This window comes from Impatiens glandulifera, chromosome 1 (genome assembly GCF_907164915.1).
Source record: "Impatiens glandulifera chromosome 1, dImpGla2.1, whole genome shotgun sequence".
In the NCBI taxonomy this organism is placed as follows: domain Eukaryota; kingdom Viridiplantae; phylum Streptophyta; class Magnoliopsida; order Ericales; family Balsaminaceae; genus Impatiens; species Impatiens glandulifera.
In genome coordinates, this window is record NC_061862.1 from 130,198,570 (window position 1) to 130,270,658 (window position 72,089).

Here is a 72,089-nt window from a genome sequence, read left to right on the forward strand (position 1 = left end):
TCTTTTGGATTGAGTGCCATGAGAGCTTGACCTCCCTCTACTGCTACCTTCCCCCTTTTTAACAACATCAGTAGTTGCCTTAGCGGCCCAGCAACAACATCCTCTTCAGCCTAGAGGCACTGAGCGACTATGTCAGCAACTTCTAAATGTTCAGCTTCCACAGCCTGAAGAGATTTGGCTATCTCCGTGACTTGATGAGTGAGGGACACCAACGCAGATCTTGTTTCATTGTGACGTTCAAGATTCCGAGACTCGTTTTTGACAGAAGTCTCATTGATATGAGTGAAGATGAATTTCTGCATTCTTCCAACCTGAGTATGAAGATTCTTAACATCTTTAGCAGTATCCATTAGATCTTTATTGGTGCTCTTTTGGGCATTGGCTAAGGCAATACACGCCTTGGCGTTCGTAGCATTTGCCTTGGAGTTTGAAACATTTTCTTTGGCGTTCGCAACATTAGTCTTCTTAATATTCTCCATTCTTGAACCCAAAGACTGAACACTTTGTTGAATAGTGGACAGAGAGTCCAGAATAAGCTTCTATAAGTTCATGACTCTTGGAGATGCTTCCTTAGAGGATGAATGGGCAGAAGATTGAAGATGTGACCTAGTAGGAATCGAGCTGATAAGATTAGCATGAAAGCTTACTTGCATTGAGTGCTCTAGTTTGTTTTCTTTGGCAGGTGCTCTAGTTTGTTTTCATCATTACCTTAGAGTCCTCTCGATCTTCTTGGATTTCACCACATAACTCCAAAACATAACCTGATATATCTTCAGAACAAACACGATGATTAGGGAGGGAGGTTGATTTGGATTGGATGGGAGATGGACGTTTTAACATTGGAGGGGAGGGGAACCTTTCTTCGGGTATCTTCTCTTCGGATGAAAAGGAAGATTTAGCAGCTTCGGCTTCAGACGCCCATTGGGAACGAACACATTCTCCCTCAACAGATGGGATCTACTTTTGTTTAGACAGCTTAGAGAGTTCCCCCTCAACGGATGGCGTTTGTTCTGGGTCAGACGACTTTGAGAGTTCCTTCTCAACTGATGGAGTTGACCTCTATTCAGATGACTTTGAGGGTTCCCCCTTAACAAATGGCAACTTCCTTTGTTCAGATGTTAGGGGAACTTCGGACGTCTCTATCTGAATGGACGGCGTCTGCTCAACTTCAGGAGCAACAACCTCCTCCTCTTCAACGAGAGGAATTTCTTGGTGAACTTCAGACGTGAAGGACGTCTGCTTAATGTGATGACATTCAAATAACCTCCTTTATTCAATAGATGATATTTTCTGTTTGACGAGATGAATAATTGCCTGCTCTTCATCTCCCAAGAGCATCTTCTCAACTCTGAAAATTTGACGAGGATTTCCTTGAGGAGATAGCATGTCATTATTGGATATCATTTCCTAATCGTTGTCTAAGTAGTTGAGATCTGTACGCGATGGTTTAATCCGAATACCAATTGATTTAGATGACTCCGTGCAGTGAATGAATCGGTTGGCAGTGGAGCAATATGACTCCATGAGTAAGCAAATGCGATTTAGAATCTTCGCGTCCACTTGAGCCGTCTTGTCAAAGGAGTTGAATTTTGCTTTCCATTGACAGTAACATGGATAAAGTACTTTCCCTGTCGATTTTCCACGAGAAGCTCTCTTCGCTTAGAAGCTTCATGGACATTCTTCGTTTTCGTCCATGAGAAGATAGACTTCTCCGTTTCAAACATTTCCTTCCACTCCTTCTCTATATTCTTACTAGTTATCATCTCAACGAATGGATAGTGGAGTCTGTGGCTCATCCGCGTATCGAAAGATTCGATTCTTTCAGTTTCTTTCACTTCAACCTCTTCCATGATAAGGTCGGTCATTTGATCAGTTACGGTGTGTGTTCAAGAGCAAACATAGCCACATCCTTTCCTTTCCTTTGAACTTCGACAGGTTTAGGGGTTAGAACTAGTTCTCTAATCATAATGCCTCACACTACTCTGAGTAGAACTGAGTAGAACGAATGGAGACATGTTCTTAGCAAGAACATTCTATTGAATAGCAGCGGTAGAGGCAGCAATCGTCTAGACGGGGGCTTCTTGATTAATAACAACAGAAGCAACAGTAGGCACAACCTCCTACTCTACTTCAGGAACACCAACTTCAATAATGTTAACAGCTTTGGCAGCTACTGGTTCAGTAGAGAAGATATGTGTGTCTTCCCCCTGAATATTTTCAATAGGTTGACCATCTATCTCAACAGTTGGTCCATCATCTTGTTCCACCAGGGGAACTTCAACATTGAGCACTACGGCCATTAGGACAAAAGGGGTTACCTTGAATGGCATCTGATCCCAGCACGGGCAAGTGATTCTATGAATTTTTTTTTTGCTAAACAACAAAAATGTCACTCATGGTTGTAGGAGCAGTGGCCTTGGAGGACGTCTAAACATCTTTAAACGCCCCCGTTTGATTCTTGTTGATTTCTGCCTTAACAACATTAGGAGTAGACGTCTCAATCTACTTCTTCATTGGACTGATAGAATGTTTATCATTATCCTAATCATGAATATAGACTATAATTATAACGCAGCGGAAGCGTACCTGAAGATGATCCCATTGTAGATCCGGATTGATCTGTTCTTGAAAGGAACGGCTAGGTCATCCAAGACTAAGTATTATCCGTTCTCCTCTGATATTGATGGGGGAAATCAAAGGACAAGAAAACAGAGGAGAGTTGAGAGAGAAGGCGTGATAGTTCTTCTTTGAATCTCTCTCTCCTATTTCTTAAATAATACTTGTCTTAGGGACCTAATCCTAGTTGAAGCCCATATATTGTTAAAGTCCACAATATAAGAAGGCCCGCCATATTATTAATACTTGTTTTGTCACGTCACCAAATAAAAAAATACTAAACGGGTATCTACAATTATTCATTTCATAATCATTAAGCCCATGACTTTAATCTAATAATATGTTCTACATATATATTTAAATCCAAAATCCAACAATCTCCCACTGGAATTAATATGTATCCGAATGAACACATTATTCTTCAAGAGCTCAATTTACCAGTCAATAAAAAATAAAGGACTTATAACAATCTGGTCCATCAATCATAGCAATATAGGACTAAAGAAGCATTCGTCATATTTATGGATAAACTAACAATAATCACTGATACTACTGCAATCAAACGACATAGATCAATTATGAAACATGTAGAGAGAAAATCACATTAATGTGACCTGAATATGTCAATTTTCTATGGTCCAAACTTAATGAGATCGTTATCTTTGAATATAATGTACAAAAATGTCAAAAATAAACTTTATTTCTGATCAGAAAAGTGCTTTAGAAAACATCGCACAATTGACAAAAAATTAATTATAGCATACTCTCCCACTATAATGAAGCTTCCTTAAATTGTAACACACTCATACGTGCAGTATGCCCGTAAAATACCATAGGTGTTACACCTTTAGTTAGGGGGTCTGCTAACATAGATTTTGTTCCTAAATGCTCGATGCCAATCTGACCACTTTGTACCATTTCTTTCACACGTAGGAACTTAATGTCAATATGCTTTGACTTCGACGAACTCCTATTGTTATTGGAATACAAAACAACTGAATTATTGTCACAAAAATCTTAATAGGTCTTTCGACCCCCAGAATAATGCGCAGCCTTGTGATAAAATTCTTTAACCAAATTCCCTGATGTGATGCTTCAAAACATGCCACAAATTCAGCCTCCATAGTAGAGCTGGTAACAAGTGTCTGTTTGGCACTACGCCAAGAAATGGCTCCTACAGCCAATGTATAAACGCAACCAGATGTAGATCTCCTACTGTCTGGGCAACTCGCAAAATCGGACTCAGAATACCCAACGATCTCCAAATGGTCTGACCTCCTATATGTGAGCATATAATCCTTTGTTTTCTTTAGGTATCTCATCACTCTTTCAGCTGCTTTCCAGTGATCCATTCCAGGATTATTGAGATATCTGCCTAACACACCAACTATGAATGCAATATCCGGACGCGTACATACTTGTGCATACATAAGACTTCCAACTGCAGAAACATATGGAATCTTTTGCATTTCCTGGATGTCTAAACTTGATTTTGGACATTGATTTAAACTGAATTTGTCTCCTTTGGCAACTGGGGTATTTCCTAGTTTGCAATTCTGCATGCCAAATCGTTCAAGCACTTTATCGATATAGTTTTTTTGAGATAACCCAAGATTATACTGAGATCTTTCACGGTATATTTGGATCCTTAATACAAAAAATGCTTCACCAAGATCTTTTATTTCAAAGTTATTCGAAAGAAATTTCTTAGTTTCGTGCAAGAAACTCATATCGTTTGTGGCAAGCAGAATGTCATCCACATACAAAACAAAAAAAAATAAATTTACTCCCACTAAACTTTTGATAAACACAATCATCAACTACATTCATTTCAAAACCGTATGAAAGAATTATTTGATGAAATTTGTGATACCACTGGCGAGACGCTTGTTTTAGTCCATAGATAGATTTTCTTAATTTACAAACCATTTATTTCGGGTCATCGACCTCAAAACTTTCAGGTTGTACCATATAGATTGTTTCATCAATGTCACCATTCAGAAACATTGTCTTTACATCCATCTGATGAAGCTCCAAATCAAAATGTGCCACTAGAGCCATGATTGTCCTAAAAGAGTCTTTCGAAGAAACCGGAGAGAAAGTCTCTTTATAGTCAATTCCCTTTTTCTGAGTATAACCTTTAGCTACAAGACGTGTTTTATACCTCTCCACATTACCATTAGCATCCCGTTTGGTTTTAAAAATCCATTTACAACCTACGGGCTTTGCACCTTCTAGAAATAGGACAAGTTCTCAAACCTTATTGTCTTGCATTGATTTATACGCATCACGCATTGCTTCGATCCATTTATCCGAATTAGGACCCATCATGGCATGACAAAAGTTGATAGGATCATCCTCAGTCATGCCACCATTGTCCTCATTTTCTTGAAGAAATGTCACATAATCATTCGGAATGGCATTTCTCCGTTCTCTAGTGGATCTATGTAATAACGTTGGCTCTTGAACAATATGTTCGTGAGTTTCTTGAGTTTGTTCTTCAGCTACGACTTGGTGTTCCCGTTCAATTTGAATGGGTTCCTCAATTGTATCTTGAAACTATATGGGAGTTGGAATGATTAATCCTTCTTGAGGTGTCAGGTCAATCACTTTGGTGATTTCTTGATCCTCTAAAGAAAAGTCTAAAACTGTGTTTCTCCCCCCAAACTCAACATTCTCAAAGAACGTGGTAGTACCCGTCTCAAAAATGTTTCTTGATGTGGGATCATAAAACTTATACCCCTTTGACCGTTCCGAGTAACCAATAAAGTGACTACTCACCGTACGAGATGCTAGCTTTGGTTCATTTGGCATATAACGCCTTGCCTCAGTTGGACATCCCCATGCCCTAAAATGACGTAAGTTGAGTTTACGCCCAGTCCATAGTTCATAAGGTGTTTTGACTGTCGCCTTAGTGGGTACTCGATTAAGAATGTAGACTGCAGTTTTCAATGTTTCCTCCCAAAAAGTAGTTTGACATATCATACTTCGAACCATATCTTTTAATGTGCGATTACGTCTTTCTGCAACACCATTCATGCTAGGAGAACCCGACATGGTGTATTGAGGGACTATTCCACACTCTTTAAGGAAGTCAGCAAAAGGGCTTGGACGTTGTTCACCCGATCCATCATTTCTACCGTAATATTCACCTCCACGGTCAGATCTGATGATCTTAATGCGTTTGTTGAGTTGATTTTCAACTTCAACCTTAAATGCTTTGAACATGTTCACTGCCTCAGATTTTTCCCTTATAAGGTAAAGATAGCCATATCGAGAATAATCATCTGTGAATGATACAAAGTATTGTTGACCATTCCACGAAGGTGTGGAAAATAACCCACAAATGTATGTATGTATCAACTCTAAGACTTCTGTAGCTCGATAAACACCTGTCCTCTTCACTTTGGTCTGTTTACCTTTAATGCAGTTAACACAAACCTCAATATCCGAAAAAACTATGGAATCAAGGATTCCATCCTTAATGAGTCTTTCAACTCGATTTTTTGAAATATGACCTAAACGTTTGTGCCATAATAAACTTGAATTATTTAATTTTCGCTTAGTACATCTCGTTTGCACATTTAGGGTTTCATGATATGAAGTTAAAGTGTCAAGCATGTATAAATTGTCATTCAACATAAAAGTACCAAAATCAACCAAATTTGAATTCAAAGACAATGTAACTTCATTGTTTCCAAACGAACAATAATAACTGAATTTGTCCAAATAAGAAACAGAAACCAAATTCCGTTTAAATGACGGTATAATAAAAGTGTCTTTTAATTCAAGAAAATGCCCAGTACTTAACAACAATTTAAATTTGTCAACTACTTCCACTTCGACCGATTCCCCATTTCCAAAGTAAATGCGTCTTTCAGCATCAATTGGGCTTCGGTGGCTTAGGCAACCCTGCATTGAAACACTGATGTTAGTAGTTGAACCAGAGTCTAACCACCAAGTGTTTCGAGGCACTGAAGCTAGATTAACTTCAGAACAAACCAAAGTAAGAACAGTACCTTTCTTCACACACCAATTGTGATAGCTGGCACAATCCTTCTTTTCATGTCAAGTCTTCTTGCAAAAGAAGCAAGATTTCTCCATAGGACGAGCCTGAGGAGCTGAGACTAGAGCCTTAGCAGTCTCAATCTTCACGACTTTAAACTTTCTTTTATTGCCGCCGACATATTTCGAGGTTCCAATCATATGTACCTCCTCAGTCCTTTTGTGCTTCATTCTTTCTTCCTCTTCAACACATTGAGAAATGAGTTCATTAAGAGTCCATTACTCCTTTTGACAGTTATAACTAACTTTGAACTAATCGTATTAGTAGGAAGTGAGAGCAGGACCAATAGGACTAACATGTCCTCTGAAAGGTCTAACTTGAGTGCTTCAGTTTTGAAGCGACATTGGACATATTAAGGATGTACTCCCTTATGTTCCCCTTCCCGAGATACCTCATGATAATGAGTGACTTAAGAAAAGTACTCATTTCCGCCTTATCGCTTTTAGTAAAGCGTTTTTCTATCTCGATGAGAAATTCTTCAGCCTTAGTGATATCATCAGATATCGTACCCCGAAATATTTCTGGAATGCTTTTCTTTATGATCATCAGACTTAAACGATTAGACATTTCCCACTTCTCAAACATCTACCTTTGATCAGTAGTGCTTACATCCATAAGAGGAGCGGGTTGGTCTTTCCTTAATGCTAAGTCTAGATCCATACAACCCAAATGAATCAAAATGGATTCTTTCCAGTTCTTAAATTTGTCCCACGATAAAATGGGGACTAGATAGTTAGCAGATATCAAAGAACCAGATCCTGAAGTTAACAAAAAATATAAACACTCACATTATTACAAATATTTAAATAATAAACAAATTATGGTTAACCCCATCACAAGATACCAAACACAACATTAAAACCAAATCTTTGGATAATAATTTTAATTGTAAGCGGTACTCTTGTTGCAATAATAAAATCTTGACAATAAATTCTGTAAAACTAATAAATTTATCTTTAGATAAAAGTATAATCCACATGAAAACTTTATAACTGTCACAGATTTATTACCACGAGTATGTTTATATTTCTGCCAAGTATTGATCAACCTTTGGGTTAATCAATAAACGCATTAAATAAAAAAAATATACAACCATCCTTAAGAATTTAAATAAAACGATTACGAAATAGATGACACTTTGGTGACATCTGAAGATGAAATTATTTTATTTAAATGGAATAAATATTAGATTATTAATATTATTATCTAATTTAATAAAACAGATTCTAACAATTCATTTCTTAGCCATTAATATTATTTAATATAATATAAATTCTTTATTAATGATGATAAAAAATAAATATTATATTATCAATTCCTTATTTATTTAATGATAATAAAAAATTATTATATTATCAATTCCTTATTTATTTAATAATAATAAAAAATATTATATTATCAATTCCTTATTTATTTTATTTTCTTAATAGAGAATATTATTTCCTTATTTATCTTGTAGTTTAATAGTAATGATAATAAAAATAAAATAATATATTTTATTTATTATTAATTAAAATAAATAAATAAATAAATAAACCAATCCAGATTCAAATACGATCATTATAAAAATTATCGATTCATAAATAGACTAATCATGAATATAGACTATAATTATAACGCAGCGGAAGCGTATCTGAAGATGATCCCATTGTAGATCTGGATTGATCTGTTCTTGAAAGGAACGACTAGGTTTTCCAAGACTAAGAAATCTCCGTTCTCCTCTGATATTGACGGGGGAAATCAAAGGACAAGAAAACGGAGGAGAGTTGAGAGAGAGAAGGCGTGAGAGTTCTTCTTTGAATCTCCCTCTCTTGTTTCTTAAATAATACTTGTCTTAGGGACCTAACCCTAGTTGAAGCCCATATATTGTTAAAGCCCACAATATAAGAAGGCCCATCATATTATTAATACTTGTTTTGTCACGTCACCAAATAAACAAATACTAAACGAGTATCTACAATTATTCATTTCATAATCATTAAGCCCATGACTTTAATCTAATAATATGTTCTACATATATATTTAAATCCAAAATCCAACATGGACTAGCCATGACGTTCGTTGATCGTGACGACGAGAACGAGGAAAGAGGAATAACATCGATGATGGTTTCCTCTCGTCTCACCCTTTTAAGGATGGAGTCAACTTCTTTGGAATCCCTTATCGGTGCCCTCTTCTGGCTGTTGGAGCTTGCGACAGACTCCATAACAGAAGGCCTAACCCTCTTAGTATGAGTCTTACGGCTAGAGGTCGCCGAACGTTTGGACCGAGTGATCGATTGACCACTCATCTAAGGAATAGAGAATTCAGACTTCGACTCCTTCATGAGTTTCATCCGAGCCAAGAAACTTTTCACAGTGGTATCTGTCATTATTCGGTAGGAGTTAACAGCCGCACCCCCACCTACCGGACATGCAAATGCTCTAAGAGCCAGGCGAGTTGGACTAAGAAGCCCACACTCTTCTTGCTCGATGGAGAAACCATCTGGCAAAGAGTTAAGAAGAGAATAGACGCCTAGTTGACTAACATCCCTCTGGTTGTAGCCACCATATACTCAAATCGGTCTTGAGTATAGAGATCGATGGACCCTGCCCTTCCCTGAAGTGACTTAGCAATAATATTGTTTAGAATACAGAAATGGTATTTTAGAACTTTCTTCTTCCCGTTGATGTTAACTGGAACGCCTATGTTTGAGAAGAGGGTCTGCATTTCTGATAGTCTCGACCAGAATCACGACGTCGAATGTGTGACCCTCCGATGGAAGTTCAAAGAACTCGGCGAAAACGTCTTCGGAGAAGGATACCTGGACGCCCTTCACAGTCGCCTAAATAGAATCTTCAACGACTTTCCCTAAACTCAAGAACTCTCGAACTTCCACTTCATAGAGAATAAAAGGACCGCCGATAAACTTCCTGAGGCCAAACGCCTCCAGGGTTTTGAACATATCAAAACCGTCTTGCTGTTCATAAACATAGACAGATTCAAAATCTACATGCAAGATATTTTGAGAGAGAGAAATAGTCTTCTTAGTAGCCATCTTAGAGAATGTAGAAGAAGGGATTATGGTTTTTTTAGAGAGAAGACAAAGAGAAGTCTAAGGTTTTTCAGAAGAAATCTCAATGATTGCGTGAAAAAGTCTTTTTTGCATGCAATATGTTCTTAAATAGAATTCGAACAATCACATGTCCAAAAGACATAATTATAAATACAACTGTCACTTCATTTAAAAGATTTTTCCAAGAAGAGTCATCATTTTAAAAGTCTTTCTTAAAGTCCCTCATAAATGCAAAAAAATTGCTTTATTAAGTAGTCAAAAATATTAGTCATGTTTGTAACATTAAAAGACACATGTCTCAATGTTATTTAATATTTGGAAGTATTTATCAGATTTTATTTTATCTAATAAATAAATAATCTCCAAATAATTTTGAAAAAAATGATTGTTTTTACTGTTTGAGCGGGAAATAAAAGTGACAACACATAGAAAAATTACATTTGTCCTCAACTCGTACGAAGATGAGAAGTCTAATTGACGCACGTAGTTAGACGTCGTCTATGTTTTTCGTATGCCTTGCGTCTAAGCTGGGTAGACATCTTGTTTGGACGACGTCTAAACACACTCATCTACAGACGTCTAACATGCGTTTGTTCGGACGACGTCTAAACACGCTAGTCTACAGACGTCTAGCCATGCTAAAACAACAAGTTTCTTAAGCAACCACTCGTCTAAGTACATAGTTTCTTTAGGCGACTGATCAAATCAGTCCGATTAAGACATCCGTCTACATACGTCTGTCCAACCACCTTAATCAACAAATTTCCCCCTTCAATTTGTGCATGTTTAATTAAAATAAATTAATTGAGGTCTACAAGACCCAATATATATTTTTTTAAAATAAGAAAGCTTAGTCTCGGGGAGTGGCTTCGTGAACACATTTGTCACTTCATTATTTGTTGGAACATATTCTAGACGAATATTCTTCTGTTTTACATGCTCCCAGATTCCTTTATGCAACTGACCTGTTGTACCTATAAAAATACATATTTACAACCTTTTGGTACTCACATTTAATTAGGTCCTCGGTTAATCAGTCCCTTGGGAATCCATATTTGAGTTATCTTGATGGATTTCCTATGTTGTGTTGTGAATAGTGCGTAAGATTTTGACTTAGCAGATGTCTTCCTACTAGTAGCTGGTCCGTTAACCTTAGAGGATGGTTTTTGTCTAAAACTCCTTAACTCCCTATTAAGTTTTGGTTTTCCAGGCTTGTTGGCTTGATCCCTTCCTGGGCTTCAGCCAGCTTTCAGATGGCTTCACATAAACTATCTCATCCTTTAAGGTTATATCTTCACGGCTTGGATTCGTTCTTTTATTAGTTAAACTACCCCTGACAATGCTTATTGACTTAAACTTGTCTTTCACTGGGTTTAACTTTTCACAAGATTTGTCTAGGCTGGCATTGTCAAATCCTAAACCGAATTTGCATATGGCAGACTTCATCATACTTATTTGCTGTCTGACTGCATCTCTAGACCTCGTCTAGGAACTGACCACATAAGTTAAACGTTGGTTTTCAGACGAAAGTGTTTGAACATTTTCCTTGAGCTTCTCATTCTCAAGTGAGAGCTCAGTCACTTTGTTTTCAATATCTTTTGGTTCAGAAGTTTGAGATGAAGAAGAGTTATCAATTTCATATTTCAATCTCATTTTATTACAAGAGCTTGACAACTTTTTGTACTCAATGACCATGTCATTAAGTGCAGTAGTTATGTCATCTCTTATAAACTCTTCAGAGGAGAAGTCAAATACCTTAGAACGAGTATTTGAAGCTTTTAGGTGATTGGAAATAACTTTTATGGAGTATTTGAAGCTTTTAGGTTGATTGAATTAACTTCTTATTTTTTCTACCGAAATTTTTATGAAAATCGAAGCTTGAAGCTTTAACTTTAATGGAAGATTTCTATTTAGGAAGTCTTGTTCTTCCTCATATTTTTCTTGTTTTTCGGAATGGTACAGGATCCTTTTTATAGGCAGTCTTAGCCCAACGTTGACTAAGGCGGTTGAATTTGAGACAAAAGTATTAATGACCTATCTCTTCTTTAGTCGTATTCTATCTTCTCAGGCAAGTTGATGGCCTAGGGTCGTAGAATGATCACCTTATCTTGGTGATCATTTTGACTTTTGAATTATTTGATTTGATGTTGTGTAGATGATTTTTTTTTCTTGTCTGTTGTTTTCGTTTATCTATAAGAAGAAGAGTCGCATTTTGAGTTTAAGCTCCGACTTAGGCCAGTTTAGTTTAGGCCATTTGGCTTATGTCATGTTTGATTTTTTTTATTTTTTTTAAACAATATATAAATTTTAGTAGTGTTAAATATATATATTATTTAGATTTTTTAATTATTTATTTTATTTTTAAAAGAATAATTCAGAATTATTATTTATTTTATATTTAAATTTGGATGTAAAAATTAGATGTTTATTACATAATGAATCGAATCTTAGAGTAATTGATAGTTGAAATTGGAAAGAGTTAGATGTGGTGTTAAGGTATGAAATAATTGATTAGATAAGTGAATCAGATCCTCAAAGATGAAGATGCGTATGGATTGTTATCCTTAGGAATTTTGGTGTAAATAAATTATTTTTACCTATTAGGTAAGTGTAATCACTAAAAATCTACCTATCCAATTTATAAAATTAATAAAATTATTTTGATTTACTTTTGAATAAATAAAATCAAAATAATTAACTCAAAAGGCCAAAATCTAAATAAACAATTAATTAGATTAATTATTATGATAATTAAAGCCTAATTAATTAAAGAAAATGACAAAATAAAATTATTTGGGATAAATGTTGTACGCATTTTATCTCAAAATAATTTTAGAAAAAATTAAAAGATTAAAATAAATAATTTATGATGAAATGTGTTACCCATTTCATCCCCAAAAATAATTTAACCCTAAAATATACAAAAAAAAAAAAAAAAATTGGCAAAATATTTGTCATATTTATTTTTAATATTTTGTGTATTTTAAAAGAAAAAAAATTAAAGACATAAGGATGAAAGAAAATTTAAATTAGTGATCTTGTGTGGCCGAAATTGTGAAAAATGATTGCAACTAGAACCATGACCATCGGATGAGCGCTGGATTATCATCCAACGCTCATAGGCTATCTGCGTTGCCCGCTGCAATAGAGGGAACGCACCCCCGTCCTTCACCCGATCAACTAACACTATGTTAGCTGAATCGCAACGGAAAATCTAGATCGCGACGGAACGGGGATGAAATGCTCCACGTCCGTGTTTACACTTAAAACAATGTCGTTTTGAGCCCCGTTTGTCTTCTTCATCTCGATCGCTAGAGGATAAGAACAGTTCACATCTGATTTCTCAAAAGTAAGAACTTTTCCTATAATCAACTAATTCGGTTAATAAAAGGCTGAAATGATCACCCTACTTTAAAACATCTTTAAAACTAAAAACCCGATTTTTGGCCATAAACTATTTTAAATAAAATATCATCACCCATGTCGATTGATACTTTGGGATGATGTTTTAAATGTTACCGGGAGTTTTGTGAAGCTACCAAAGCCCTTGGATCAAAAAATTCAAGCCTCCATCAAAGTTGTAAAACCTATAAATTTGATGTTCTTGAGGACCAAGAGGTCCGACCGATAAAACTTAGCTACAACCGATAGGTCTGATCGAAGCTTTTTGGCTAGGACTAAGAGGTCCGACCAATGTTCTTCATCTAGGACGAGAGATCTGATTGAGAATTTTTACATCCGACCGAGAAGTCAGACAGACCTATGACCGAGGAGTCTCGCATCCGACCGAAAACTCATAAACTAGGACCAATTACTTCCATCAAGGACCGAGAAGTCAGATCTAAGACCGAGGAGTGTCGCACCCGATTGAGAACTCCTAAACATAGGACCAGTGACTTTCACCTAGGACCGAGGCATCTGACCAAGAATTCTAACACCCGACCGAGAATTTTAGCCAAGGACCGAGAGTCCTTAGCACCCCCATCGAGGGACTCCCGCACCCCACTGAGGATCCTAAACCCGGACCAAGACTCTGACCTAGGACCGAGGGCTCTTAGTACCGACCGATAAAATGAACTCAAGACCTAGGACATAGGTCCTAAGGCATGTTTGCTTCCCATTTTCAAACTCCAAAATTATTTTTGTAATTTTGGATATTCAACCCATTTTTTAAAAATCCCGAAAAATTTAGAAAATAAATTCAAAAAATTTAAGGATATTTCCACAAAAACATATTTTGACATAGGCTTGTTTATGATTTATTTTTAATCCCTAATGCCTTTTAAACTGATATTCTTCAGGTTTTTCCTCCTTAATCGTCATCAGCAACATGTACCAACATTTAAATAATTTTTTTTACAATTATTTAAATAATGCTAAAACCTACGAATGTCTAGGACCGAAATAATAAATAAGATCAACCCGATTGAACTTGAAAAAATTCAATTTTTAATCACAACTTGAATTACAGATGAATCGGAAGCTTACTAGTGATTGGAAAATATTCCAATGATCTTTTTGAAGCTTTCCAAAGCTTGGGATTGAAGCTTAGAATGCCAGAGTAATTTCTTCAAAAACCAGTCACCGGAGCTTCTTTGAATGTCTTCAAGTAGGCTGTAATTATTGGATTTTTATCGATGGATTGGAAGAAGAAGACCTATGGAGTATTTATACTCAAACTAGGTCGGTTTTGAAGTCAAATTCATATTGAATTTGTCTTCTAAAACTCTTCTTCTTCATTTATGTTTTGTCCTCACAAGCCTAGTTCTAGGGTAGGCTTTGAATTCTTATCCTAGGGGAATTGAAAGCTATGGGGAGATGTGCACGTTGGCGAAGTTTGGAGGGATAAGGATGAGTAATGGCAGAGATAAAGCTTCTGGAAGTTTGTCGGCGTCGGGCGTGATTCTCCGACATTCACAAAGAAGATGAACAAAACGACACCGTTTCGTTTAAATGAAATGCGACGTTGTGTTTCGTTGGTGTTCCGTCGATCGTTGGCGTTTCGTCAGCGTCCTTGCTAACGAGCGTCAGCCGTTCCGTTGCGACCTGGGTGCGCGTTGTCTCCATTACAACTGGCTACACTGGCATGTCTAGGTCGTTGGATGAGTTTCCAATTCTCATCTGATGGCCAATTTTCGACTGTATCTTATTTCTCAAATGGCTACACTAGATCATCAATTTTTATTTTTAATAAAAGGGTTATTTCAAATAAAATTTTAACCATTTTCTTTTATTTTTATTCACCAAATTAATACACAAAATATTTTTGATAACATAATAAAAATTATGTTTATTTATTTTATTTTTGGATATTTTGGGGTATTTATTTATGTAATAATTAAATTATTTCAACCCCTTTTGTGTTTAGTTTGGTTAAAATAAATATAATATTTTAATCCCAAATTATTTTTGGTTTTTTTAATTATGATTTAATTATCACAATAATTAATCCTATTTTTTTTAACCTCTCCTTTTGATTCTTTTGAATTAAAAAAAATCATAATATTATTATAAAATTATAAACATTACCATAAATTGGGGTATGTCAAATTTGCATGCTTACAATACCCAATTTATAGAATTAAAATAATTATTTTGATTTATTTTCGAATAAATAAAATTAAAATAATTAACCCTAAGGCTAAAACCTAAATACACAGTTAATTTGATTAATTATTTTGATGATTAATGCCTAATTAATTAAGGAAAATGGTCAATTAAAATAAATATCATTATTTGGGATAAATTTTTTACACATTTTATCTCAAAATAATTTTTAAAAAAATTAAGGGATTAAAATAAATAATTTAGAATGAAATGCGGTACCCATTTCATCTCAAAAATTATTTATTTAACCATAAAATATACCAAAACAAAAATGGCAAAATATTTGTCATATTTATTTTTAATATTTTTGTGTATTTTAAAAGAAAAACTAAAGCCAAAAGATTGAAAGAAAAATCAATTTCAAACAAACCATTAAGATTTTAAATAAAAAATAAAGCAGTGATAATGTGTGGCCGGAATTCTGAAAAACGCCTACAGCCAGAACCATGACCATCGGATGAGCGTTGGATAATCATCCAACGCTCACATACTATCTGCGTCGCTCGCTGCAACGGAGGGAACGCACGCTTGTGCCGCACCCGATCAACTAACGTCCCGTTAGCTAAATCACAACAGAACTGCTAGATCACATCTTTGATTTTTCAAAGTATGACCTTTGCCTATAGTCAACCGAAAGATTCAAAGGCTGAAATGATCACCCTACTTCGGTGATTATTTCCCCTACATTCATAGGCATTGATCATGCATATATCAACAAGTTGGATGAAGAACAGTCAAAATACCATAAATAGATTTTGGCTGATTCGATCCACTTGAAGCCCTCAACCGACTTTGGGGGCTATAAATAGCCTCCCTCAACAATTCCGAAGCCAAGAGATCCAATCTCCAACTTCAAATCGAAAGTTACAGAAAATCCAACATTGAAGCTCCAAGCTTTTGGATTTTTCGAAATTTTGTTTAAGGCCTTAAAGCTTGGAACTGAGCATCCTCAAAGCTTCCCTAAGGTCTAAGGAGTGTTCTACAATCCTTGGTTTGCTTTCAATCACCCTTTAATTCATACTTCAAATTCAAATTTGAAATTTTTATATTTCAATATTCATAAATTTGTATACTGTCTAGTTGTTGAATTTTAGGATTGGAAATCGATCCTAAGATCATTTTCAAGATTTCTGTTTAGGTTAGAATTGATCAATCAACCTTAAATAGTAAAACCCAAATTTGAATTTTGAAAATCCAAAAATCAGGTTTTCTGTTCTTGGGCTAATCCTCAAGAATAGATGCCTAGAAAGCTTTCCAATATGTTTCTAATGATGTTGGGCAACTTGGATCATGTTTGATCCATACCGATCATGTTTGAGCAAAATTAAAATTTTCAAAATAATTGAAAATTTTGAGTTCTTGAATTGGTCCAAATGAACAACCAGTGTTAATGTTTTGGTACTAATTATGTATATAAAGTATAAGAAAGCTATTGGCAAGCTCCTTATACTTCAAAACAATTTTAAAACCAAAAATCTGATTTTTGGCAATAAATTGTTTTAAACAAATTGATCATCACAAAGTCGATTAATACCTTGGGATGATATTTTAAATGTTCCTAAGAGCATTGTGAAGTTACCCAGGCCCTTAGATTTAAGAATCCAAGATTCCATCAAAATTGCAAAACCTGCATTTTTTTTTATGTTTTTTAGGACCGATAGGTCCGACTAAGGACCGAGAAGTCTGACCAATAAAACTAAGTCAGGATCGACTGGTCTGACTAAGGTTTCTCATCTAGGACCGAGAGGTCTGACCGATGTTTTTCATCTAGGACTGAGAGGTCCGACCGATGATTTTTACATCCGACCGAGAAGTTAGACGTATGACCGTGGAGTCTCTCACCCGACCGAGAACTCCTAAACCTAGGAGCGATGACTTCCACCCAGGACTAAGAGGTCCGACCGAGAACTCAGACCTAGGACCAAGAAGTCTCACACCCGATCGAGAACTTCCAAACCTAGCCAATGACTTTCACCTAAGACCGAGGCGTCCGACCAAGAATTTTGGCACCCGACCGAGAATTCTATCCAAGGACCAAGAGGCCTTAGCACCCCGATCGAGGGACTCCCACACCCCAACCAATGATCTCGAATCCGGACCGAGATGTTTCCGACCTAGGATCGAGGGCTCTTAGCTCCGACCGATAAAATGAACTCAAGACCTAGGACACCGGTCATAAGACTTGTTTGGTTCATATTTTCAAACTCCAAAATTATTTTTGTAATTTAATTTGGAACCTCAAATCATTTTCTAAAAATATAGAAAAATTAAAAAATGATTTCAAAATATTTTGGAATATTTTCAAAAAAAAATATTTTAACAAAGGTTTGTTTAGGATTTATTTTTAAACCTTAATGTCTTTTAAACTGACATTTTTAGGTATTTTCCTCCTTAATTAGTCGTCATCAGCAACATGTACCATCATTTAAATAATTGTTGTTACAATTATTTAAATAACGCTAAAATTTACGCATGCTTAGGAATAGAAGAATAATCGGTTAAAATAAAATGTTATACAACCGATTTTTAAAAGCCAAATTTATAAGTAGAGACTGTTTTCAAAACGGGTACGGAGGTGAAGTGCGAAAGCGTTTTCCTAAGTATCACAAAACTACGAACTGAAAAAAACTCTAGCCAAAACTAGTTTGTACACGTATGTTATTTTTATTGATTTTCAAAAATCAATTACCGACTCTATTTCAAATAAATAATATTTTAAATTAATTTCAAAAGTTGTCAAGAATCTATATATATAATAATGCTTAATTTCAAAGTGTCCAAATTTTCGGGTCGAGAGTTCCGATTAATTTGGATATATATATATATATATATATATATAAAAGAGTAAATGGATACGTGGGTCGGATTGTGGATTGACCCGCCCATAATCTTAGAATAGTTAAAAATAAAATTAAAAATGTTGTATGTATATTTCAAATTTGCAACATAACAGAACAAGTAAAACTCTTTAACCAATTAGGTAAATAAAACTTTATATTTTAAATTCAACACCAAATTTGATGAATGCGGGACATTTTAACAATATAAGTTCAATTTTTTAACTAATTAATATATATATATATATATATATATATATATATATATATATATATATATATAACGATGCTTAATTTCAATGTATCCGGATTGTCGGATCGAGAACTATGGTTAATTTAGATATATATGTTATAGTAAATTGATACTTGAGTTGGGTCGGATTGTGGGTTGACCCGTCCATAAACTTAAAACGGTTAAAAATAAAATTAAAAATGCTATAGGTATGTTTCGAACTAACAATATAATAAAACAAGATAAATTATTAATTTTTTATTATTTGTCTACAATTTATATTTGACGGATAATTAATATTTTTATACTGAAAAAATATTTAAAAATAAATTAATTATTTTTATTTTTAATCTACATTTTATATTTAACAAAAAAATGATAAATAATATTTTTTATATTGAAAATATAGTTTTAGCTTATTACTAAAAAAAGGTCTAATGTTATTTGTGAATTTTATAAAAAATAAAAAAATCAAAATTTTATTAATTATAAAATATATATACAACACCATGCATACACAAAATTATAAATAAAACACATAAATTATAAGTGGTCTGATGGTTATGGTGATCATCTTTCACACTTGAGACAATATATATGTGAATAAGAGGCCGATAATAAATGAAATTGATGGTTAGATTGGTAATATTGGGAATGAAATGATTAAAATTGATGGTTGATTGATGAGATGTTAGTAAATATGAGATGTCTATTGTGTAAAAATGATACTTTTGGTTGACCGAAAAATGATGGTAAAATCAATGAACTAATGAGAAAAAAGTTAAATGAATGTCTCTTTATCAAATTTGTTATCATGTTTCTCTTTTTTGATGAATAACAAAAACAACGTTGAATATGAGTAGTAAGACGACCACTCATTGTCTCAACCATTGAAGCCTCTCATGTTCAGAACATAGATATTGTCGACGAAAAAGATGATAAAGGCGATGAAAACGATAATGATCATAACGACGATGTGAGTATTGTCTATTTCAACTTTGTAAATTTGAACTTTATTTATCCTTGCAATGCAGAGACATTATACTAGTTATTTTAAATCTTCTAAAATAATATTTTATTTTAAAAAGATTCATGATACGTAAATCGATGTTGAAATTCTCGAATCTCGAATTTCCACAGAACGAAAGGGTTTTCCGAGATTATAGTAAGTATTTTAAATTAAAAATAAATAATTTTAATAAAAAAATTTACACTAAAAATATAATAAAATTTATTACTTAGACAATTTTCTAAAATACATTTAAATTTGTTTTGATTATGTACTTAATAAGCAAAATCAAAAGATTGTATGCAAATGGCAGGAGCACACCTCCAAAGTATTGAGTAGAGAACGTGCTACCTGAATACGTTATAGCATCTACTTCGTCCGTCGATCATCGCCGAAGCCTTTCCTAGGGCTAGGGTTTTCTATTATGGAAGGCACATCACTTCCAATACGTAGGTTTGAAGAAATTCCGACCGCCGAAGAATTTGCATTAGAGATTGAATCCAAAAATGTTCCCGCCGTAATTCCTCTTCAATCCGAATGCTATACTTCTTTCTTACCCTCTCCCTTTCTCTATGTTTGTACACATTTATATTTACACACGCAGATCAACAGTTCAATATAGTATCCTTCGAAATTAATTTCTCACACTTTGATTCATCTCATTAACTGAAATTATTCTTTCATTATTTATCTCCCCCAGGTTTTCACCGGTTGTATCAGTAACTGGAAAGCTTTCTCAGCATGGAACCCCTCTAATGGAGGTCTTGACTATTTGCAGGTAACATGCGAATGATTTATCTCAAGTTCTTTTCTAGAGTAGTAATTCTAGTCTTGTTAGTAAATTTCAGTGGCCCAAATCAATAGTACCAAGTTTGCAAGTTTTAAGCTTAGACTTTTGACAACAATTGATATAATACTTGAATTTGAAGCACACTCTTCTATTATGTCCCTTTTTCTTTATCATTCCCCCTTAATATTTTGATTGAAAGATAGTCTAATGAATATTATGCAAAGGGTTCTCCTGTTTGGAATTTTATTGCTTTTTTCCTTCTCTATTTTGTTAGCCAATTCAACAAACTTTGTTGGGAAAATTTGGATCCTTAACTACTACTGATCAAAGAAAACTCTACTAGATCACTAACCTTGTTATGAGAAAGAATCGTTTGCAGATCAGTCCCTTTCACATTTGGGTGTATCATGTTCTTGGTTTTGATGTTGAATAAATTTGAATCATATATTCTTCACAACATTCAACAATATATTCATCATCGATTTGTAAAAAAACTGATCTATTCTGCGGTTTTTTCTTGAGAGGCTAAACTAGTGTCACAACTGCAGCTGCCTTCAATACTCTCTTCTTCATAAGGATTGACAATGGCTTGTCTTGATAACATCTAGGTTTATTGTTACTTAGATCGGTACAAAAGGCTTCTTCTTCCTATTAGTAAGAAGACCTACTGTGATGTCCACGTTTATAGCGTTGTTTCTAACTTGGATTTAGTTTCCTCTTATTATCTGTTGCTGATTCTCCAATTTTCAAAGGATTTTGCAGACCTAGCAGGAGTACGTTACTTCAAATTTCATAGTTTTTATTGTGTAGGTTATAATTACCAAAAGAAAAGTGTTGAAACACAATTAAGTGAGAACTAGACATTCTGAATCTCATGCAATTTTTTTTTAAATTATTCTATTGCATTGGACAATACCCAAATTTATATTGTTGCGACACTTGAGACTAATGATCTTCAAGGTAAATAGCTTGTGGGAGAGAAGTTTAAAAATGAATATGAAATGCTAATTTCTGATATCTACAATATACTGTGGAGCACAATACTATCAAATGACATTATAAATCTACTATCAGCTTAACTGAAAAATCTAAATTTAAGACCTTGTTTCTTTATTAGTATTATCTAATTCATTTCATTTTTACCAAAATTGGAGTATGTACTTGATTAGGAACAAGCAGGGTCATCAGTCGTGGAGGCTATGCTATCCAGATCGGCACCCATATTTTATGGCAATATTAGAGGGCATGAGAGAGTAAGTGTTTACGAGTATGCTCCATTATTATGTATTTGGTTTTGGTGCTGGGTGTTTTTAACTAAGTATTACTCCATTTTTTGTAGGTTCCTTTGCCATTTTCCACATTTATTGGTTTCTGTAAGAAACATTTTAGGAACTCCATCAAGGACCAGGGCTTTCGTTCTGCAATAGAACATCACAAGCAAGATGAATCTCTACTAGAGATGGAGAGTTCACTTTCTAATGTTGATCCTCAACAAGTTTATTTGGCACAGGTCAGTCAGAGGGATTTCCAATAATGGATATCTATCTTATTGGCTTGTTCTGGGTTCTTCACTGAGATAACCCACACTACTATTTGTAACATTGTTGTTTCTGATACAGGTTCCTATCATGAATTCTGAAAAGGATGAAAGGTCTTATTTGGAAATGCTCAAAGAAGATATTCAAATGGTTATCTTAAATTTCTGTTCTTTAACATTCCTGTCCATCCTGGGATGTTTATGTTCTTTTATTCTAATGAAGTTAGTTTATTTTTGCAGCCTGCATTTGTTGACGGTAAAGAAATGGCTGCTATTAATTTGTGGATGAACAATAGTAAAAGTAGATCAAGTACACACTATGATCCACACCAGAATCTACTATGTGTAGTTACTGGCTGCAAACAAGGTTGGGTTCTCAGTTGATGTATGCTGTCTTTAAATATGAAATTCCTATCTGCATGTGCCTGGCAGGCTAATTCCTATCTTTTCCATCTCTTGCATCTGTTAGGCTTAAGGCTGGAGATATTGTTTTTCGTTTAAGTTTCCCATTTTTAGTTTAAGTCCGTGTGGTATATTCCACATTTTGACATGTAGTATATCTTTCAGTTACCTTATGGCCTCCTTCAGCAAGTCCCTTTCTATATCCTATGCCTTTATACAGTGAGGCCTCAAACCATAGGTATGTTAATTTTTATTCACACATCGATATTTTTGTTGTTGTTTGCTTATTGTAGCATGGTCTCATTGTAACTTATCATTGCAATGTTTTCTTATTGTTCTTTGGTCAGTTGTGTTGCTTTAGGAACTCCTGATCTTTCTACTCAACCAAGAGCTAAACTGTTGATGGAGTATTCTCAAAGATGCATTCTTCATGCAGGGGATGTTCTCTTCATTCCTGAAGGCTGGTAAGGTTTAATGTCACATGTTATAATAGATTGATTTTCATTTTTAAGCAATCGAAAGATCCTTTTATCCCCTTATTTGCTCTATTAAATGGATTTAAGGTTGCATAGTGTGTTTAGAATATTCTAATTCACTTTTGTAAATAAAAGTGTATGTTCTGTCACATTAGAAGCTCAAGGGCTTTGTCTGGGTTTATAAGTAGGAGTGTCGATTATAAGGTTATTTACTTAAGATCTCCTTTTAGGACAATCCTTTTAAATAAATCACTTAAATAAATCCTATAAATTAGGAACTACAATATTATCTACAACTTAGTTTGAATTTCCATACATTCTTGCCATATTTATCTTAAAAAAGAGTTTCTAAAGTGGTTTTATCTTTGTGTTTTGGCTGAGATATTTTCTTTACCCATTTTTGTTCTTTTATGTAATTCATGCAGGTTTCATCAGGTGGATAGTGATGATTTGACAATTGCTGTCAACTTCTGGTGGAGGTCCAATACCATGTCTGCACTTCCTGAACACATGGATTCATATTATCTGCGCATAATATTGAGAAGGTAACTGTTATCTCTTGAATATATGCAATGTGTGTTCCTTGTATGCTTTTTTCTTTTGGAAAAAGCTAGTTTACTGAACTTGCGTAAGTCTTGATTTGCCCATTGGACCTGCACTTGGCTCAATTCGACCACTAAATTTGAGTAACAATCTTAATTGGATTATTGCTCAATTCGACCACGAGTCACAATCTTAATTGGATTATTCCGTCTGATTTTAATAACTCTATTAGATCTTTATCAACACCTTTTAAAATAATAAAACTTCTAACTAACCATAACAACTAACCTATCTAGGTTATCTTAACCCAAAACCCAAATCCATCAGTTGACCCATCCATATACTTGTCCATATTCTTGTCCATATCACTTTACTCAATTTAAAATTCTCTGGCAAAGGAGAATGAGAAGCCAAAGAGTTTACCTAAATTAAAACTCTCTTGGTGTTTGGACTTGAATTGGGGGGTTTTGCATGCTGTATCCATTCAAGATTTACTTCTGTTTTCGCCCCGTTTGGTTGTGGTTATCATTTGCTATTTGTTACATCTCCATGATAGCAAACATTTTTAGGCTAGTCAACACATTTCAATGAAATATATTTTTTCTTACTCCCTGTGTCAAGCTGTGAGCCAGTTTCATGGTGATCCCTTCACAACATTATCCAAATTTACAGGAAGAAATACAAGAGACAAGTTGCAACATTTTACATAGGTGGGCGATGCGAACCCCATAGCCACTTGAATTGTTGTCCTTTACCCCCACTATATTCCACCCTGACTTCACACAACATACTCGCCTGGGAGAATTTTTTCTCCCATCAAAATCGGATGAGCCTCACATGGCAAAGAAGGAGGATGAAAAGAAGATGGAGGAAAAGAAGCCGAAGATGGGGAAAAGATCACAAACACTGTTCTTTATCTCTTTGGAAAACATTAAAATTATTATTACAAACACAACCAATCTGTTTGTGGGAAATGCACAACTTGCATTCTAACACGTCAAAAACACTCACTACTTCAAATCTTCTAATGAGAGAACCTTTCCTAAACCCAAAATAAAAACATAATGGTGATAATTACCTATCACCATTTGTTCATCCATTTTGCTTTGTCTTAATGGTGTGCTTGAGTCCAAGTCCTATATTTGTTCATCCATTTTGCAAAGCGTATCAAGTTAGTTTTCAATCTTCGATTTTGGTCATCACCTCTATCATGATTTGCTCCACGTTTCTTCTGCTTAAATTGAATAGAGAGAAAAGTATAACACTGTTATTAATCTTGGACATGAATCAATGGCCTTTTATACAAGTATTCCTGACTAACTCACAATATACTTTAATCCATAGATACTAGGGATATTTATCCCTTTAATAACAACAATGTATTATTAAATTCTATTAGATAAGTAATAAATAGTAGAGCATTATCAACACTCTTTCTCAATTTGGGTTGTACATACCCAACTTGATTTTGGTCTATTATCTCTAGAACTTGGCAGTTTGCAATCTTCCATATAGGTGTAGTCTGTGTACTTTGACTAAATCTTTATTAGAATGATTTTCTCAATGTCTCTTCTCATTATTCTGCAATTTAGATAAAGGTTTGATGAATTTATTAAAAAAAGACAGATTTATTAAAACATAGACGGAATTGTCCAATGGGGACTGTTATATGCAAATTCAGCGGGCTAATTGAGCCAAGTGCAACTTCAGTGGGCATATGGTGATTTTAGCACAAGTTCAATGGGTTATATGAGGCTTTTTTCCTTATTTTTTTTCTATGCATTCAATCACCATTACTTGAAGATAAGCAGGCTAACATTCTTTTTCTTATCTAACTTTTTGTTTTGCTTCTTCAAACTCTTGCAGACTGATTGACAAAGAGATGGTACGTTTTACTATCTTGATTTAAGACGTCATTTAGTGTGATTGACACCTATAATGGTCCGCTAAAAGTTATGTGCTGAAAAATAATTTTTTAAATGGTAAAGTATTTTAATACTTCTTTACTGTCAAGTAAAAATGTTTGGATGCATCTTTTATATTACATCATTAAGTTAACAAGTATAATAGCTGTTCATTTTGTTCTTGGCTTGAACCAGGACAGAACCAAGTGTTTTGTAAGACTACTGCTGGCCTTGCAGAACCAGAAAAGCACACATTTACAATGGATAATCATGGGACAGCAGGTGGCTCTATTAATCTTTTCATTTATCTCATGTCTATTCATCCTCATCTATGTTTTTCACCTTTAAGTGCACAAAGGAAAGAACTGATAAGTAAATGCGGTGCCATTTTTAGATAAAGTTACATTTCTGATGATGTGTTTTAATATCTACCAGAGCACAAAGACAATAATACTGGTGTAAATGGTGAAGATGGTTTGAATGGGCTGAAGCAGAAAATACTAATGAATGAACTAGAGCCTCCTACTCTTCATGCTCTTCATGAACTAGTATCTTTGGTTCATGACTGTGTCAATGTTGACAAAACTCCACAAGAGAGTTGCTCCTTGACTATCAGCTCAACAGATGAAAAATATAAAAAAAACGGGAAGGCAAATATGTTTAATCTTGAAGATGATCGTGTTGCTTATTTCATCTGGACCTTCCATACCCTTGTACTTAGAAATGTCTTGTTAGCTATGGCGGTAAGCTCTTCTTCTTGAAGTGCTAATACTCACTTCCCTTAATGCTAGCTTAAATTCTGTGAAATGTGATTGAGATGGAACATGTAGAAAGAGAGAGATATTTAACTTACGCTATAATGGCATCACCTATATACTAAAGACTAACTCTTTCTATTGTCATATTGTTATCTTATATCGTAATGACATCCGTGATGTATTGTACATGGGTGCTGGAGAATTTAGTAATTTAAAGTCAAGAACAGGGCAAGCAATCTGAGTCTAGCCTTGTTCGAATTTCCGTGAAGTCAATTCCCTTAAGGAAATATTTTTATGTATTATGACTTCAAAGAATAGCACATAATATTCAATGCACTAGTGTAAGGTCAAACACATAGGATATTTATGATTGGTTATGTATTGGTCAATGGCTTACGACATATAATTAATGCCAGAGGGATTGGTCATTTCCTATTGTGATAATTTAGACCATGTTATTTTTCTTCCTGTTTACTATGTGTGTCTTTGGTGGATTAATCTTTTCTTGGTGCTAGGAGTGGAACTTTCTTGGCTTATTAGAGACTAGGCAAATTCTCCAATGTATTGTGAACATGCAGCTGATCATTATGTTGATTGGAAGTTTCTCCTTCATGTACCATCTTTTGCTTGATAGACTGTTCTCACAATGCAAAGATGCATCCATCAATAATAAATGACTCTTTCCATCCATTTGTTTTCCCTTTAATTTGAAACAACCATACACCATATTGTTTTCTCATGATTCAAATTCTTCTCTGATTGCAAGTTGACAAATACATTATTCTCAGTGTCCGTCTACTTATCAAGAATATCTTTCTGTTTGTTCTGCCACTTTTCCACTTTTATTTTTGAAACCATTTTAATTGTTCAAGAGAGATGCGATGACTACATATGAGCCTTGCATTGTCTCCAGTAGAAGATGACGATTTTTTTGTAGCATACTTCCTTTATGGATAAGTTCCTTGTCCAGTTATGCATTTAAGATGACATAAATACAGATAGATGCTTGATGCCTACTCTTTACATGCCAGCTTGTTTACTTTTTCAGCACAACTTCCCTAGAACCCTAGAGGCATTGATATTGCACTTACTTTCACCAGTGGGGGCTGAAGCCTTAACGCGGAAATTTGATGAGATGGATCGACTGACTTCTGAACAGGATCGGTAAATTTGTAACCTGAGCAACTTGTGAACTTATTCCATCTACGAAAAATTGATCAGTTTTTGTTCCTACATTGATTTGTTTCTATTCCATTCAGGAATATATTTTATGAAATATTTTATGGTGCATTTGATGATCAGTTTGGTGCTATGAATGCAATTTTGAACGGAAAAGAATCCTTTGCACTTCAGGTACTCATGCCCAACCGTAAATTCTAGACTTGATGTGTGGATCATTAAACCTTGTCATGTAGTAGTATATGGTGCTACGTACTACAACTACTAGATTTGTTTCTGGTTCAATATCCTCTTTTCATTAATATATTATTGTTTCAGTTATGCAGAACATCTTGTTTAAGTTAATTGGATACATGAACTCTAGTCCAGAACATCTTACCCATCTTAAGTTTACTTAGTTTTATTGGTTCAAACTCTAGTGCTTTAGTCATGTTGTATTGGTAAGGGTGGGATATTTGCTAAGTTCTTATTCCTGACCTTTTCTTTGCCAGGCATTCCGGAATGTGCTTGATCAATACATGGGCGTTAATTTTAATTCATCAAATCCATCGATTGGATGATTATCTGCTGGCATATTGGGGAAGGCATTAAAAAATATTGGTCCATACACTCAGTCTAATCTTTTAAGAGCGGAAACCAACTCCTGTTTACTGCACAATTTAAGGGCTATACTCCTATTATGGGTGATCCTTTTTGATTACCATAATCATCTCTGTACTAGCTTTTAGATACTTGTTGTAAGACTAATCTCCAAAAACCTTTCATGGATTAAAATGTAATACATGCTTTGGATGAAATTTAACTAATATAATAGATTCTTGATCTGGCTTTCTCTACTGTCCCTTTTATGAATGTACCTGAATATTTGGTCTCTGATGGTATTGTTTGTTTATTTGTGACAATATATATTTCAATTGATTTCACAGCTATCTGACTCAGAATCTAAGCTGCCTCATGAATTTGGGAAGCTTTCTGATAAAATAGTTCTTGAGGTAACCTCCAATCTCCTCCTATATAGTTTAGTTTGTGTTAGAGGACTATAATTCATTCCCTTTAATGCATGTAGCAATCCAATGTAAAGGAAACATGTTTCTGTAATGTACTTATTAGTTGTGGTACTACATGAAAATTTATCATCATTTGCTATGCATTTGAATAGATGAGAAAAATCTTCTGGCTGTAGCAAATGATGCTTAATAGAACTTCTTTATCCTTTGGCCCTACGATTGCTTTAGGAATTCGGCAATTTACTTATACGTGCTTTCTTGTTTTTCCTTCTTTCCTTTATTTTCGTGATTCTTTGTCCTCCTAGGGTATCCATGTATTTGTTTTTTATTATTATTATTGAATTTGATTATGAAGTGGGCCTGTAGATTGTTGTTATCTTGTCTTTGTTCTGGCAACTTACAATTCTTTAGGCTCTGAGATTAATTACTTTGTGACCAGTTACTTTTGATTCATATGCAGTCTTAAAACTAAAGTGGGGAACAGTTTGACAGTTAGTGGTGGGCTAAAGTGAGATGGGGGGATAGTGGAAAGAACTACTTACAATCTGAAGGGCATGATGGTAAGGAGAATTTAGAAGAGATGAGAAATTGCATGGGGATTTGCAGTGTAAGAGGGGAAAAGCATAGGAAAAGAAAGGTTGGGTAATAATTAGAGAGCATTGTAAGGTAAGAAAAAGGGAAGCTCTAGTGAAGATGAGATTCCCTGGTAAAATAAAGAAAGGGAAAAGGATGAGATGCAATAGCAAGTCTGACTGAGAATTGGAGAATGTAGAATGGAAGGGGGGAAAACCTTTTGGGCTTTTGTTTTGTTGTGCAGCAGCAGAAGGAAGGAAGGAAGACAAAAAAACAGAGGCTCTTTTCTGAACAAGGCAAATGGTATGTATATGTATATTTTACCTTGATCCTGCAACTTAAGAATACTTTCTAAAAGCTTTGGATATCCTAATCCTCTTTGTGTGTACCCCACCCACAAAAGACTTTTGTTTAAAACCCTAGGTCCCCCACTTTCTTTCCCATTCATAATGAAAATCCTCATGCATTCTAAATTAGCATTATGCCTTTTTTGGTCAGCTGCTGATGACTATTTTTAGCATTTCAAATGGTCATGTCTTGAGCCAAATAAAATGGTCAGTTTTAGATCTTGAAAGTATTTGGGGTTGGATTCATCACACCAACCTTCATGCCAAATATGGTAATATCATTGATTATTTGAAATTGAATATGGACGTGGGTATGTATTTATGCATGAAAGTAGCCTGAAATTCAGAAATCAATGGGGGTTGGAATTAGTTATTGCATTGAAGAGGCCCACCATTTTGTTAAAGGAGGAATAGTGAGGGAGGGGGTAAAGAGAGAAAGTTATGATTCTTGGTGGGTCTTTAGGTGTGCTAGTAGGCAAAGGGCACAGAATTTGAGAAAGAAGGATAGCCACCCAGCCCAGGCACAAAGAAAAGAGGACACTCAAGGTATTTCTACTACTATCAATTAATAATCATTTTAAACTCGAAAAAGTATTCAACTAAGTTAATAAGGTATTGGTTTTGATTTTAATATTCAAAAATAAGAGTTTTAAAATAGTATCAACTAAGAGAAACTTCAACTATGCTAACACATTAAATTGTCATAAATCTTTCATTTACCACATTGCATTTAAATAACAATCAAATTCAAGTTAACCATGAAGATTAGAGAATCGGGGAAGTGGGGAGATAGAAATTTAGAGGTCGATTCAACCCTAGAGAACGAGACTTTTCTACCCAATAAAACTGGACCTAAAAAGCTTCTTAGGTGAGCGAAGTGATCGAAGAATTTTGATATATTTGGTTGATCTTCTTCTCTACTAATGGTAAACTAATTTTGTATATTTTTTTACATAAAATATATATCAATCTTGATAATAAACAAAATAATAATAATAATAATAATGATTTGAAAGCATCCCTTTCAGGGCCGTTGACATTATTCTTCCTCTATATATCTCATTGGCTCTTTTGTTTACTTTTGGGTGTATTCCGGACCACTACAACACGCATAACAAGCTGGTCAATCAATTTAGGTGTCTTTAGTCTCACGCTTACATTCATGTAGAGCTTCTTTGATATTGGGTTATTTGAAATTTTATTAAAAATTTAATATTTTTTTCTCTTTTCACTTACACTCATTGTTTCAACTATTAGGAGAGTAGAATAGTCAATAAATATTTTAAAATTAAATCAAACTATATTTTACTCAACTTTAGATAAAACAAAAAGAAAAAAATTAAGATGAAACAAGATTGTAGTATCTCTATTGGATGCAAATATCTCACAAGGTACAAACCAATTGCCTACTATTCATGATGCTTTTGCCTTTTACCATTTTTAGATATTATTGAGTTGTGTGATGTCATATTCATCTACAATTTCACTATTTTTTTTTTTAATTTTAGAAAGCTAGGACTTCTCTATTTATTTATTATTATGACATAAAACATCCCATTAATAATAAAAGCCACATAACAAGAGTGGACACATCTTAACACTCACTAGAACTTGTTTTAACAAAAATTATTTAGCAACTTACTCCTTAATTCTAACAACCCAACAATTAACCAAAAATCACCATCAACTAGGGCTAAAATATCATCCTCATCTTTTTGGAAGAATATTATTAAGATAAAAAAGAATAATCATGAATCACAGTACAATATCATAATACATTTATTTATTATCTTCTCTAGTCTATTTACATGATTGAATAACCATTTAACTCGTAATGGAATCGCAATGCAATATCATCTCATTTCCTATCCACAATCTCGCAACTCATTGGTCGACCTAGAATCCATGACAAGCTCACATGCATGGGAGGATTTACCATATGGGTTACCTGTGGTCCTCCAAATATATATCTTGATATTATTATTATAGCCTTGGGAGATTTTTGAAATTTTTTTTAGCCCACTTCTTATTTGAAGATTGAGAGACTTTCTATATAGACTTATATATGCTATAAACCTTTTTTTCAGAAATGAAATACAAGATGATCAACCATTTATTAATTGGAAACATTTTTAGAAGCACAAAATTGGAAACAAAAGCCTCTTCGACAACACCACAGATTCACCCTTTCACATTTTGATCGCATTTTGATTTGTGATGGAGCATCCAAATCAAAATGAGAATATTAAGTTTTACTACCTCTCAAATGACATATCACCAATTTGAGAATAAGAAATATAAGCCTTTTCGAAAAGAAAAACTATTGATTCACCCTCGATCCCACATTGAAAATATTTTGTTTATTTTAAAAATCACTTAGACTAGCTACTAATTTATTATAAACTTTTAAAGATTTGAATATATACAAGTGTCTTAAATAGATTAAATAAATAAATATAGTTATAAATATATATAGCAACATCATACAAATTATTGATCTTGAGGCTATTATATGATGGCAAACAGTCAGTCTCTCAATTGAATATGGGAATCTTGCCCGGCCAGAATTCTTTTTCCTTTTCTGTATTATTCTCTCTAATTATTTCATCTCTCATTCTTCTTGATTCTGTTTCACGTGATCTTGGGCTACCAAACTCAAGTAGGAAAGCAACCATATTATTTAAAAGATTTAATGGTGTCAATAAAAAAATTAAATTCACTACAAAAATAAATAATTTAAAACCAGCTGTGTTATATATATTTTTAAGATATTATACGATCTTACAGTTATGTCCAATTTCAACTTAAAGAATTTTTAGAGTTGGTTTGATGTATTGAATAAATCTAGAGCGATCTGGTTTTTTGGGATTTTATTCGGTTTTTGATAAATTCTCTCTCTATCGCATTACTATCATTCGAACCATCAAATCACTCATTTCATAAACTAAAATATCTTTAATTTATCTTTTAAAAAATTTGTTTTTAAATATAAAAGAAAATTATAGTAATTTAATAAATAAAAAACCTAAAAAACAAAAAAAAATTATCAAACAATGTTTTGGACAAAATCGCAAAAAATCCTCAAATAACCCGATTGTTACAAATCTTTTAAGGGAGAAAAGTAATGATGGTGGATGATTTTGAAGAAATGATGATTAATATTTATTGTAAAATGACTTAAAGTATATTGATATATATAAATAAAATATAAAATAATAATTTAAAATAAAAATATATTTTAATATTTTGATTAATGAATTGAGTGGTGTTATATATGAAAAATAAAAGAATAAAATGATGTTTGAGTGGTTTAAATTAATTAAACAACTCAAACAAAAAAAATCTAAATTTTATTGAAAGAAAATTATTGTTAAAACAATAGTACTTGTGTTATATGTTTTTGACAAAATTTTAACGAAAAGACAACATATTATATTATTTAAAAGGAGAGAAAATATTTGGCTTTAGTTCTGTAGAGAATCCTTTTTGTTTATATTGATTGATAAGGCAATTCTTATTAGTGACAAAAAGAAGAAGTACCACCCACATTTCGTCACAGTGCATGTCAGCATCGTGTGACAACTGATAAAGCTATATATCCATTCTTCTTTACATAGTTCCCTTCTTTTTTCTCTCTCAAAGCACATTTGGAATATCTTATGAATGATTCAAAACATCAACATGAATACATGATGAAGCTAAAAACTCAATAAAAGAAATATCCTAATAGTGACCACAAAAAAGAAAATGAGTTTGTACAATGAGAAAACTATAGGGTTGAGATTAATGATCTAGGGCTGGATTGTGTTGATGAGATAGTATAATATGATGGGGGGAGAATGGAGATATTTAAAACTATAATATAATTCATGATTAAGAATCAATATATCATAAACATTTCAAAATATTAGGGATAACATAACATATACAATACATATGAAAAGTAATTGGATAACTAGAGGTAAAGACAATATTTTGAAATGTTTATGATATATTTCTAGACAAGACAAGTAAACTCATGTGTTGTAAATAATCCAAAATAAGGATGTCCATCATAAAATAGGTACGTGACGAAATAGATGCAACATAAGAAGGGAAGGGACCGTAATTAGATTGTGAAATAATGTTGATATTGATTCACGAGTGTGATAAAAAAAATCGCAACAATTATATATGATATTATGTCAAACGAACCATACCTTTACAAAAGTCGCGGAAGGACAAATAACATTGTTTGTGGAATAATCAATTTTGGATGACAGTTTGTAGTTTGTTTATAACTGAATAATCATGAGGTAAAGACCATTATGTAAAAAACAAAGTAAATCATACGAAGTCTAACATAACCGGTTGTAATTAACCTCCTTGGAAATATTGCTCTAATTTTCTGAAATTTTAGGTCTTTATAATTACTATTAATGACTACGTTGGAGTATGAACTCAACAAAATATTGTGAAGAACCGTATCTTCAACCACAAAATATTCTCTCTAATACCTTCTTAAAATTTAGAGAATTGAGAAATAGTGTATTCCATGCTCTTCTTACCTTATTTTTAATAAATTTCAATTTGTATAAAATAAAAAATTATTTTAAAAAAAAAGAACCAAAACAAATAATAAGAAAACCCTACTAAAAAATAACATAAAATAATCTCCACAGATTATCCCAATAAAGAGAGTTGCATGCCATCCCATACAACAAATTATGTATATAAAAAAACTTAGTATATAAATAATATTTAAATTATGAAATTATTACAACATTTATTTTTTCAAAAAATATTTTTAATTAAGATATATAATAATACATGTTCAATATAATAAATTAAAAGTGAATAAACTTAACTACCAATTATTAGACATCACAACATCTACATAACATCCCAAACTCATTAACTCTGAAAATTTGATAATCCTTATAATAAGCAACCAAATATAACAAAAAGAAGGAAACAATGTCTTAAAAAATGAACAATCTAAGTTTCATTTATGGAAATGGAAGAAAAGAAGACATGATAAATTAACCAAAAAGGCCATATAATAATACTATTCCAAGCTAGCAAGTTGGCTTTGATGAAGGGTCACGATTATATGGAAGGTCTTCTCCAAATCCAACAATGGTCACGTTCGACTCCGGCAAAAACTCTACCCCCCTTGCATACGTTAGAAAATCCCTCCTATTCATGTTAACATCAACACTTCCATTTTCATTAATACCCGATCCATCCCCAGTCAAACCAAGGAAATCCCTAGTCAGCTTATGATCATTCGTCGTCGACTGCCACTCTAACTTAGCCATCGTGGGTGCGGTGCAACCAACCTGCTTCGGTCCGAAAACAGTCGCTTTCTGGAGGAGGGCGGTTGCGGATAGGTGGGGGGATGATGTGACGATGACTTCATCGACAAACTTTGTCGGGGGGATTAGAGGCTCGTGAAAATAAGGATATTGGGGGATGGGAAGGTTGATGGATTCGGGCTTGATTGGGATGGAATATGGTTGGTTGAAAAATGGATTAGGGTTTGAAAGAGATTGATGAATGTTGTTGTTGGTGTTGATCATTGGTGGTAGGGATTGGAAGTTGATGAGTGGGTAGTGGTGGTGTAGTTTGAGTTGGTTAGGGTTTGGAATGATATTTTGAGGGTGGAAATTATGTAGAGATTCTTGATGAATTTGGTGGTTTGAATTTGAATTTGAAGAAGAGGGAATTAGCATTCCAAGTTGATTGGCTGCTGATAGTCTTGCACTTTCTTCTGCTAATGCATCACAGAATGCTCTATGGGTCACAAAGCTATCCTTCCTGCATATATTTGACATATCATCCCACTAATGGTTAAATAATAACCAACTTATTTAAAAAATTTAATATTTCGAGTTAGATTTCAAATAAGTACACATTAATTTAAAGAAAGTCATGCTAGCTAGTCACCCTAAAAATAAAATCCAAAACTCTCTAATTTAAAAATGAATCATAATTAAACCACCTAAAAAATTCAATGGGATCACACGAAATTAAATTTATGGAGAGCATGAAAAGTTGAAATAAAAGTTCTAATATGTGTAGTTTAGCTAAATAAAATGATTTTATCATTTAAAAAGAAAAATTATGTATTATTTCAAAAATGTTATAACAATATGGAGAATATTGTTTTTTTACCATGATTTATTATTATTAGTTTTAAAGAAGTTAACACCACCTATTTTATCTTTTAGGTAATATTGATTTAATTTGAACCCACACTTCATTTAAAACTACCATCACATATTTTTTTAAATTTAAATTTGACATAATTAAATGTATAATAAACATATTAAATAAAAATTCATAAATATATAAGATTAGACACAAGTAGGTTTTATTCTTCTTCTTTTTAATTTATTTAGTAATTGTTATATATTAACTATCATTAATTCCTTAATAAATTTTCTTTATAATATATATTTTTAAGTACTCTAATTTTGTAAAATACGAGTTTAGTTTAATGTTATAATTTTCTTTATTATTAACATTCTGTATTTTAACAATAATAATTCTTAATTTTAAATATTATTAATATTTATTTTTCTTAGTCACTAATAATAATTCCAAGCTCATGGCTAAAGTACCCAAAACTAGAGTCTTTTATGATCATTTAAAAAAACATTATAGTGATCATATAATAACATAATAATACTTAAATAATAATCAGTGCATTATAATATCACTATTTTGGTACTTAAATATAATTTTATTAAATTATGCTAATTATGGGTTGCTTTTGAAAATCACATTTATGATCAATATCATAATTTATATAATTTAGAACCAAGAATTAGTTTATGGATGTGTATAAATATGACCACTCACACCCTTTTTTAATGAAAATTGAACTTGAAACATTTGATTTCTTAGATAATTGTTTTGATATTTTGTTTGTAGAATATATAAAGATTTTTATATAAAACAAATATTAAAAAATAGGCATAAAAAAGGATAAGAAAGGGAAAGCATACATATTCAGCAAGGTGAATTTGCTTTCTAATAAGTCAAAACTAAAGCATAGTCTTAATATGTGTGTTGTCACACTACTACTACTATACTCTCTATATGCATGAAAACTGACTAGAGGGAATACATGCAGATAAAAAGGACATTGGTTTGCTGCCTAAAACTTTCAAGATACCTGCAGTAAAAATGGTATCAAAAAGTTTTTTACCCAAAGTAAAAAAAAAAAAAAAAAAAAAAAGAGAATCATAAAAGTCTTTATGGAAATTAGAGCTCATGCTCATGCACGGGTTGAACTTTGGAAAAACTAGAGAGATGAGAGAGAGTGTGAAGATGATAGGCCAACTCAGCAACCATATGATATGATCACAAGTGCTCTGCCAGTAAATCATTCGAGTGTATGAAAAATTAATCAATCTACAGTTCCATGGATTCTTCACTGTTGAATCACACAATTTATATTCTCTTTCTTCATTATATTTTATCAAACTCTTTTTCCAAATGATGATAGAAAATCATCATATCTAATTCATCATGATATTTTCATTTTCTTCTTAGAGGTTAGAGCTTGGTTTGATATTGGGTTATTTGAAATTTTATTGGAAAAATATAATAAAAAACAAAGTAAGTTTTTTGGATTTTAATTAATTTACTTAATATATTGTATTTTTTGTTTAAAATTTAAATGTTATAAAAAATGCTTGTATAATTGAAAAGAAGTAATCAATATTTGTTTTGATAAAAAAAAATCTTAAAAATTCCAATATTAAACCATCCCTTAAAGTTCACTTGTATTAGTAAAAGTATTAAAAGAATTTTATAACAATGGAGATTAAAGTTAGTTAACAAGATGAAACATTTTTCATTAAAACTGAAAATATAGACAAAAACTATATTATTTTATTTAAAAAGAAAATTTTAATTGATTATAAACATTAACTTGTATGTGTGAGTTGTTTTATCCTTTAAATTAATAAACTTCTAAGTGTGGGTTACTTATGAGAACCTTTTATTTAAGATGGTAAAAGGTTAGAACCATTTTACTAGACCTCAACAATTAAAAAAAACTTATTTCAATATATTTTGTTTAGAATAAAGTTTGTGCTTTATAAAAGAGTCTATAGCTCCACCCAACCACCAAGACCTCCCAAATACTTATATATATATATATATATATATATATATATATATATATATATATATATATATATATATATATATATATATATATAACCTGAATTTAATCTCAAGTTTATTTTTATAACATGAACATATATATAGTTATGAGACCCCTTTAAATCAAAGTATTTTTAGTGGAATTGAACCTAAACAAAGTTAGTTTTAAAATTATCTTTAGAACTACTAATTGTTTTATATCATGCTCTAATTGTATCATATATATAAACCAAGTATTAATGCTTTAAAAATATTTGCATGGTTTAATTTGAATATCTATATTTATATATTGTAAAAATATATAAGTCAAGCAAATGCAAGTAATTTTTTTAAATTGTGTATTAATTAAGCTCATAAATAATGATGCACGAGCTTAATACACAATTTAACAAAATACTTGCATTTGCTAGACTTCTTACTAAATATATATTGAGTTTATTTTACTACAACCATGCTCATTATATATTTTGTTTTTCATAATTTGACCATGAAAATATCTAGGCATAAGTTAATGGTATTATATATCTAGGTTTAGTGATAGTTTAGGTTAATTGGTTATATTCTTGTCTTGTAATATACCATATATATTTGTTTGTTATAAAATAAAAAATAAATAAATAGTGGGAAAACAAATTGAATTTTTTAACACATGAAAAATAGTATAGATATTTTTTTTTTTCATGTTTGCAGTTAAAAGTGAGAATCCAATATCAAATATTTGTACAAGTTAAAAACATATTAACTAGGGTTTAAGTATGAAATGAATATGTTGATTAATGGTTGTTGTTTACTTACCTCGAGAAGAGAGTTCCACAATCACATCTATACTCTCTGGTGCCACAAGTCTTAGAATGAGCCTTCCAATCGGATTGAACCGCATAGATCTTTGAACACTTTTCACATTTCCACTTCTTTTCGCCATGTTTTCTACAGTAATGCTTCTTTATCCCAGTGAGGTCCCCAAGTGCCCTCGAAGGATGGTGGTGGACACAGCTCGTTTCTGGGCAGACATAAACTCTTTTACTATTCTCTCTTCCATTCGACCTTTGCTTTAGTTTCCATGGTAGATTGTGTCCTCTTCTGTGAAGTTGAAGATTCTGATCCCTCTGAAAACCCTTGTTGCAGATCTCACACACAAATCTGTTTGTCGCCAATAGTGTCTTTGGTGATAATGCTATCACTTCTGCATCAGGGTCTGTCACATCATGTACACAATTAATTAATTAATACCATGTTAATAAAACAAACATTTTTTTCTTAATTTGGGATGCATGACCAAAATACAAAATACTATTATATGTATAACAAATATTATACAAAATTCATAAATAGGATATAAAAAGAGGTGCAAGATCAAATGATCCAACACTAAAACAAAGGGAGACTCACTTGCTTTTGAGATTTTTGTGGAAACTTGTTCCTAGTTATGCTTTTTTTTTTTTGTAACTAATGATAATTATAATAGGAAGGGAAGGCAGTCAAGATCTGTGTCGAACTTGTGAAACATTGTTCATCATTATTGTTTTGTTTTATTCTTAACTTATGACAACTCATTGATTCAAATTGCTTTTCACTAGGGTTTTTCTCAAAACTTTTGTAAATTTTGCAAAAATATGAATGGGTGAAAATATTTCAGCAAAAGACACAAAATTAGAGATGTATTGATTGATCTTGCCTGGATTTCCGGGGAGATTTCGCTTCCTCTTGGTGGGCTGCATTGGGTTTAAGCAGATTGGGAAATCATAGACCCTAGAATTACCAGAAGAAAGGTTAACGACAGCAGGTTCTTCAGTTGACAAAGATGTTGTTGAATTAGACATGACTACTGAAGCTGGAAACATTTGTTTTCTCTCAATTGGAACACTCTAAAGATAAGAGAGGACCCCTAAACTGATCTTTCTCTCTCTCTCTCTCTTTCTATGAGTTTTTTTTATCTAATCCAATTCCTTATTGTGAATAGAACAAACCCACTTGAGTATTGGGACTAGACTTTATGAAAGAAGAAAAGAACAATAGGGTAGAGAGAGAAAGAGAGAGAGAAAGAATCTAAACAGGTGGCAGTGACACTCAGTTAATGAGAGCTAAAAGGAAATTAAAAAAAATAAAATTCATGGTGATGATGACTATATATAATAACATCTGATTCTATCTATCACACTACCAACCCCACTCCCCTCTCTTTCTCTTGCAAAGAAGATTCTCGACCGAGGTCCTTCGCTGAACCAAATTGTTAAAACCGTAATACATAGGTTGTTAAAAAAAAAACAAAATTAATGTGTTAAATTTCACTTAAAGTTTTTTAAATTAAGTGTACATTATACTAATTTTTACATTAAAACAAACCAATACAAAACAAAAATCACGGGTAGTGAGGAATTTTTTCTCGATGTTGTCGAGGTATATTAAAATCTTAACTAAGAACATTTGTTTATAGAATACATAATTGGCAAAACCAGCAAAACTCATACAGTTTCAAATCGTACTAACTGCAAAAATTATCAATTAATTAAGAAGTGCATTTGGCAAAAACAGATAGATGAAGAGTGAATTGTAGAACCCTAAGTAAAGGATTTCTTGTTGAAGTGGAGAGAAGATTTTCCTATAAGAGGGAAAACTATTAACTATGTTTGGTGGAGTGCAACATGTTTCATATTCTTTTTATAAGAAATAAATTATTCAGTAATTCACAATAAATTTATGCAAGCTATACTTTTTTGTGACCAGAGTTGCAATAATTAAATGTGAAAAATTCGATTTCACGGATTTGTCTCTAAATTTTGATGTTCCAAACTTTCACAATCCATTGACATAGGAAAGACAAGCTTCTTGATGTTGTTTTTTAAATTTTACACTTTTCTTGTTATGGGCTTAATTATGTTATATTCTTTTACACTTTAAACTATAATTGAGACTTTCGAGTTCTTTGATTCAAGAAACGGGTTTTTGAATGTTGGGACCAAGGATAAAATTCAATACTCAAACGCAGCGGACATAGAGTGAGGAAAGAATCTGAGGTTAAAGAGAGAAGAAACCAGGGTGAGAAGATAATACCATTAGATTACACCTAGTAGTCCAAGAAAGAGGTTAAGGGCCGAGAGATAACTTAGAGCAACAAGTTTCACAAACTTCAATTCATAACCCCCAAAAGTGGGGTGGACATCAGCATTTAAAGATATTGAATTACCCAAGAGTCGATTACAACTACTTCCAAAATAACAGAATCCGGTTTCAAGAGAAATAAGAGAGAAATAAAACAAAACAGAATTATTCAATAAAAACATAAACTGGCCCATATGTACACTAGGGCCGAGAGACGGTGCTGCAAATATTTTAGGACGGAGGCTTTCGTGAGCAGACCGTAACATATTCATTCAGTTATTTTCAGTGTTTACAACTTATGACCAGTTAATGACTTAGTTGCTATTTAATTATACTATAAGAATGGATTAATCTAAAATAGTAATTTGGAACTATTTTGAATGATTAAGTTCGAATTGAATTAAAATTATCCATATTATTCAAACAAAAAAATATTTTTTAATTTATTTTTTACTAAATTATTTTTCACCAAAATATATATATATATATATATATATATATATATATATATATATATTATTTTTCATTAGTTAATTAGTCACTAACTTTTTCTTTCTTTCACTAATCATTAAATTTATTTTTAGTCAATTAAATAATTTAAATTAAAAACATACTTCATTATTGTATTAACAAATTAGAGGGATTGTTTTAGATAAAAATAAATTTATAGTTACAATAAAATATTATTATAGTTTATAAATTAATTATAAAAATATTTAATTTAATAATTACAAAAACACAAACAAAAAGTAAAAATATTAACTTGGATTATCCAAAACATACTCAATCCAACCAAATTAAATTCTGATTAATTAATATAATGGTAATTGAATTACATATTAAAAATATAATTTGAACTTAATATACATAAGATAAAACGGATAAAATATAACAATTTGCTCACCCCTAATTTGTACTTATTTAACTATTTTGTTAATGTTTTCACCATAAGTTTGGTTCTACCCAAAATGAATTAATTAAATTGTATTTCTTTCAATAAAATGTGGAAATTTGATGAAAGTAGATCTAAACTTTAATAAGGAACAATAGCATCTTTCTTAGCAAAAACTTGGATCTTGTTTCGCCAAGGTTGGCGAACTCATCTATTAATTAAATGATTAGATAGGCAACAACACATAAACATATTTAACCTAAGATTTGTGATTGAAACTTTAAATTCCTCAATGGTACATGTCACCGTTTGGTTAGGAGAAACATTACCAACTTCTTGCTCTTATTGGTGTAACACCTGAATTATCATATCTCCCTCTTTTTGGTCTTATGAGAAAATCTGACTAACCAATTTTAAGAAAAAAAAGACTATTGACAGTGAAAATTTTGGCATTCGAGTAAGTCAGTTTGAGTCGTAACTTAATTTTAGTCCTAAACTAAGAAAATGAGAAGTCGACATATTTTGACAAATAAGCTGATATGATCTGCATTTCAGAGTTTTAAATATGTGTTGGATGAAAATAACGAAATAATTCTTCAATAAATGCATTTTAATTGGCCATCAAATGGTTTCTACTAATGAATTATATTTGACATAAAACTTGTTAAATCTCTTTACATATGATTAAACTAGGTGAACATGCATATTTGCATATATTAACTCTTGATTGATTATGTGTTGCATTTTGAGTTAAAAAATGAGAGAAAGTGTTTTTCTATGTGTATCTTTGCATCTTGACCACCAATAAGGATTCTTATGAACCTTAATTCTTAAGTGTTTGATATTAAGTGGGAATGTGTAAATACTAATTTTTATTTAACATTTTTAAAAAATATTTATATATGGACTCATTACATATTATTGAACTTAATAATTAATTCGGTACCGAAATCGTATTAATCCGACACTAAATTCATTATTAAAAATACCGAACAATTAAATAAAATAAACTAAATAAATATAAAAATTACCCAGACTAATTCTCCCTTTTATTTCACTTCGGCCGAACCCAATCTAAAAACCAAGCCCATCCCAACAAATCTATCCCATAAGCTTAAATAAATTGTAAGAAGGGTTCGAAATTTAATTAAAAGGAGTCAAAAGTTCAGGGGTCTCAACTGAAAGAGGAAAAAAGAGAAATGAAGTAATACAAACTTATGTCGAAATTCCATTTAAACCAAAATTGAAAAGCTTGTCTCATTTGCTCGGCTGTTGATCTACGACACGGACCGGAGAGACGAGAAACTGACGCGGTTTATCCTTCTATGTAAAGTTGACGTTAAAGTAAGCCCATCAAGTCCATAAGCTAGTGCAGATCAACTACGAACATCCCAATAGACAAAAACAATATTTTTTCCTTAATTTATTATTTACAAGAGTTCAATCATTCACCCATAAAAAAAAGTAATTTATATCTTTTAAATGAAAACAACTAATTGATGTGAGATATCGTTATAAGTCAGAGTTGAGTTAGAATTCATTATCCGCTTTATCTTGAACATATATATAGCTACAAATGAGTAACCGGAAGACTATTATCTATCCGGTTATGATCTCAATGATTCATCACTGAGAACAAGTCATCATGTCTTTCTAAGCTGAGTATGTAATCACTGGCTGAATCACTACGATCGGATGGCTTAATGTCCAAGGCATGGAGTTGGATAAAGGTTTTTCAAAAAACTTGGGTTATTTGAGAAATAATGATTTGAAATGATTTTGAGGAGAGAAAATTATTAATAAACACATTTAAAATGTGTTATTATATAATTATAAAATAAAAAATAATAATTTAAAAAATAATAACTTCAAAATTGAACAACCAACCGTCACATTCTCCATGGGACCATTTGAGCTGCTCAAGTGGTTTAAACAAGTTACAACAAATACCTAAAACTTCTTTTTCTCTTTCTCTTTCTGTATAATCAAATGGGCAGCCAATTTAATTGAGCAAAATAGTCTTTCAAACAATCAGACAATCAAAGAACAAGATACCGATAATTTACGTGGAAAATCCAATTAAGGTAAAACCACGGGATTCTTAGGCCACTTAAACCATCCATTATATCAATGAGTATACACATGTTGTTCAGTACACGCCTAGATGTAATCTAATAAGAAACATCAAATAACCTCATCATAACTTGTCATTACAACATATATCATCATCATCATCAAAGATGGCTAGAAAATATAGAGGCAAAAAAAACAGTGCGTGGCTTAAAGCCGCTGATCAGAGAAGAACATAAAAATGACTAATGTTCTCGCCTACACGAACTAACCTAGTCGACTGGTCGGAGGCTAATCAGAGGACATGCGGTATCATTCTCTAGAGAGAACAAAGTGTATAGGGAAGAAGGAGCATAGATCTGAGAGAGAGTTCTTTTTTTTTTGTTAATTAATGAATACCCTAATGGGATTTATCTTTAGTCAAGCCCAAAACAATTTTAGCTGACCCCAACAAATCTCCCCCATCAGCGCAATTTCGCGGACTCCAATAAATCCGCTCTCTCCCGACAATCTTCAAACTTGTCCTTAGGCAAGAACTTTGTAAACATATCTGCACCATTCTCACTTGTATGAATCTTCTATAAGTTTAGCTCTTTTGCCTCAAGCACATCACGTATCCAATGATATCTCACGTCGATGTGTTTGAATCTCGAATGAAAAGCTGAATTCTTTGAGAGATGAATGGAACTTTGATTGTCGCAATATAAAGTGAACTTCTCTTGCTTTTGATCAAACTCTTGTAAGAACTTCTTCATCCACAACACCTCTTTACATGTCTCGGTAGCTACAATATACTCAACTTCTATAGTAGACAAAGCAACACACTTTTGTAACCTTGACTGCCACGAAACATCACCGCCTACAAAGGTAACCAAAAAACCTGATACAGATTTTCTTGAATCAACATCACCCGCCATATCAGAATCTGTAAAACCTTTCAAAATAGGAGTATCACTTTCGAAGTATAAATGTACTTTCGAAGAGCCTCGAAGATATCTAAGAATCTACTTAATAGCCAACCAATGTTCTTCTCCCGGGTTAGAGAGATACCGACTAACAACACCAACTGCGTGTGCTATGTTCAGTTTGGTACATACCATGTCATACGTAAGACTACCAACTACGAAGGTATAAGGTACATTCTTCATCTCATCTTTCTCTTTCTCACTTGTAGAACATTATTTAGAACTCAACTTGAAATGACCTGCAAATAGAACTAAAATAGGTTTTGCAATTTTCATTACAAACCTCTCAAGTACCTTCTTCATGTACTTCTTTTGCGATAGCCAAAGTGTTCTGTTCTTTCTATCTCTTGTGATTTCCATGCATAGAATCTGCTTCACTAAACCCAAATTCTTCATCACTAAAGACTTGTTCAAATCCCTTTTGAGCTTCTCAATTTTCGCAATATCTTGCCCAACAATCAACATATCATCAACATAGAGTAGAAGACAATGATTAGAATTAGTCATACTATACCCATTTACTTCCATGAAGGATTCGAATTTCCTATACCATTGTGCAGGCGCTTGCTTGAGCCTTACAGGTTTTTTCTCAACCTGCAGACAAGATCTTCTTTACCTTTAACTTTGAAACCCTCAGGTTGTTCCATATAGATCTCTTCCTCCAGTCACCATGGAATGCAATCTTCACATCAAGCTATTCAATTTCCAAATCTTGACTAGCATTTAATGCTAACACAACTCTGATGGATGACCTCTTCACAACCGGTGAGTTGATCTCTTCAAAACCAATCCCCTTTTTTGACCAAAGCCCTTCACAACTAGTCATGCTTTGTATCGAGGTTGTGAGCTATTCTCTTGATGCTTCAACTTGAATACCCACTTGTTCTTCAAAGTCTTCTTTTCTTTCAGAAGTTTCACCAAGTCATAAGTCTCGTTCTCTTAAAAGGAATTTATCTCTTCTTGCATTGCCACCGACCACTTGTTCTTGTTTTCACGAGACAAATACTTCTTGATAATTTTCTGGTTCTCCCCCGTCAGTCAACATCACATACTCATTGATAGGATACATACTAGAAGGTTGTCGTACTAGATCTTCTAATATGCTGATCATCGGGTGGATCTAAAGAACTATCATCATCTTGTTCATCTTCCTCTATTGGCTCAACATCAACTAGAGGAGTCTCATCAATCTCAACTTGAGCATTTTCCACATCATTGGGCTGTGATTGTGGTGTACGAATCCTACCATTATCGGGCAATTCCTTCTCCGTTGACTTTGACTTTTCTTTTTTTTCTAAAAGTCTTGAATGGTCTGATCTTCAAAGAATACCACATATCTACTTCTAATGAGTTTCTTATTAACCGAGTTCCAACATCGGTACCCAAATTATTCGTGGCCATACCCAATAAAGATACATTGTCTTGTCTTGCTATTAAGCTTAGCTCTCTCATATCGAGGATTATGAACAAACACTTTACAACCAAAAACTCTTAATTGATCATAAGAGACGTCCTTATATCTTCAAACTCTTTTTGGAACGTCGCCATATAAAGAAGTTGAGGGTGAAAGGTTTATTGGATCAACCACTATCTTCATTGACTCTCCCCAAAAGGATTTAGGCAACTTAGCATGAGACAATATACACAAGATTCTCTCATTGATAGACCTATTCATCCTCTCCGCGACTCCATTCTGTTGAGGTGTTTTTGGCACAGTCTTCAAAAGCTTGATCCCATGACTTCTACAGTATTTCACAAATGACCCACTATTCTCCACCATTGTTCAAACGAACACATTTCAAATTCTTCCCAGTTTCTATCTACACTTCAACGTGAAATAACTTGAAGTAATACAATGCTTGATCCTTAGTCTTCAAGCAATAGACATACACCTTCCTTAAGAAATCATCGATAAAAGTGATGTAATAATGAGCACCACCTAAAGTCAAGGAATCCATAAAACATATGTCTGTGTGAACCATAAGATATTGGGCTTCCTAGATGGAGTGAAACTCTTGAAGGAAACTCTATGTTTTTACCAACTAAGAAATTTGTGCATGTCTTCAAATATGTGGACTTCAAGCCCTGAAGATTGATTGTCTTGGAGAGAGCTCGCATGCCATTCTAACTTTAAGTGACCATATCGCTTATGCCAAAGTTGTACTGAACAATCATTAATTATATTTGCTTCTCCCCCGTAAGAATTACCCTCTGTCACATAAAGAGAACCGATTTTGATTCCTTTAGCTACCACCAAAGACCCCTAAGTGAGTTTCCATTTTCTTTCACCAAAGTGACTATGATAGCCTTCATCATCAAGAATGCCAGTGGAGATCAAATTCATCCGAATATTGGGAACATGTTGAACATTCTTCAAAAGTAGCTTTCACGAAGTGTTGGTATCCAAATGGACATCTCCTTTTCTATTGATCTTACACGTAACATGGTTTCCCAGCGTCACTAAACCAAACTGTTCACTAGTGTAAGAAGTAAATACATCACAACGATTGGTGACACGATAAGAAGCACCCGAGTCTACCACCCATTGTGTATCTTGAGAAACAAGATACTATCATTGTCGTAAACAATATCGATGTCAATACCACCTAAAATTTCAACTTCACTACTTCCATATTGCTTATTCTCCTTTTGTTCCCGCTTGAAAGATTTGCACTAATACTTCTTGTATCCTGGCTTGCCACAATGATAACATGTAATCTCTTTTCTCAAGCTGGATGTTTCCCGTGACCTATCTAAACTACCACTGTGATTCTTTGGAGTTTTTACTTTTACTTCTACTATTTCTCTCGGTCACGAACACATGACTTTGAGTCGAGAAGCCTTGTTCTTTTCTTCTAGCCTCTTCATTCAATACACTCTCTTTCATCATTTTAAAAGTGAGTTTACCTTGTGGAACATAATTGGTAATTGAAACCATAAGTTTCTCCCAACTATTAGGCAAAGAATTAATCAAACACATAGCATGAAGCTCATCATCAAATTTCATTCTTATCGCAACCAACTCATTTAGAATACCCTAAAAAGCATTTAGATGCTAAAACATAGAAGACTCATCTTGATATTTCAATGAGCAAAGATTTCTAAATAGAAATGCTCTATTTTGAGTGTTGTTCTTCTCATACAACTCACTCAAAATATTTCACACTTTATGAGCATTAACCTCAGTAGCCACATGCTGATACAAGATGTTGTCAGCCCATTGCATGATCTTACCAATTGTGTTTCTATTCAGCTTCTTCCAATCTGCATCTGACATAGTTTCTGATTTGCCTTTATCACCCAAGATAATGTCTTCATAATCATAATTACACAATAAGTCTTCCATTCGTGACTTCCATATTATGTAGTTGGTAGCTGTGAGTTTGATCATCGCGTCATTACTACTCAACGATTCTTCAATTTGAATTATACAAGAATCACCACCAAACGAACTCAGCTCTGATACCACTTGTTAGAGAAACTGAATAAAAACACATGATTAGCAATCTAAATAGACAAGATACAACAAAGGCCTAAAACTTTTTCCCCTTCTGTATAATCAAATGGGCAGCCAATTCAATTGAGCAAAATAGTCTTTCAAACAATCAGACAATCAAAGAACAAGACACCGAGAATTTACATGGAAAACCCATTTAAGGTAAAACCACGAGAACCTTAAGTCACTTAAATCATCAATTATATCAATGAGTATACAAATATTGTACAATACAAACCTAGAGGTAATCTAATAAGAACCATCAAATAACCTCATCATAACTTGTCATTACAACATATATCATCATCATCAAAGATGGCTAGCAAAAATAGAGGCAAAAGAAAACAGTGTGTGGCTTAAAGCGAATGATCATAGAAGAGTAGAAGAAGGACTAGTGTTCTCACCTACACGAACTAACCTGGTCGACTGGTCGGAGGAAAGACAATATCCTTCTATAGAGATAACAAAGTGTATAGGGAAGATGAAGTAGAGATCTAAGAGAGAGAGAGAGTTCTTTTTTTTGTTAATTAATGAATGAGAAATGATTGGGAGAGGGGATTTGAGGGAGAGAATGATGTGGCGTAATTTGATTATCCAAAAAAATAACAAAATTTATCTCTCCTCATCTTTTATCCTTTTTGTAACCAGTGATGTAGTGACACATCATTCCCTTCCTCAAATTCCCTCCCTTATCACTCCTTTTAATAAATACCCTATTTTTGGGCAAGCCCAACACAGTTTGAACTGACCCAACACTTAAAATGTAATAATATATAATGATAAAAAAAAACAATAACTTTAAAATTGAACAACAATGGTCTTCACATTCTCTGGGGAACCATTTGAACAACCATGGCCTTCACATTCTCCAGGGGACCATTTGAGCTGATCGAGTTGATGATATGTCATCCCCTCAATTGATTCCTCCCACCACCTATGTTCCTATCAAGCACACAATAACCGCCTCCCCACGTCTTTTCTCAGCCTCCAACTGTTTTTAAACCTCTATGAGTCGAGTATTCAAGTCCCTGATGTTAGACAACTGGTGAGCCTCCACTAGTTGTTGGATTTCATAGGAAAGCCCCATCGAAAAGGAGGAGTGACGAGTACAGAAGAAATTTTATATGTTTATTTTAGTAGCCAGGGTAAATTTTTTTTATAACTTTGCCTTTGGGTTAGACGGTTCAACATGTCTGGTGGTGGAATGGACTTCGAGTTCTAATTTTTTTAGTCTCCATATGCATATTATATGCACTGCATTACTCATAGGTTATAATTAACATTAATTGGTGTATAAAAGATATTTCTGTTTGTTTTTTTTTTTAAAACTATCCACCATTATTATTCGTATTTTTCTCTAAAATAACATTCTAAGTTACATACTCCTAAAGTTATTGAAATTACTTGTACGATGATTTCGGACGAATGTGATATTGGTAAAGGCATTAATCAAATTAGTTATATCCGAGGGAATTTACTCCGTGGAGCTCTTATTTTGATTTTATTTCCAGTTTAGTTGATATGTTTGGTGCAAATATTTTAAATAACGTATTCCATCTCCTTGGAAGAACCAACAAGTTATCAACCAATTCCTTAATACTTTGGTGACTGTAAGAGAACACCTTCTATCAAGAGAAGACCATGCCCAACATCAATCATTTCCCCATACAACTTGATAAGTTCATTGAATTTCTTAAACAAACCCGTCCTGTATTTTGGTCAGGGTGATTGTTTGACGAATTTATTTGTCCTCACATAATTAGTTAATTGAAAAGATGATATGTGTATGTAGGGTCAGCCAGGTAAATCTTAGGGCAGTCCATTTAATAAAATAAAAACATTTTTAGTATTTTTACTAAATCCACGTATTAAACTTTTACTTTATTTTGAATATATTTTTCTTATATTGCAAAATTATATTACCTATATTGTCTATTTTTATTATAACATTAATGGAAATCTTAACAACATTTTTTCCATCACTTATTTAAGAATAAAATTGTTAAACACATTAATTTTATGTTGGTGTATAAATTAATTAATACATATTTATCTTTTTACTTTTAACTAGTTGTAAATTCGAGAATTAGTAAAACGATAATAATGTAACAATATGATCTGTTCTATCTATTTTATCTTCGCCATTAAAATTTAAATGAGATCAATATTTATCTTATCACTTTATTTCATAAAATAATAATAATTTAGAATTACTAGATTTTTTTGTAGGAGATCTACAAGATATTATTTTTAGAGTTATACAACATATTATATTCTAGATTTAGAGTAGAAATTGTCTAACTTATGTTGTATGAAAGATTTATAAGGAGAATAGTCAATTGAAATTACATAATTTGTAATTTGGTTTCACATTCAAGATAAACAATGAACTATATTTATTTATAATTTTGTATGTGTAGTACAAATATAGTATAATGACTAATATTAATGTCATTTAAATTAAAATGATAATATAAACTCTTAAACTATTTATTTATTTATTATTCTCATTTTGTTTTTTATTTATTTATTTATATTTAATTAGTATTATGATTTGTATTCTAAATTAAAATTGTAGACATTTTTTTAACTTTCCAATTTTATAATTTATATATTTTAATAAATTATGTGCTTATGTTCTTTAAAATTTATATACAGGCTTATTAAATAAATTATTAAATAATTAATTAATTTTGCAATACAGAAATAATTAACTTTGTAATAGAAAATAAATGATAGCTAATAGATTAAATTTGAATAATTTAGATTATTTAGTTGTTTTTGTATTTTTATTAAACAAATAGTGATTTAGTCGTGTTGATTGGACACTACAAATATTAATTTCGGTTATATAAAATAAATGATAGGTTAATATATAATTGATTTTTAAATGAACTTATATGCTTATTAATATAATATTATTTGTTTTGTATGTATTTTGGGAGGAGAAGAAAATAAAAATAAAATTGGATTAGAAGTGGCCAGAAAAGTTGCTGAAGTGGCCGACGAGGGTTCTGGTAGTGCCTTCGATGGACAGAGCCCACCGAGCTAAGTCAATGCCTAGCCTCTTAAGTCGACGACTGAGCCCAAACTCGACCCCATATCCATGCCTTGACCAAAACTGTTAAAATCGAGAGTTTATATAAAATCGTTGTCAAGTTGTAAACTTATAAAATCTAGAGTTTATTTAAAATTATAAGAGTTTAATTTGAAAAAATAATAGTTTTATATTATTATTATTTATATATATAATTAAATATTTTATACTTAGCCAATTTAATTTTTTTTATATATTTAAATATAAAATTAATTAAAAAAATAATAAAAATTAAATAGCACTATAAAATAATTATACTTACCAAATTAATTATATTAATTAATTTATTTGAATAAATAATAACTTTATTTTTTATTTTTAAATACAAATTTATTTTTTAAATATAAAATCGAAATTATTCAGAAACTCGTAAAATCTTATTATAGTAAATTTAAATTATAAGAGCTTACATATTTAAGAGCATACTTAAACTCAGACTCATTAACCTGATACTCAGACTCATTAACATGATATGAAATTGTAAAATCGTAACTTTTAAAGGCAATTCGAGATTTGAACAACCTTAGCCGTGACCAAACAACCGAAGGCCTGACCGTGCGACTCGTGTAGGACCAAGAAATCGAAGCCCAACAGCCCAAGGCAATGTCCAATAGCATGTTCATGCTGTTTTATGTTCTTCAATTATCTTCTAAAAACCCAACGAATAGACAAGTCTAACAACCAACGATTTTTTAAAACGTGTTTCCCCCCTTAATATAACTCTAAATTTAACTTTGATAAGTGTTGCATCACCATACGGATGTGTATATCTGCCAGCAATTTCAACAAAAGGATAACCTCAAAGTCATCAATTAAATAAGAAGTAATTGTAGTCACTTATAGCCATTTTTGGCAATTCGAGAGCTAGGAGACATTTTTGACAATTCTAGAGCTATGAGAGGAATTTTCAACCAAACTTTTTATGGTAGCTTACTCATATTCTATACTATCTACCCTAGAAAAACAAAACGTGCCCAGAACACATAGAATTTCCGAACTCAATTTTCTAAGCAAGAATACCAAATTTATCTATTCAATATTCAAAACTAAGTTTCTTGTTTTGAAATTCGATAGTCTAGCTTTTAAGGATATCTAGAATCTTTGTAAGGAACCATTTCTTTCTAATTTATTGTTTGCATTTTCAATTTCTAATAAATCTATTTATTTCAATTTTCGAATTATATATGCGTGTGATGGTTGAATTGTTAAATTGATTTGATATTCTACCAATTAACGTAGTTTAGAAACCGTTGTATTCTTACTCAAACCAATAAATAAATCTAGAATAAATATGCTCAATTTACTAAAAAGAATTTAATTGTTAATATTATGTTCTTGGGTCCTTGTTTGGGGACAATGACTTAAACATGTATATTGTTGTATTTTAAATACGTGGGGTGTTTAGAGTAAAAAGAAACATCATTAAGATTGAATTAAAAAAAATTATTCAAATGATATTCATGATTTTCTTTGATTTTAATTAATGATTGATGTTATAAATATTATTTTGATGTTGGATTGTTGTTTATGCAATATAAATTAATGTTTATGTGCAAAAAGATTTTAATTTTAAGGTATTTATGGGCACGTGTATTCTTGGTTTAATATGTAATCTTGACAAAGTAATCCAACCAGTTGTGGTTTGGTTTATGGCCTTGAGTTAGAGTCTTTAGCATGTTTTTGACCGACAAAACGATCGAGGATAACCTAAGGTCACTTTTTCAAGCCAACGACCGAGAATTTTAGTCTTGACTAACACTTTGACCAAAAAAAGTAGCAAAGTCATAGTTTTCGATCGAGAAAATCAGCCATGGCTAGGGTTTTGACCGAGAATTCACCGCTAAACCATGTGCGCGTGATTTCTCGCCTATCATGAGTTGACTTGCACTCTAAAGCTATCTTTTTAAGGAAGACAAGAGTTTATTTATTGCATACTTAATTAATTGATTGGTTTTCCGCAAGACAACTATATATCTCCCGAGAAAACTCGGTCGCGATAGAGAAATTAGTCTTTGACCGTGTTTTCTTGCTACAACCGAAAATGAAGTCAACCGATCGAGATTTCTAACGGTGTCTAGCATCCGATCGATGATTTCAGCCATGTCCTATTTTCGACCGAGGTTTTTCCACGCATGGTATATGCACTAAAAATCTACACAACAAATTTTAAAATTAAAATAATTATTTTGATTTATTTTTGAATAAATAAAATTAAAATAATTAATCTCAAGGCCAAATCCCAACTAAAACAATTAATTAGATTAATTATGATGATAATTAAAACCTAAGTATTTAAGTAAAATGGCCAAAATAAAAAAATAAAATTATTTGGGATAAATGTTGTACTCATTTATCTTAAAATAATTGTAGAAAAAAATTACAGGATTGAAATAAATAATTTAGGATGAAGTGAGGTACCCATTTTATCCCTTAAAATTATTTATTTAATCTAAAAATATATAAAAAAAAGAAATTGGCAAAATATTTGTTATATTTATTTTAATATTTTGTGTATTTAAAAAGATCAAAATTAAAGACAAAATGGTGAAAAATTAATTTCAAACAAACCAATAAGGTTTTAATAAAAAAAATTGCAATCGGGTGTAACCGAAATTAGATAATAAAGCTACAGCCATGACCACGCATTTTTTATCAGCGTTAGATTTTCATCCAACGCTCCAGACGCGCCGGCGTAGCCCCTGCAACCAACAGACCGTGCGACTGAGAAGTAGGCGATCGGCTAATGCCCGTTAGCCGAAACCCAGACAGAACGCCTAAACGCCAACGACAATTGACAGACCGCTTATGGAATGCGCTAACGCGCATGAAACGATGTCGTTTTGACCGTCACTATCGTCTTTATTGTGACGTCGGATGGATAACCATCCACAACCATATTTGATTTTTCAAATATGGAATTTCGTCGTTTCTGGACGGATTGACTCCGTTCAAAAGGCAAAACGTTCATCCTACCAATGTGATCTTTTCTCCTACATCTATAGACATAATTATTGCCTATATCTCCAAGTTGACCCAAGAACAACCAAAACACCATTAATGTCTTTTGGCATATTTAATCCACTTGGATGGATCAACCGACTTTGGACATCTATAAATTGTCTCTCTCAATCATTCCGAAGGCAAGAGATAACATCTTAAACCTTGAATCAAAAGAAAGCAAAAATCCGACATTGAAGCTCAAAGCTTCAGATTTTTCGAATTTTATTTTTAAACTCTAAAGTTTGGATCCAGGCATCCCAAAAGTTTTCCTAACGTCTAAGGAGTATTTTCCAATCCTTGATAAGTTTTCAATCATCATTTAATTCATACTTCCAATTTGAAATTGAAAATTTTATATTTTAGTTTTCATAAGCTTGTATGCTAGCTATCTGATTCTTGAATTTGATTATTGGAAATCGATATGATCATTTATGAGTTTTCTATGAAAGTCAGAACTGATTAATCAGTTTTAAAAGGTAAAATCCAATTTTAAATTTGAAAAATAAAAAAACGGGCTTACTGCTCCTTGGTTAATCCTTGAGAATCACAACTTAGAAAGCTTCTCAACATGATTGTAATGATGTTGGACAACTATTTGGATCATGTTTGATCCATCCCGATCATGTTTGATCAAAATCAAAATTTCCAAAATAATTGAAAATTTTGAGTTCTTATTTTAGTCCAAACGAACATCAAGTGGTCTTATTTAGTACTAATAAATATATAAGTTATTGGCTAGATCCTTTCACCTTAAAATAACTTTAAAACCAAAAATCTGAATCTAGGACCGATGAACTTAGCCCAAAGCTAACCCAGGACCGATAGTTTTTACACCATGACCGATAATCTCAGCCAAGGACTAAGAGTCTTTAGAACCTCGACTAAGGCTTCTTAACCTGGATCGATGGGTCCGACCGAGGGTCTTGGACCTCAACCGAGGGTCCCAAATCTTGATCGATGAAAACAAACCCAAGGCTTAGGACCCTGGTCCTAAGGTCTGTTTGGTTCCTATTTTCAAAATACAAAATTATTTTTTTGTAATTTTGGAACCTTAAATCATTTTCTAAAAATCTAAGAAAATTAGAAAATGCTTTAAAAATATTTTTGGGACGTTTCCACAAAAAATAATTTGATAAATGCTCGTTTATGATTTATGTTTAAACCTTAATGAATTTAAATGACTAATATTTTCCAAGTACTTTCCTCCCTAAGTTATCATCAACATGTACCAGCATTTAGATAATTGTTTTTACAATTTTTTAAATAACGTACAAACCTTATGCATTCTTAGGACTAGAAGAATAATCGGTAAAATAAAACGTTATAAAAACGATTTTCAAAAGCCAAATTTATAAATAGAGACCGTTTGAAATGAGTATGAAGGATGTAGCTTAAAAGCCCTTTCCTGAATATCACCAAACTATGAAATAAAATAAACTCTGGCCAATACGTTTGTATACGTATGCCATTTTTATTAATTTTTAAAAATCAATTTACGACTTTATTTTTAAAATAAATAATCTTTTAAATTAATTATGTTTAATTAATTTAAACAACGAATTTCTAAAAAAATCAAATTATAATTTGATTACCGTAAATTCTTTGATTATTTAAAATTGAACCTCAAATTAATTATTTTTAATTAATTTCAAAAACGGTTAGGGATCATTTTAAAATCTTTTAAAAATAATGTTTTATTTTAAAAAAGAAGATTCCTGACACGTAAACCGATGTTAAAATTTCTAGAACCTCGAGATTTCTATGAAAACCATACGAAAAAGTTTTTTCGGGGTTACACATGATCAGAAGTCATGTCATCGACTGAGAATCCCTCATCCGGCCCTCCAGCCTGCTTGAAATCGGTTCGGCTCGGATCGGTCCGGTTTAATTGTTAGGCTCTATTTTTTCTTTTTCAATTTTTTGTTTAATTTTATTTATTTTGTGTATTTTATTTATTTTCTTATTTTAAATATTTTCTAAAAAAAAAAAATTAAAACTTGAAAATAATATTTTCTAAAAAAAAATTCCAACAAAAGCTCCTTACCTCGAAAATTTAATATTTTTTCAATTTATAGAGTCATAACTTCTAAATTGCTTGTCAAAAAATATGAAACAAAATATTTCCAATCTAAATGTTTATTTTTATATTTTTTTAGGTATTTTGATTTGTTCGACTTTTTTCTATTTAACTCCATAAATGTTTTTGAGATGTTTAAATATTTTTCATGTTTATGTATATTATGTACATTCTTAAAAAAAAGTATCCGCATTCAGTCTCTCAACTGAGATCTACGACATTTCCTCTAACCTTTGGTAATGTAAGCTAATCCAATAATTTCTGTATTATATTTTATTTGTATGTGTACATGTATTTGTTTATGTTTATATATATATATATATATATATATATATATATATATATATATATATATATATATATATATATATATATATATTGTTCTCATGTTCTCACAAACATTTCAAGAATCACTTTCGATGGAATTTTTTATCACGAAATTAAGTAAAAAGTACATTTGATAAATGGTCGATCATCGACATGAAAATTAAACTTAAGAGTAGAATTAGCATGGTAAGACAATTTTAACAAAATTTAAAAAAATTCATAAAATGTAAAGTGTAAATTTAATATTTTCTAAAAGGCTAAAAATACAGTAGTAGAGACCGTGCGTGTGAGATATAGCACAAATGCCTTTTCTATACGTAACCAATCACCGAACCCAAAAAAATAGAATCTCTGATTCTTGGTGTTCATACGCCAAAATTACATTTTCCTAATTTTGTGAGAAAAATTAGGAGGTAAATATTTGTCATTATATTTGTTTTTTGAATCGAAAGTATCTAAAAGAGACCTATTTCAACCTACCATTTTATTTTAAATCACGACTGAGATTCGACGAGAAAGTAAATTATGAGGTTTAACTCTATTAAATTAATAGTCTTACAAGATTTCGAATTATTTTTCAAAAAATAAATTTTCTCTTAAGCGACCATATAATATCCTAAAAATATTGAGCGATTTTTTTAAAGTGTAGAAGAATATTAAAATAATTAAGGAGATTATGATTTATTAAAAGAGATTGATTAAAATATATTTAAATTAAAAAGGTAAACAAAATTTAATTTTTATTAATTGATTATAAGAAAAAGTAATATAAGCAATTTAATTTATTATATATATTAAATTTAATTTTTATATAAATTATTACTTCTCATCACTTTAATTATTTTATTATTATTTAAATGATATTATCGAACAAGTTTATTGCATCTATGCTTATTACAACAATGATATCTTTAGTTTATAGTTTTCTTTTGCTATGTTTTTCTTTTTCCATTTAAAAATGAAGTCACGGCATAAAAAAAAAAATAGATAATTGAGAAAATATAGACATAAAACAATAAAAACATAAATTCAAGAAAAGATTACTCATATAGAAAAAAAAATCAAAATATACGCACATAACACCAAAAGATGATACAAATATAATTATATTCTTAAAGAATTAGACAAATATAATATAATTCACTATTTAGCGTACGTTTTCAGGGTTAAAGATATAAATAATAGTATTTTATACCATTGATATAATACTCACTTTTTCCTTAAAATTAATATTCTGATTAATTTTTTTTGTTACATTAAATAAATTTTTGACTTATTAATTTTGTTTATTTGAACTTTTTCTACTCAATCATCGGACTTTTCATTTCGATGAACAAACATTCTCATTCACATATTTAACTACCATAATTTTTTATATAAGTTTTTTTAATTTACATCTTGTAAGATTCAAACCATATCTTTATTTTATATTATGAACATTTTAACCATTAAAACAATTAAGATGGTTAATTTAATTTAAAATTTTATGTATAAATATATAACTAATAATTTCAAATAAATCAGTCAACTCATAATACAAAATCATACAATCTTTTATCTTAAGTACTCAACCTTTTTTACTATTATTTTCCCTTCCTTAACATGCACACAAATAGATCCTCCAGAAGACATCTTAAAATACAAATAACAAATATATTTTGACTATGAACCTTATATATTATTATTAATACAACCATATCATATATAGTTTATTTAACACTCATTTGCTCCGTAAAAATTAATATTGATATTTTTTTCGTCAATTAATATAAGTTTTGACTTACTAAGCTCACTTCGAGCATTTTGAATATATTTTCAATACCACCCTTACCATATAAAATTTATATAATATTCCCTTTTTCTTTTAAAATTAATATTAATCGTTACACAAAATAAGCTTCGACATACTAATGATCTCTCGTTACCTCACTTTATGTATTTTGCACCCTACCATTTCATCATAACACATTTCTTATCCTAACTTCGGTTAATCAACAATATCATTTACATATTTAACCATCATTACTTATTCACAAAGATACTATGAACACTTTAAACATTAAATCACTTAAAAATGATTGAAGTATATTTATAATTTTGCGTATAAATATATAATTGACATGACTAAAAAATTAAAATAAACTACTAAACTCACGATAAAAAAAATAATCATTTAATTTTTTGTAAAAACATTTTTAAAATATAAAATTAAAATGTCGAGGTTCGCTACATATTTATAAAATCACTAGTTATAATATTTTATGCCTACTAGTAGGTTTAAGGTTGAAGACCTTTTACAATCTTTTTAATCTTTTAATTAGACGATTTCAAATTTTAAGTACGGGTTAAACTAAAAAAATAACAAATTGACTTATTTACTCTTAAATTGACTCTTTTACTCTCATAAAACATGTTAATTATTATTATTATTATTATTATTATTATTATTATTATTATAATATATCTTTATTGTTATTGGATTATTGTTTGGTTAATGGTTTGGTCTGTATATTATTTTATGTTATTTTAGAAAAGAGATATGCTAATTTGTTTCTATATTTTATGAAAGGTTGAACATTTATATTAATAATTAAATTGTAAATATATTGTGTTATAGAAGTTTAATTTTATTTATTTATTTTGAATGCTTATTATTTATTATTTTAAATTGTAAAAAATTGTACCAACTTTAAATTTTCAAAATACAAAAGAAATTAATCCCTTGATCATGTAATTATGGAAACATGTTAATACAATGAATGTCTTCTCTTAAAATTAATTCATAAGATTTGATGCAAACAATGAATATTTTCTTTTAAAAATTGATATTGCAAACTTAATAAATTATAATAAATCTCGTGAATTAAATGTACATATGCAAACAATGAATATTTACTCTTAAAAATTGATGCAAAGTTAATAAATTATTATAAATACAATAAATTAAACGGTTTAAATTAAATTTTATACAAAGTTAATAAACTATTATAAATCCGGTGAATAATTGAATGGTGAAGCTAAATGCTCTTCAATTAGTAATAAGCATTAGAAGAAAAGTGAATATCTGTGATCAAGATATATAGTATGATGAAATCATTTTAATCAATGACATAATATTCCCATAAACTCTTTCCCTTATTCAGTCTCAAATTCACTATTTGAAACTGATGAGTATGAAGTTAAATAAATCTATCAATTATCTTACCCGTAAAGAGATTTTTTACGGGTAAGATAATGAAAAAAATTAAAGATGGTTCGCAATCTTCATATATGAAACGAAAGGCACCGCCTGGTTGGACTTTTGATGAAAAACCCCGGCTGAATCCGAAATACGCCGGCAAAGTTGACGTTGTATGTTTGTTCTTAATCTATAGGATTCTTTTAATCTCAATGTTATGCATATAATAATATCCAGATAATATGATGTATGCAGTTATATTTTGAACCTGGAACAAACCGCCAATTCCGATCTTATAAGAAAGCTTGGGAGCGTTATAACGAATCCCTCGAAGAACAACAAGGTCAAAGTCCCATCCTTTTGACACTCCCAACTCCACTTACTACTTCAAGTTTTGCCAAGGCAAGTTATTCTATCATCACATGAATGTTTACAAAGTTTAGATTTAAAATGCTTGATATATATTATAACAGTAAAATATAACTTTTTGATAGACAAATAATCAGAAATCCAAGAGAGTGGCCATAGGGAATACTCATGATTATGGTCAATTCCATCCTGAAAGATCTGAATGGGTAAGGATAACAATGAAACAGATGGAATTAGAGTTGATCCATTGTTGTAACAAAGGTGAAGACCAAACAAAAAATTAGAAGCTAATGGACACATCTAATCATCATGATTCTATACAAAATCAAGAAAAAGACATGGGAGGATATGTAATTTGTGACTAGTTGAGTCATGATGATTACTTGTTTCTTTTTTCAGTTGCATTTTTTTAAGGTTGATGTGATTTTTGCTTTATAAACAATGTTTTTAATTATATGGATTTTCATTTCTTTCAAATTAAAAAAAATATATATTCAGTTAAGTTGGGTGTCATTTTTCAGTCGAGTTATTAAAAGTAGACTTTAATGATGAAAACACACAAATATATATAATAATTGATATCTTGCAATAACAAATCTCTGAAGTAAATGAACTCATTTTCATAGGTAAATAAGTGTTTTTAGGTGATTTTGTTATCTTCCCTTGGAGAAAACTCATACATTGCAAAATAACTAAAAAATTAAATAGAAAAAATTTACATAAAAAACCTGATAATTATTTCACCAAAAATAAAAATAAAATTGATAATCTCTTTATTGTGAGCCCAAGAACAGCTGTGGAGGTGGTGGTTCTAGAACCGGACAGTAATAATAATATATTTAATAAATAAGTTATACCCATTTTTCAATCTCTTATTTTTAATTTTTTTAAATAATAATTTAATTTTATATATTTATTATTATTTATCATATATCTCTCTTAAATATAAACTTTTAAAATTTGAACATTTTAGATTCAAATCTTACTTAAATTTATTTATAATTATACTCATATAAACTAGATTCAAATAATTATGAGCTGAGTGTCAAATTATAGGTTAACTCAAATTTAGTATTTTAGTTGATCTTCTTAAATTTAGTGATACATCGTTTTTTCAAATTTAATACTCTTCAAAATATTATTTCATATTAATTATTTGTTTTTTTCAAAATATTCTTATTATCTTACGAAAAACTCAACATTTCACTCTAGATCGAAGCACATTGATGTGATGTATCATTGAATACGTGATGTTCTAGAATGAAAAATTACTGATTTTAGAGAAAGTGCATACAGATGATAATGATGTTGATATACTGACCAAAACACTATCATTGAATACTTCATGTTCTAGATGAAAAGTTGTTGGTTTTAGTGCACACACATGATAATGATGTTGATATACTGATCAAAGAACTACCAAAAGGTAAGTTCGAGTTTTGTTGTTCAACTATGGGTTTGGCAACAACATTTTCATAGTTGTGATGGGGGAGTTTGTTGGGTTATTTGTTTGGGATTCCAACTATGTAATAAAAAGCTCAGTCTCTTTAAGAAACCAGAAGTTCAGAAGCCTAGAAGTCCAGAAGCTCAAGAGTCATTTTGTGTTAAATAGGGGCATGGCTGTCTTAGTGGAAAAAGTCTCTTGAGTTGTCCTCATTCTGCTATAAAAGGAGGAAGTGGCCTTATCAAAACACATCTGAAAGTCATCTAGCATACACTTGTAGAGAGATATTGAGATCTCTTCTTTGTTTAGCTTTTATCTTCATTCGTTTCATGTTTAACATTTGATTATAGTGAAGTTTCTTTTGGACAAAAGTCCCGTAGTTTTTACTCCTTGATTTGAAGAGGTTTTCCACGTTAAATTTTTGGTGTTCTTGTTTCATTTATATTTCCTTTTATGTTTGTTGTTTCTTGCTCCTAAAGATCCAATCAAGCTGGGAATAAATTATTCTCACAAGTGTGGTGATTATTCCACTTTATTCCCAACATAGTGGTATCCGAGCTTGGTTCTAAGCGTTTTATTTTATTTTTGATTGGTTTATGAAGATTAACACAAACAAAATGATTTTGTTGAATGGTTCAAACTATCATATTTAGAAGGGTAAAATGAAATATCTTCTATTTGTGAAGTCTTTGCATTTACCTATTTTTGGTAGTGAGAAACCCATATCTAAATCTAATGAGGAATGGACTTTTGAGCATAAACATATACATGGTTTCATTCGTCAATTTTTTGAAGAGAATGTTTATAACCACATACAATATGAGACAAATGCACATACTCTGTGGAGTAAGCTTGAGAATATGTATACTTCAAAAACAGGAAGTAACAATTATTTTTGCTCCAAAAGATTATTCATTTGAGATATAGTGATACTCCTATGTCTGATCACTTGAATGAGTTTTATGGGGTTCTTGATCAAATGTCAAGAATGGAAATTAACTTTGAAGATGATGTTCAAGGCTTTGGTTATTGACTACTCTACCTGATTCATGGGAGACTTTTAAAGTTTCTCTTTGTAACTGTATTTCTAATGGTGTAGTAACATTGGAGATAGGCAAAAGTTGTGTCTTAAATTAAGAATTGAGACGAAAATTCAAGGCTCTTCATCATAGTCAAATGTGTTTGTTGTTGAAAACTGGGGAAGACAGGATAATAGAGGTGAGAAAGATAAGTCGAGACATAAGAGTCGGAATAAGTCTAAGTCAAAATATAATCCAACTGAATGTTACCATTGTGGAAAAAGTGGACACATGAAGAAGAACTATTATAAGCTCAAAAATGAAGCGAACGGATATAAGCAAACGAAATATGATTATGAAGATCGCATCTCAGCAACTACTTATGATCTCTTCATTGTTCACGACGAGAATACAATTAACCTTGTATGCGATGAGTCAACTTGGGTGTTTGATGCATGAGCTTCCATACATGTTACGCCAAAGAAAGATTACTTTAAATTTTATACTTATGGTCATTTTGGAGTATTGAAGATGGGTAATAATGCCGCAAGTAAGGTTATTGGTATTAGAGATGTTTTCCTAGAATCTAGCAATGGGTCGAAGTTGTTTCTTAAAAATGTTCGACATGCTCTATACATGATGTTTGATTTCAACTGGAAAGTTTGATGATGATGGTTTCTTAAGCTCTTTTGGTTCTGGAAAATGGAAACTTTCGAAAGGTAACCTCATTGTAGCTCGAGAAGATAAGTTTTCAAATTTATATTTAATGCAATCTTTATTTTTTAACGTTTATTGATCATCATTCTAGAAAGCTTTGGATCTATGTTTTGAAAACTAAAGATGAAGTTTTAAACAAGTTCAAAGAATTTCATACTCTTGTTGAAAGAGAGACTAGAAAGAAGATAAAGTACATTCACAATGATAATAGTGGTGAGTATTGTGGTTCATTTGATGCATACTGCAAATAATATGGGATCAAAACCCAAAAGACGCCTCCAAAGACTCTTGAGATGAATGGCCTGTAGAAAGGATGAATAGGACAATTGTTGAGAGAATTAGATGCTTGCTTTTAGAAACAAAGTTCCCAACGTTTTGGGGGTGAAGCATTACACACGGTGGTACATGTTATTAATTTAAGTCTTATATTTGTTTTGGACAGTGAATTTCTAAATAAGGTATAGACAAATAAACATGTTTCTTATGATTACCTACGAGTATTTGGATGTATGTGCTTTGTTCACATTCCATAGGATGTAAGATCAAAGTTGGATGTGAAGAGCCGTTAGTGCATCTTCTTGGGTTATGGCCAATTTGAGTTCAAATACAGAATGTATGATGCAGTTGCAAAGAAGCTTGTCAGAAGTTGTGACGTCTTTGAAGATGAGACTACCGAAGGAAGTGATCAATCTAAAGACGATGAGTTGAAAGGAAAAGGTGTGTCGATAAATTTAGATAAAGTTCATTTATCTGATTCACATATTTCAACAGAAAATCGGGTGTAAGAGAATGATGCTGAGGGTGAACATGATGTTCACATAATGATTGTAGCGAACAAGGTGAATTACCTACAATTCCACTTAGACAATCTACGAGAGATCGACAATCTTCAACTAGATATTCTTCTAATGAATATACGTTTGTGATGGATAGGGGGAGCCAAAGTCATATGAAGGGGCTAAAGATAGTGAAGAATGGGTTGATGCTATGAAAGATGAGATGAAATCTTTACATGATAATCATACATTTGATTTGGTATAATTACGAAAAGGAAAGAAAGCTTTGAAAAATAGATGGGTGTATAGACTGAAGCTAGAAGAACATACTTCAGCTCCACGACACAAAGCTCATTTAGTTGTCAGAGGGTTTAGTCAAAGAAAGGGTATTGATTTTGATGAAATATTTTTTCCTGTTGTTAAAATGACTTCAATTAGAGTTTTCTTGAGTTTGATAGTTAATCTTGATATGGAAGTTGAACAAATGGACGTGAAAATGACTTTTCTTCACGGTGAATTAGAAGAAGATATTAAATGAATCAACCTGATGGTTTTTTTTTTTTGGGGGGGGGGGGAAACGACTTAACGTCATTTCATTAAAAATTCCCAAAAACGTGAAAAAAACTACGAGTTTAAGAGATCATTCTAGATAGGCCTAAAATGATTTTGAAGTCGTAACATTCTGAATAAAAGCTAAAAAGCTAAAAACGTAAATGAATTATCTGATTACAATGTTTTCAATTCTAGTGAGTTCAAAAAACGATAAATTCCAGTTCCTACAGATATTCCAGTTTTGCTCTGTGTTTGTAATTCTTATCCATGTTCCCGCGAGGGCGCTGTATTCCGATACAATATCTTTCCATAACTCTTCAACGCTTCTACGGGTTCTATCATATACCCTTGCATTCCATTCTTGCTAGATGTTATACACCACTGCTCCAAAGCCGCACTTGAACACGCTTGTTGCAAATCTATTTCCCTTGACTTTGAGTAGTGCTGTTTTTTTGATTTCATTCCATTCGCTCGGGAAACTGATCAAGTACAGACTTTTATAAAATCTGTCCCAAAGATCCGAAGCAATACAACAGCTCCTGAATAGGTGATCTATGGTTTCTTTATTTTCTATGCATAGAAGACAACTCGCTTCCGGGATGCTCATATACTTGCTGATACGATCACGAGTGTTGATTCTTTCCCAGCAGACGAGCCATATGATGAACTGGTGTCGAGGGATAATCTTCGTTGACCATACAAGAGTAGCCCATTCTACTTTCTGCGCTTTTTCCCGGGTTACCTCCAATATTTTCTTCGATACCAGCTTCCCATTATCCTTAGCTTTCCATTCATGAATATTTGGTCTGTCGTGTAGTTGTATGTTACTTATATGATCAAGTACCCTCTTTCCTTCTAGAATTCTTCTCAAGAGCGAGTTCCAATTCCCGTCTTTGATGTCTCTAATTTTTACTTTTGCGCAGTCCCTTCTGATACGGGTATTTTGAAACTCCTCCTTGTGGATGATAGACTGGTTTTTGAACCAGGGGTTATTCCAGAATAGAGTGTCTTTCCCGTCCCCTAGTCGGATGTCGTAAAGATCTGCAATATCGCTTCTTAGTTTAAGAATCTTTTTTAGAGACCAGCTCATACCTTCATGAATTTTGTAGGTCCAGATGCTGGTTTTATGTTTCATAAACCTCGTATGCACCCATTTGATCCATAATGACTCCTGATTGCGCTCAAAGCCCACAAAGAGCGGTCTATTTGACTTTCTTTCCCCCTCTTCTGCTACTGCCCCAAATAAAGTTCCTCATTAGCGTGTCGAGCTCCTTCATTATCTTCTTCGAAATGACCATCTGATGCACCCAATAGCCAACTATACCCTTGACCACAATTTTTATAAGTTCGATCCTCCCTGCATAAGAAAGTTTTTTCGCTGGCCAGCTAGATATCGTGTTTTTATATTTTCAATCAGCGGCTTGCAGTGTGAGATCTCGATCTGTTTCGCGGTTAACAAAATTCCTAAGTACCTTATGGGAAAACTGCCTTCCCTGATGCCCATGATGTTGAAGATGTCCTGCTTTGTTTCATCCTTCACGCCTCCATAAAATGCCACACTTTGCTTTCATTAATAGTTAAACCTGTAACCTTAGAAAAGAACGTTAGTGCAACTCTAATAGTTTTAATGGAATCAATGTCTACGTGCGCTAGAATGAACAAATCGTCAGCAAAGCATAAATGGGTTACCTCCTCTACCTCACAGAATTGGTGAAAGATGTATGGATGATTCTTTCGGAACATCGCGAAGATGCTCTCAAAGATCGCCATGATAACTACGAAAAGATAAGAAGAGAGGGGGTCCCCTTTCTTTACCCCGTTTTCACCCTTGAAATAGCCTCTGTGGACTCCATTGACGCTAACAACAAAGCAGGATGATGAAACGCACTGCATAATCCAATCGATTAAAATCATAGGAAAAACATAAACAAGCAGAAAGTCCTGAATGGCTTCCCATCTAACAGAGTCGAAAACTTTATTGATATCTATTTTGAAAGCCACTCTCGGGGATATTTTCTTTTTCCCGTAGCCATTTAATAGGTTATGCATGAGAATAATATTATGGGAGATTGTCCTACCGGGGATGAATGCAGATTGATTAAGATTTATTATTTTTCCTATAACATTTTTAAAGCATTTAAAAATGATTTTTGAAAATATTTTATAAATCACATTGCAGTAGGAAATTGGTCAAAAATCTTGTACTTTCTCGGGTACCGCAGTTTTGGGGATCAAGGTTAGGACAGTTGTATTCCATTGCTTTAACATCTTCCTGTTCTTGAAAAACTCCAAAACCCCATCAGTAACGTCTTTACCTACAACCGACCAATTGTCTTTGAAGAACTGTGCATTAAACCCATCAGGACCCGAGCTTTTATTCCCATCGATACTAAACAGAGCTTCTTTAACCTCAACCCTCGTGACCGCCCTTATAAGCTCGCGACTATCATCTGTAGAGATTTTCCTATCAATAATCTGATACAAGGTATTCAGGTGACTTTGATGATGCTTTCTTGTACCCATAAGCTGCTTATAGAAATCGATAGTCAGATCTTGTACACCCTTTTGACCCTGAACATATTCACCATCATCATTCTTCAGCATGTACACATTGTTTCTCATGTTTCTAGCCTTACATTTTCTATATAAGAAAGCTGATTGAAGAATTATGTTTACAAATTGAAGAAAAACACTAGTAAAAAACAGCTCAATAACGACGGGACATATAGTCGATATTGCTTATATTACCGTCGCTAAATATCAATAGCCACGATAAAAAAGTCCGTTGCCAGCCGACGCCATTGCTTTCGTAGTTAAAATATAGCAACAAGACCAAGTATAGTCGCTATGGTCTAGCTACAATAAAAAAACTGTGGCTAAAAGAAGTGAGTACATGATATATTTACTGTCGCTAAAGATTAACTAAATTAATTGAAAACAATTACTATTTTTTTTTTATAATTTACTAAATTTTTAACATTAATAAAAAGTTTACAAATATCTATTTATTTTTAGTAAAACTAGATGTATCATATTACTAAAACAAATATACATAATATTTTTATTAAATAGAAACATTGTTTCTAATTCTTATAAAGTAAAAATAAAATACATGAATCCTTAAAATATGATGCTCTCTATTTGTTTCTCAAAAATCTCAATTCATAATCGTAAAATTAGTTGGCTTGTCAAAGACCTTTGAAAGACCAAACAGAATGAGAAGATACCATCATCATTTTATCATTTAAGAATATTATAATATACTCATATAATTATTTAAATACCAATTAAGTCAAATTCAAACTTAATTCAATCACATTTAAAACACAAATAAAATGAAATTAAAAGTGTCTTCAGTCTAATTCAGTCTAATGTATATTGAAATCTAATTTTGTTTTCACAAATACTTTTGATCTCCCAATGTAGTCTTTTTTACAACTAAATTTATCACTAATTGAGAAAAGTAATACCAATGATTAGTAACAAGAATTAAGGATTCAATAAATTTCATAAAGTAAAAAACCTATAATCTTTTTTGTTCCCATAAAAAGATAAACAATTTTATTAACAAGTACTACAAATCTTAATCAAATATTAATATTGAGATGCATGTGTATATTGGTTCAATTATGCATACATTTATAAAGGTTAGATGGGATCATTATCAAATAAATGGTCAACAAAATCTGGAGAATAACTTCATTTCTCAATAGGAAGATGGAAGTTTGCGATTGGCAGATGTCAACAAGGTAAATTACATACAAGGGGTTGGGCATGTATCTATAACCAAGGATCATCCTTTTTATACTGTTCTTATATATCATCATCATGCACCACTTCTCCAGGTTGTCTAGCTCGAACACACAAATTGTTCAGTTTATATCACATACCATTATTGGATTATTATTAGATTTTCAATCTCAGACCTAGAACTCCATAGATCCTTTCTTGCATACCCCAGTCATTCAGAATTACTTAGAAAGTTAAGTAAATAGTTTAAGTTACCTTCTTTCTAACCCATCTTGGATAGAAGTTTATGGCCAATATTATTTGACTAGATATTTTCCTTCACTACAACATCCCTGGTTGCTTTTTGTGGAGCTGCATCATGCACAAAGGCATAAATTTCTCAAGCTCTTCTTGCGAGATAGTCATCTATATGGTGTCCCTTTTCCTAGAATCTCCTCCTACCACACACTCAGGGAACTTGGTCATCAGAAAAAATAAAAAACAACTCTCTTTCTGAGAGAATGCATTAACTAACCTTGAACAGAGTGAGACATTTCACCCTTTGATTGCTTCACCGGTCTTCTCTTCTCCTTTCATGCAACTTTCTTCATGTTAAATTCCCTTATTGTCAATGAATATGTGTTTTATGATGATTCACCTATATTATAAAATAATACATACAATTAAAATATCTATCAATGTTATTAAAAAAATATAAAATCTGGAGAATGACTTCATTTCTCTATAGGAAGATATAATTTGCGATTGGCAGATAGCAACAAGTTAAATTACATACCAGGGGTTGGGCATGTGTCTAAAACCAAGCATAATCCTTTTTTACACTGTTCATATATATCATCATCATGCACCACTTCTCTAGGTTGGCTAGTTTCAACACTCAAATTGTTCAGTTTACATCACCTGTCATTTTTGGATTTACAATCTCAGTCCTAGAGCTCCTTAGACCCTTTCTTGCATACCCCCATCATTCAGAATTACTTAGAAAGTTAAGTAAATAGTTTAAGTTACCTTCTTTCCAACCCATCTTGGATAGGATTTTATGGCCAATATTATATGACTAGATATTTTCCTTCACTACAACATCTCTAGTTGCTTTTTGTGGAGCTGCATCATGCACGAAGCCATAAATTTCTCAAGCTCTTCTGGCGGGATATAGTCACCCATATGGTGTCCTTTTTCCCAAAATCTCCTCCTAAAACACACACACACTTAGGGAATTTGGTTATCAAAAAGAAGAAAAAATAACTCTCCTTCTGAGAGAAGGCACTAATTAACCTTGAACAGAGTGAGATATTTCACCCTTTGATTGTTTCACCGGTCTTCTCTTCTCATCTCATATAATTTTCTTCATGTTAAATTCCATTATTGTCAATAAATCTGTGTTTTCTGATGATTCACCTATATTATGAAATAATACATACAACTAAAATATCTATCAATGTTATTAAAAAAAATACAAACACACAAAAGAAAGTTCAGTTACGAGATTGTCTTACTAATGCCATACAACCTCGTTTTTCCTCGGATTTATACAATGCCGATGTAGGAATATGATAATTTGGCTGATGGCAATGTGAATGCTGTGAAATATTCCTTGATGTAATAGTACCTGAACCACCTAAAAGGGTATTAAAGGCACTAAAAATATGTTCAAGAATTCAACCAAAAACTCAGAAGTAAGTACAAACATGTAAGACTTGTTAAGATAAAAACTAGATGATAGAAAATTTTCACAATGGGTCAGCAATAATCAAGAAGATCATAATATTCTTTTAGAGGTCATATCTACCATAACAGTTAAGAATAAAAGATAGAAGTACAAGAAATTAGAATAGGTTTTTCACAAACCACTTTGTTGTTTAAAATTAAACTTTTGGTATCTCTCATTGTTATTTCTTTCCAAGTGAAGAAAAAATTTCTTATTTAAAATGAAAGACCTGAAACAAATAATAGAGATACATAAATATATATATATATATGATTGATTGTTAACAGACTAATTGTCCACCAAAGAGTGATCATTCTAAGAAAATGTTCCATGAGATTCACACATAAATTTCTTAAAACAACATAACATTGATAAGAAAACCTTAGTTAGATAGAAAGTAATATATATATATACCTATTCAATTTCAATGTAAACATAATAATCAAACAATGATTGGGGTCTTCTCAAACACAACCAAATAAAATACTTGATAAAAGTTCAAACCATTAAGAGTAGGCAATAAAATCACCCAAACAAGTTTTTCTCATGTTTAAGTAGACGAAGGGAAGAAAACTAATGAAAACATCAAACTTACCTTATAATTGTTTAAGTCAGAACTATGAATCAAGCAATGCACATTTCAACAAGAAACATATCAACAACATGTATTTTGTAAATAGTTTATTCACTAACCTGCAAGTTAAAAATGTGAAGACATAATTATGTTATATACAACCGAGTGGAGTTACTTGACGTTGATTCCACAAAGATGGTCATACTATTCCTTAATAAGAACTTTTGTTGGAGTGTTCCTAGGGCTCAAGAGTTCAAAACATGAGCTAAAATGAAAAGAGAAATTGAAAATAATATTTCAGAACATATATAAATAGAAGACACTAACTGAAACTCTTTGAGATGCAATTGAACTATTGAATCATACAAATAATAAAAGAGGTTGATATAGTAGCTAACCATGGTCAAATGATTTTGAACATTCTGTTTAAACAACCTAACAATAAAAATCAACAAGTCAAGTGGAAAAACAAAAACATAAAAACAATAAATATTATGTTATTTTCTTCCAACACATCCCTCACCTCTACATTTTCTCCAAAAAAAATACTTCTTAAACATATCTTCAACATATGGTGATAAAAAATTGCTTCAACTGTAAACATTTCTGAGCGAGATTGTACATGATTTCTACCCCTGAGAAAGAAATACACAAATTAAGAGATAGTCAATTAAGTTATAGTATTATGAAAAACATGTTACTATAAATAATAGATAGATGTTAGTAAAAAAAGGTTAAGTTCAAAGTAAATCAGAACTAACCAACTTGGAGAGTTTAATATATAGTGAAAGTTTAATATACAAGTGACAAATTACAGGGTGGAAAGAGAACAAGTATTTAGGAACATAATTAAGGCAATAATTTTATTAGTTGAATTAAGCCATCAAATAAAATTGTCTATATTCTAAAACTATTTATATACAATAGTTAACCTGGGATAGATAATTAAATAAATTATATGTATAAACGGAACAAATTTTAATGCGGGAAAAACACAATAGATAGTTGTTACATCAAATTATCAAAAACAAAAGAGAAGAGGCCAAAAATAATCTATTTCAACTCCATCCAACTGAAACTCACTAAGTCTGTCTTTCTTTGTTAGTTAGTTTTCAATTTATAATCTCAGTTAGGTAAGGACCACCCAATTTATAGTTAAAGAAGTTGATGGTCTAGGTCAAACTAGGTAAGCTTCTACAAGTTAGTGTTTGAATATGATTCCGTCTATACAATAGTTAAGCTGATATGTCTTTCTAGTAATAAAGAAGCATTATCCAGAAAAATAGCCATTAATGGTCACTTCTATTGGGTATTAAGGATGTGTATTATTATACACAAACACTAATGGTAAGGACCTTCATTTCAATGTTAATGCTACTTCAACTTATGAATTTAGATAAATGTTCATATTAAGACTCTATTAACAAGTAATAATGTTCAAGAAAAACATCCTTCATGTAACAGATGGGAAAAAGGCACATATTCTTCAATGCTGAAGTTCCATAGCTCCAACACCTCATTTGTAGCCTTAATCATTATGACAAGAACTATCATTTATAAATTCCCAGATTCAAGCCATTATTTTCATTATGGATCAAATGAAAACAAAATTTGATCAATAAAAGAAAACCCTAACTATTCCACCAGTAACTACTCCACCAGAAAGAGAATCTTAAATTAAAATCTTACTAGAGAACTAAATAGTTAAATTGGAAATGTAGGTTTTAACCCTCCATATTGAGTTATCAAGATTGGAAGTCCATATTCAGGGACGGACCCAGAATTTCGAACTGAGGTGGACTTGAAAAAAAAATTAGGGTGGGCTTAAAATAATAACGAGAAAATTTTGAAAAAAACAAGTATATAAAAGTAAAGTTTTAC

The 72,089-nt window shown here is 31.9% G+C and overlaps 2 protein-coding genes across 2 annotated transcripts; one reads left to right on the forward strand and one right to left on the reverse strand.

The window, feature by feature from the left end:
* The first annotated feature begins 19,723 nt into the window (after nucleotides 1–19,723).
* Nucleotides 19,724–27,936, forward strand: LOC124943262 (jmjC domain-containing protein C). Its single transcript, XM_047483805.1, has 15 exons — nucleotides 19,724–19,939; nucleotides 20,123–20,200; nucleotides 21,382–21,465; nucleotides 21,552–21,722; nucleotides 21,832–21,900; nucleotides 21,990–22,116; nucleotides 22,317–22,389; nucleotides 22,499–22,615; nucleotides 23,053–23,172; nucleotides 25,037–25,055; nucleotides 25,275–25,463; nucleotides 25,506–25,817; nucleotides 26,881–26,996; nucleotides 27,092–27,185; nucleotides 27,503–27,936. The coding sequence occupies exons 1-15, from the start codon at nucleotides 19,847–19,849 to the stop codon at nucleotides 27,569–27,571; spliced, it is 1,731 nt and encodes a 576-aa protein (XP_047339761.1). The 5' UTR covers nucleotides 19,724–19,846; the 3' UTR covers nucleotides 27,572–27,936.
* A 5,839-nt stretch (nucleotides 27,937–33,775) lies between these two features.
* On the reverse strand, nucleotides 33,776–39,182 carry LOC124931298 (protein indeterminate-domain 7-like). The gene is made up of 3 exons (XM_047471736.1): nucleotides 38,774–39,182; nucleotides 37,894–38,293; nucleotides 33,776–34,737 (listed from the first exon to the last, which is right to left on the reverse strand). The coding sequence occupies exons 1-3, from the start codon at nucleotides 38,937–38,939 to the stop codon at nucleotides 33,996–33,998; spliced, it is 1,308 nt and encodes a 435-aa protein (XP_047327692.1). The 5' UTR covers nucleotides 38,940–39,182; the 3' UTR covers nucleotides 33,776–33,995.
* Nucleotides 39,183–72,089: the final 32,907 nt, after the last annotated feature.

Excerpts from the sequence above, each read along its gene's own strand:
- LOC124943262 (XM_047483805.1), top strand. The coding sequence starts at position 19,847 with ATGGAAGGCACATCACTTCCAATACGTAGGTTTGAAGAAATTCCGACC. Across the intron at positions 22,616-23,052 it reads CTCTTCATTCCTGAAGGCTG|GTTTCATCAGGTGGATAGTG; the intron begins GTAAGGTTTAAT and ends TAATTCATGCAG. Across the intron at positions 25,818-26,880 it reads ATGTCTTGTTAGCTATGGCG|CACAACTTCCCTAGAACCCT; the intron begins GTAAGCTCTTCT and ends TTACTTTTTCAG.
- LOC124931298 (XM_047471736.1), bottom strand. The coding sequence starts at position 38,939 with ATGTTTCCAGCTTCAGTAGTCATGTCTAATTCAACAACATCTTTGTCA. Across the intron at positions 38,294-38,773 it reads AAATCTCCCCGGAAATCCAG|ACCCTGATGCAGAAGTGATA; the intron begins GCAAGATCAATC and ends ATGATGTGACAG. Across the intron at positions 34,738-37,893 it reads TGTGGAACTCTCTTCTCGAG|GAAGGATAGCTTTGTGACCC; the intron begins GTAAGTAAACAA and ends AAATATATGCAG.